The sequence below is a fragment of the Strix uralensis genome, chromosome 2 (genome assembly GCF_047716275.1).
Source record: "Strix uralensis isolate ZFMK-TIS-50842 chromosome 2, bStrUra1, whole genome shotgun sequence".
Lineage (NCBI taxonomy): Eukaryota > Metazoa > Chordata > Aves > Strigiformes > Strigidae > Strix > Strix uralensis.
Window position 1 is genome coordinate 67,507,808 of NC_133973.1, and position 72,089 is coordinate 67,579,896.

Consider the following 72,089-nt stretch of genomic DNA (forward strand, 5'->3'; position numbering starts at 1 on the left):
ATTTCCCAGAGAACTTTATTTTAGGCTGATATGACTTTGTCGTTGACTTGTTTTAACACAAACCGTTTGGGCTGAAAAAACTCTTCAAAGGCAGATGTCTTCACCCCGAAATATTTTTCAAATTTCAGGTACAATGATTTGGCGACCAGATTATTTACAATATTTTTGCTAGGAAACTCTAGTACTTCCAAGCTTTCACAGAGGTGCTTGAAATTCAGCTCAGAGGAAACAAGTTGAAGGGACAGAAAAGGGTCAGATTTGTGCCTGCTTGTTAGTTTATGAAGTAGTTTTCTGAAGATTGTGTTCGTACTGAGCAGTCTTTATTCCCTCACAGCTCTTAACTGCTGAGGGACTGTGCTTGCACCCTCCACACAAGTATGTATGAATGCCCCAATGTAAGCCTTCAGCTCAGGGTGAGATTTCTCCATCAAATTTCTTTCCAAGCAAAATAGTACTTGCTGCAATGAGCACCAGAACAGATAGCAAGACTTTACTTTCATTGCTAGCAGCTATATTTGCTTGCAGTATCAAAGGATAAACAATAAATGGGTCAATGCAGAATCAGTGAGTGAACTCCAGCAGGTGTTGACTGCACCATACTGAAAGAGTCTAACTGCCAAAATAAGGTTATCTTACTGAAATGACTAGCACAGTTCTGGAAAATTGAATGTTTAAATGCTTGACCTTAAGCAAGTATAGTTTTTGTAAAGGCATGGTTCATTTTATACATAATATCACAGTTGTTCAAAAGATTTCTGGTAAACCATTTCCTTAACAGAACATGAAACCATCAAAATCAACATTTTCAAAGAAAGCGCAGATTTTGTTGAAATTTTTGGTTAGCTATGAAGGAAGGATTTTTGCCTTATTATCTCAAATTTATTTCAAGATATAACTCATCAAAACAAGGTTCTGGTGGATGTGGAACAACACACCTCCCCTTGTGTTCTTCTCCAGACTATGGTTTTGCTGGCATTTCCATTTTGCCAACCATCTTCCCATTGTCATGTAGTGGAAATCTCACACACCATAAACTACCACGAGCACAGAAAATATTTGGGCTACTCAGTTTAGAACCATGAGAGGACCAAAGCAGGAATAATGATTATTATACAGCCCCACTAAGTTATTGGCTGAGTTATTTATTTCTGAATATGTTAAATTTGCCTAGGATATTTTGTTTTGATATTAAGTATCTGCATATTTCAAGCTCTGTAAAAGAATGCATGTACTTATTTCTCATTTTAAATTAATTAAAAAAAAACCAAAAAACAAAAACCAAAAACCAAAACAGTACTGGTTCTGCTCAGTAATTAGATTCTTTGTTGTTCAGTGTAGACACAACATCTAATGGCCACAGAAAAAACTACAGTGAAGGACAAGGCCTGAAGGACCTTAGAAGAAGAAATTAGATCTGGTATTAAAGAAATGGTCTGTAAAATTTCAGTATTTGCACCAGAATATATATGATAATTGCTACAATAAAACTAACTATACATTTGTGTGGTGGGCTGACCTTGGCTGGATGCCAGACGCCCACCAAACCATTCTGTCACTCTCCTACTCAACAGGACAGGGAGAGGAGAAAATACGATCGAAAAAAACTTGTGGGTCAAGATAAAGGCAGTTTAATAAAGCAAAAACGAAGGCTGCACATGGAAGCAAAGAAAAACAAAAGATTTATTCTCCACCTCCCATCAGCAGGCGATGTCCAGCCACTTCCCAGGAAGTAGGGCTTCAGTATGTGTAGCAGTTACTCCAGAAGACAAACATCCTACTATGAATGCACCTCCTTCTCCTCCTTTCTCTTAGTTGTTGTTGCTGAGCAGACATCATATGGTATGGAATATCCCTTTGGTCAGTTTGAATCAGCTGTCCTGGCCATGTCCCCTCCCAAGATCTTGCCCATCCCGAGCCTACTGGTGAGCGGGGAATGTTGGAGAGACAACCTTGATGCTGTGCCAGCACTGCTCAGCCATAGCCAAAACACTGGTGACTTACCAACACCTTTCTAGGGACAAATACAAAGCACAGCACTATGAGGGCTGCTATGGGGAAAATTAACTCCATCTCAGCCAGACCCAACACAAATTGTTTCATTAACACCATGAGTTCAAAACAGCAACAGATACTCTCCTTGACTTTTTTCATGGAGGCAACATGCCCATTTAGTGTATGTCAGAATTCTTCAGCCTTCTGTAATCTCACTTCTCTACTGAGCTCAAGCAATGAACCTGTGACCTGTCAAAAGAAAGTAAATATATCATTCCAAGTTATTCATGTTTCTGTGCCTTCCAGGTTACCTTATTATCTCATTTTATGGTCCTGAAGTTGGGCACAAGTATTCTGGTAGAGCCTTCACTGGGTATATACACTGTGCAATGTTTACAACCTGTAACATTCTTGGTTTTCCTTTCTCAAGTACTGCATCGAGCAACACTTCAGCAATAATAATTTTGTTTACTGATATAACTTTCAATACCCAGCATGTTAGCTTTAGCAAAGTTAAAACTACAGTTTGGATATATTGCTAAAACTGGAGCAAGATCATAAAAAGTGCTTGGAAATTAGGCCTTATCTGATTTTACCCTCACTTATGAATTGTAAGGAACTGACTTATTTTTTGTTTCTGATTGTGAACTTTTCACTGAAGATTCCATTCTATTTGATTTCTCATTTATAAGGCTTTTCATGCTTTTGCTATCTGTTTCAAACTGGAGGTGAACTTAACCTTATATACTTGGATCAGATAGATCACATGAGATTTCTTCTCCATCCCTTATTTGCCAATTCTGTCATAGATCAATAGGTGTCATTTTTAGATGTTTTCTCAGTTACATTTCTGTTCAGTCTTTTCATCTGGCTGGAGAAAATTGCATATTTAAGGAAGAGAAGAAATCATAATAATCTAGTTTGAGCATAATCTTCTGTTAATTCTGCTGGGAACTAACTTATATGTCTTTTTTTGTACTTGTTCTATGTATATGCTGCATTTCTTAGAATTGTATGTGATTCTTTTTCAATACAAAGTTTTCCTTGAAACATCTTATTAGTAGAGTGTGATTCAGAAGAGTTACTTATATATTTACTTACCTGTGTGCAAGCAAGTATTTTCCCCAAAAGCAATGGGAGAATTCATATGTTGAAGAGGAAATGTGTGCTAAGGTTAATTGTTGCAGTAAGGACTATATTAAAAAATAAATAAATATGGAGAGATGCACTGATTCCTGGAATTTTTGCAGTGATTTCATGGGAATCACCTTAAAATTCAATCTCTAACATTTCTTGTTATCTTTTAGAATCAGATCCTGTCCACAGTTTGGAGAGGATCAGTGCAGCTACCAATACAGCAGTTAATAATATCTTCTGTTTGGGGTGCAAGTCAAGATTAACACATCTCCACTCAGTAGCATCAGCCAGAACTGGCCAGATGAAGCAGTCATAAAGATAGAAGACATTTTTACCATTAGCTGACAGGTATATTCAGATTATAGTGCAAGAGGAGTCAAGATTTTGTCTGGCAAAAGGCATTACTGTATCTGCTCAATCTGAAGAATAAATTTTCAAAAATAAAATTTCAGGAACTTTTTTCAGAGTTTTCTGGGGTTTTTTTCCTCTTCTCTACCTTCTTCAGTAAGTAAGTTTGGAAAATTGAATTCCTGAATCCTTTTCATACTCTCAACAAAAGGAATCACGTTCAGCCCTGTGAGCTGCATTAGCTTAGAGCTCTGTTAGTCAGAAAAGCCAAATTGGTATTGATAATGTCACTCTTTAACTGCTTTGCTCTTTAACTGCTTTTTCTTACCTCATCATTGGGGGTGTAAGTGGTGCTAAGCAACAAGAGTAGTGAGATGGATGGATGGATGGATGGATGGATGGATGGATGGATGGATGGATGGATGGATGGATGGATGGATGGATGGATGAAGAAGAATGGATATTGGAATTAATAGCAGTGACATGAATTAATATTGAAAAATGCACTTGGGTGTGTAAACTGGGCACAGTATAAATTCTATATTCATATATAACTAAAGCTCCATCAGTTTTGCACTTAATTTTTTATTATGTGACAGCAAATGAAAGCAGATACATCTTTAATTGGTAAGTTTTGTACATCAGTGAGTGTCATTGCTCAAGGTAAGACTGGGCACTTATTTGGCAGTAAATAGTCATTGCTAATGCTTCTCTTATCCTGTAACATGTCACTCTCAGTGAAAGAATGTTTAAAGAAGAAAGTCCTTTCCTTGTATTTTTGTACTATGGAAAACAATTAATTCATCTGTCTTTTGTGGCTCACTTGTGTTTACCTGTGTGCATTTTCCCCTCTCTTCAAATGATGCTGTCCTTCTGCTCTGCTGATGACAATAGTTTCAGCATTCTGCAACCTACTTTTGAAATAATCATCTTTATTTTAAAAATACAGAATATGTAAAGTAGGTACAGAGAAATGAAGAAGAGAGATGCATAAAAGGCACAAGAGACTTGTTTACAAAAATATTTTGGATCCAGAATCCTAATACATTTTGCCATTGGAGATTGCAGAGCAATCACAATTTAAATGATGCTGCATGGAACACTAAGGCTTGTTCAGTCCTTAAGTAATCATCATGCACATATTATTGTGGTTCCTACTTATGTTGTCAGGTTTTGTGAAAGGACAGCCTGACACACATTTAATTTTTTCTTATCCAACAGGTACACATTTATTGGCTGGGCTTGTTGCTGCTTCTGCAAGTCTTGAAACAATTTCCAAATGCACATTTCAACATGCTTCTGTTGAATTCAAATATTAGAATACTGAATAGCTAAAATGATAGAAATTAATTGCATTAATATCCCTGATAAGAAAGAGGGTTTCAGAGAGATGATTTTGAACCTGTAAGTACACTGAAAGTGCATCAGGCTTTACATTACGTAGCCATCACATATTTGCCAGAGCTTGGTGTGGAGTATAAATAAAGACTTTCAACTAGTCAACTCTTAACAGCTGATCTGCCCAGAGAAAGTTGGATGCTAATTCTGGTATTGTAATTTCTTATCTGTGATAAATAAATACACAAAAAGACACTCTTTAAATATATAGACAGATATTGGAAAATAAGCCCTTGACCTGTTAACACTTTGGCAGGCTTCTCTGTAAGTAAGTAAATAGTTCAGAAAGCATCATTAATCTCATGAATTTCATTACGCTTTTTCCAGATCACAAATGGTTCATGAACAAATTGTGAAATCCCCACATTTATTCATTATTTAAAATCATTCTCATATTTCTGCAGTAAAGCACGATACATTGAATATATTGATAACTTGAAATTTCCATAGTTTTTGTTGTGCATCAATGGGTCTGCTGGTAAGCCATGTAGCATGGACATTCAATCATCAGAAGCAGTATTTCATACTGCACATTACAATAAAAAAAAAATCCCAGAATCCAAAATCCCTGTTACCAGGCTTTTTAATTGTGTAATTTCAAGATCAGTTTTGACAAATATCTGTCATTTAAGTCTATAATTTGATTTGATTTTTTTTTTCTGTTTGTTTGTTAGTGAAACTAACCCCTATCCAAGGACAGTTTGAGATCTCAAAATTGGTGAAATTCATCAAATAAATGATTCTGTATAAACAATTGTCTTAGCCATGGAAAGTCTAAAGAACAAAAAGATGACATCAAGCCCGATATAATAACCCTGTCAATATCAACATGCAGATTCCTGACACTTCAGTGGCAGTTGGATCAGGGCCAAGAATTCTTACACAAAATGGTGCAACTATAATTGCTATGCATTCATTTATAAACTAACAAGAAAGAAATAGTCTTTAAAATAGATTTTGTGCGATTTGCCTACTCTCTAGACTTTGCGCTGTTTCAGTGGTTAACATTAATGGAAATATCTATCTCATAGTAAACTTGAAGTTGGAAAAATGAAAAACCACTTTCTTGCTTGTTTATGTTTTCAAGAGCTTTATTACTGTTTATAGAAACACATCAGATTCTGAGCCAACATTTAAGGATTCAAAACACACTCATAAAATACACACAGAAAGATGCATATTCACATACATGCTCACAGGCACACATATGTAACCCTACTCCTACAGAGTAAACAGGAAATAAAAATAGTTGTGAAGTCCACAAGTTCACCTGCATTCACTGTTTATGTATTTTGGAGCTTGTCTGTAATCCTGATAATTAGCCTCCTGGTATTGGTTCTGCTGAAGTGCCTGCAGTGCATTAGAAATGTCAAAATGAATCATAGTAGGAAGCACTACAGAAGATCTACATCAGGTACAGGGGGGAGGAATATTAAAAACCAACAACCTCTCCCACCTCATTCCCTGATTATTTGAAAAAAATTAAACAAAAACCAAAATGCAACTTGATAATTACAGATGAAAAGCAAAGGAGAAAAGAAATAAAATTATGGTAGGAAGTAGAATTGAGGAAAATAAATGCTGTTAATATTATTTTTTTTTAATAAAGCAGAAGAAAGAAACCTTGCCCAGTTTGAAATAAAATATTAATACACTAAATGCTTATAATTTTTTTTCTACCAGTCACATTTAGCTAGGCAGAAATTTAAAAATTCTGCTGGCATGTTTGTTGGGAATAAAAAAGCCTGTAGGTCAAGTCTTTCTGAGAGAATGCCAAATGTCTTTGTGTCCAGTTATTTATGGTTTCAGATAATTGTACAGAAAATATCAAATTTGCATAGTGTGATTATTGCTGATTATTTATCTAGCAGTCAAAATGTTTCAGTGGTTCCTAGGATGACAGATTGACAAGTACTTAAAACTCATTCATTTTATGAAATTTGCATGTAATTAGGCAATAATGAAGGGGATGTTTGTGGACAGCGGATTATACTACAATATGCTGGAAGCGATTCAAATGCTTGACAAAGTGTTAACATTATCTTCAGTTTAAACTAAGTCTTGAATGTTTGGCTCAAAAAATCAGTGGAAAAATGAAACGGGTTATGGAAAGTTACTAAATGTATTGCTAGAATGAAGTATATATTTTTTACTCCTTTCTTTGTCTATTGCTACTTATTTATGCACTGCTGATGAATTGTACTTTAGATATTTAACTCATATCACATTCAGTGCAGCTCATCTGCAATAGTTTTGTTGCCACTGTTGTGGTCATTATCACAGTGAAATCCTATGAAGAATGGCTTTCTTCGGTTTCTTGGCATCCGTGTGGGATCTGAATTTTAAAGCTCCTGCTTTGAGATTCATACAAAAGAATGTGATTTTGAGGAACTGATTTATTGCACAAGATATAATTTGTTTCTTAACCAGTTGTTCCTGCACAAATAGAATATTTAACTTTATGGTACATCCTTTAAGTGGAGGTAACCTTCACCAGTATTTTGTGATGGCTGACAACTGCAAATGACTCCTACTTGTACAAAGGTACAAAATTAGTTCAAATGTCCTGGCAGTCACATTTTATTTAATATAATGTTTATTCTTGTTTCAATGACATGAGCAGGTATATCCCTGGTTTTAGAGGATTTTATGTATATGCATCAAATGCACTTCTACATTTGATTCCATAGTCAGTGCTCACCTTTTTAATACATGCTAGTATGCAGGGACCTGTGTAATGAAACGTACTTTATAATCATCTGTTTTTGAATATTTCCCTCTCATTTTTGGAGTATATTCTCTACCTTAATTTAATACGCTCCCAGAGTAACAGTAAAGGTACCATACATCTTCTGTAGAAGGAACTAGGTTTCTACATATAGCATTTGTGCACTGTGATCAGCTAGATGACTTGCTCAGCCTGGTGATGGAACTCAAAGAAGAGGTTGAAAGATTAAGAAGTATTAGGGAGTGTGAAAGGGAAATTGATTAGTGGACTAGCACCTTAGCACCCCTGAAGAAAAAGGAGCAAATGGAAGCTCCAAAAGAGGCAGGCAATCCCTCACCCTCTTGCTACCAGGCAGCAAGAAGAGATGGGGAAGGCTGGAAACAGGTCCCTGCTCAGGGAGTCAGGAAAATCCCCTCCCTACCTCCCTCACCTTCCATGGTGTCCCTTCACAATAGGTATGGGGCCCTGGAACTTTTGAATGAAGTAGAGAGGGATGCAGAAAATGAGTCAAACAAGGAGGAAGATCAAGATCTACCAAGGCCGGGTCACTCTAGAGCAAATATTAAAACCAATTCTAAAAAGAACCCCAGAAGGGTCATTGTAGTAGGTGATTCCATTCTGAGGGGTGTCGAAGGCCCAATATGCAGACTGGACCCGCTTCACAGGGAAGTCTGCTGCCTCCCTGGGGCCCGGGTAAAGGACCTCAAAGCAAAACCTCCCACTCTAGTGAGACCCAAGGACTACTACCCTCTCTTGGTTTTTCAGGTAGGTAACAACAATATTACCAAGAGAAGACCTAAATCAATGAAAAGAGATTTCAGGGCCTTGGGGAAACTGGTTAACAGGTCAGGGGCACAAGTAGTGTTCTCCTCCATCCCTTCAGTTGTGGGGATAAATGAAGAATACAGGAGAACTCAACAGGTGAACTTGTGGCTCCAAGACTGGTGTTACCGTCAGGGCTTCGGATTTTTCAATTCTGTGTTAGTATACAGGATGCCAGACCTTTTGGCATCGGATGGGATGCACCTGTCCCAGAGTGGGAAAAGGATCTTGGGGCAGGAATTAGCTGGTCTCATTGAGAGAACTTTAAACTAGATTTGAAGGGGGAAGGGAACAAAACTGGAACTCCCAGACACAAGCCCTAGGGTAGATTACCAGAGTTTGAGGGCTGTTGTGCCAGCGGTGACCCTCACCCTGACATCTCAGTTGAGGCAAGGGACGGAGACATGCAGCACAACAAAGATGCAAGGGATATTGATGGATCAGTAACTGTGGTAACACCTGTGAAAGATCAGGCCAGACTTAGGACCTCTAAATGCAAAAAGGTGCTGGGGACATCAGCCCAGCTGAAGTGCATATATACCAATGCACAGCATGGGTAACAAACAGAAGGAGCTTGAAGCCATGATGAAACAGGAAAACTATGATGTCGTGGCTATTACAGAAACATGGTGGGATGTCTCCCATGACTGGAGTGCACCTGTTGATGGCTACAAGATCTTTAGGAGGGATAGACAAGGGAGGAGAGGTGGTGGGGTGGGGCTGTATGTTAGGTACTATTATGATTGCTTTGAGCACAAGTGTAGTGAAGACAGGGTGGAGTGTCTTTGTGTTAGAATCAGGGGGAAGGACAACAGGGCAGATGTTGTAGTAGGAGTCTACTATATGCCACCCAACCAGGACAGAGAGGTGGATGAAATATTCTATAGGCATGTAGGAGAAATCTCACAATTGCTTGCACTTGTTATTGTGGGAGACTTTAACCTCCCAGACATCTGCTGGAAATACAGCACAGGAGAGTGGGACCAGTCCCAGAGATTCCTGGAATGTGTGGGAGACAACTTCCTGAAACAGCTGGTGAGTGAACCAACCAGAGAAGGTGCCCTGCTGGATCTCTTCTTTGTGAACAGAGAACAACTGGTGGATGATGTGGTGGTTGGAGGCTGACTAGGGCACAGCGATCATGAAATAATAGAGTTCTCTATTCGGAGGGAGGCCAGGAGAGGGGGCAGCAGAACTGACATCCTGGACTTCCAAAGGGCTGACTTTGACTTGTTTAGGCAACTGCTTGACAGAATCCCTTGGGAGATGGTCCTGAAGGGTATAGGGGTCCAGGAAGGCTGGAAAATTTTTAAGAAGGAATTCTTAATGGTACAGGAGCTGGCTGTCCCCAGGTGCTGTAAGAGAAGCTGGTGACAGAGAAGACGGCCCTGGCTGAACAGGGAGCTTTGGCTGCAACTCAGGGAGAAAAGGAGAGTTTAAGGCCTTTGGAAGAAGGGGCTAGCCACTCACAATGATTACAAAGACACTGTGAGGCTATGCAGGGCAGAAATCAGGAAGTCTAAAGCCCAGCTAGAAATTAATCTGGCTTCAGCAGTCAAGGATAACAAGAAATATTTCTATAAGTATGTCAACAGCAAAAGAAAGACCAGGGAGAGCCTCCATCCCCTGCTAGACGCAGGAGGAAATATGGTAACAAGTGATGAGGAAAAGGCTGAGGTGTCTAATGTCTTCTTTGCTTTAGTCTTTAATAACAAGGCTAGTTGTACTGAGGGAATCCAGCCTCCTCAGCCAGAAGACAGAGACTGGGAGAACGACGCCCCCCGCAATCCAGGAGGAGATAGTCAGTGACCTACTGCATCACACAGACACACACAAGTCTATGGGACCTGATGGGATACACCAGAGGGTGCTGAAGGAGCTGGCTGGGGTGCTCACCAAGCCGCTTTCCATCATTTACCAGCAGTCCTGGCTGACCGGGGAGGTCCCGACAGATTGGAAATTGGCCAATGTGATGCCCATATATAAAAGGGATTGGAAGGAGGATCCAGGACACTACAGACCTGTCAGCTTGACTTCGGTGCCTGGGAAGCTGACGGAGCAGCTCATCCTGAGTACTATCATACAACACATGCAGGAAAACCAGATGATCAGGCCCAGTCAGCATGGATTTATGAAAGGCAGGTCCTGCTTGACAAACCTGATCTCCTTCTACAACGGGGCGACCTGCTTATTGGATGAGGGAAAGGCTGTGGATGTTGTCTACCTTGATTTCAGTAAGGCCTTTGACACCGTTTCCCACAAGATTCTCCTGGCAAAACTGTCTGCTTGTGGTTTGGATGGGCACACACTTCACTGGGTAAAAAACTAGCTGGATGGCTTGGCCCAAAGAGTTGTGGTTAATGGAGTTAAATCCAGTTGGCGGCCGGTCACGAGTGGTGTCCCCCAGGGCTCGGTTTTGGGGCCACTCCTCTTTAACATCTTTATTGATGATCTAGACGAGGGGATCGAGTGCACCCTCAGTAAGTTTGCAGATGACACCAAGTTGGGTGGGAGTGTTGATCTGCTCGAGGGTAGGGAGGCTCTGCAGAGAGATCTGGACAGGCTGGAGAGATGGGCTAAGGCCAACTGTAGGAGTTTCAATAAGGCCAAATGCTGGGTTCTGCACTTCAGCCACAACAACCCCCAGCAGCGCTACAGGCTTGGGGAGGAGTGGCTGGAGAGCTGCCAGTCAGAGAGGGACCTGGGGGTGTTGATTGACAGCCGGCTGAACATGAGCCAGCAGTATGCCCAGGTGGCCAAGAAGGCCAATGGTATCCTGGTTTGTATCAGAAATAGCGTGGCCAGCAGGGACAGGGAAGTGATCTTACCCCTGTACTCGGCACTGGTGAGGCCGCACCTCGATTACTGTGTTCAGTTTTGGGCCTCTCACTACAAAAAGGACATTGAATTACTTGAGTGTGTCCAGAGAAGGGCAACGAAGCTGGTGAAGGGTCTGGAGCACAGGTCTTATGAGGAGTGGCTGAGGGAACTGGGGCTGTTTAGTCTGGAGAAGAGGAGGCTGAGGGGAGACCTCATCGCCCTCTACAACTACCTGAAAGGAGGTTGCAGAGAGATGGGGATGAGTCTCTTTAATGAAGTAACAAGCCATAAGACAAGAGGTAATGGCCTCAAGTTGCACCAGGGAAGGTTTAGACTGGATATTAGGAAGCATTTCTTTACAGAAAGGGTTGTTAGGCATTGGAATGGGCTGCCCAGGGAGGTGGTGGAGTCCCCATCCCTGGAGGTGTTTAAGAGTCGGGTTGACATAGCGCTGAGGGATATGGTGTAGTTGGGAACTGTCAATGTTAGGTTAATGGTTGGACTGGATGATCTACAAGGTCTTTTCCAACCTTGATGATTCTGTGATTCTGTGATACGAAGTAAACATGCTGATCAACGAATTGCCTAGGCTGGTCAATAGAGGAGGTATGCATTTAAAAGATCCACCTATGCTGTTTTGAAGAATATAAGATCAATGTTTCTGTTACAGGGTGATGCACACTGCTAGTAAAGCGGCACCATCTGTAACCCTGTCCACAGTTAATTTTTTTTTACCAAATGATTTGATGATGGTGTCACCTTTGCACCTTTTTGCACAGGGTAGTTTTTTAAGTTCCCACTCAGGAGTCTAAGCACGTCAGATCAGTGTTCATGGATTTGTTCTCCCAGTCCCTCCTACTGGAGTTCCAGTTTTCATGGAATAACCAAATTCTAGAAAAAGAATAATCTGAACTCTCTCATTTGCCGATTAAGTCACTCATATGAGTGGAAGAGACACTTCTAGTCCCCACCTACATGAGAGCTCCATCTACTGTGCTATAGCATCACTCTCTGTTTGGTTCAGGGAATACTTAAATATCCTTAAAACAGCTGCAACAGAAGAAACTGAGACAATATTAACTACTGCATAATACTTCATAAGTTCCTAATGAGGGGACCCACCTGATAAGCACAAGGTCAGAAGAACTGAACCCATAAGGAAGAACTGAACAAGCGTTGAGTGCTCTGACTGAGCATCCTTGACTCTGATCTGCAGAGGCAGCTAGCTCCTCTGATTTCTGTAGCTGGTTCTGTGTAGGCTCTGTTCCAACATGCCTGTTTGACAGGACTAAATGTCACATTTGATGCAGGCATAAACACCTGAAGCCTAATCAAAGCCTAGAATGACACACCTGCCTGAGTCTCCAGTTCTGTTAAGACTGAAGCAATTCAGTCTTTAGCATGCTCCAGAACTGACCTAGTGAAAGCACCAACACCTGGAGATTTCAGACACCTTAAAAGCCAGGGAACTATACCTACATAAATGCCTAAAGTTCCTCTAAAGCATCTAAATTCTGTCTAAAATATTTTGTGTATTTAACCTCTAGTGTTTGGAGCTGACCTTGTAGGCTTGTCCCACAAAGTCTTTTCACGATTCCTATTGACTTCTGGATGGGTGAACTTCCAGCCTATTCAGCCCTGCCCCTCTGAAGCAGTGGTAGCTGTCATATGCAGTTATGGACCTGCTAAGGTGAACTGTATCTCCAGGGACCATGTGACATCACGTTCTGGGAAGTTTGTTTGCAAGATGGTGGCAGTTTACAAGTATTCAGACTCCACTATCATGGTGCAGATCCAAGTCTAATCAATGAAAGGTGTGACTCCTGATTATAAACAATCCATGCCATCCTACAGAAGATAAAATGGAAACTATATGACAGCAGATTAACTGAAAGTCATCTGTGCTATGTGAGATTAAAAACCACACCATCTTCCCTAGCATGTGTACATGTAGGGTTTGTGCACCCTTTCATCTGCAACACGAGTATGTCCTCTTTTCTGTCACTGATCCCCAGGTGTATTCCCATAGCAGAATTCTTATCAAGAAGTTTAATCTGCACATATCTAATACAAGATCTTTCACCCTTCTTGCCAAAGCAAATGGCTTAAACATTTGTTCAGAAGCAGGAAAAAATCTCTGTACTCACTGATGACTACATATTGAGTTCTATCAAAAATTTTGGGAGCATTTTTCAGAAACGATTTCACGTTAAGGAGGCAGAAATGTCAGGAGAAGGAGGGGGAGAACATTCAAGCCCCTGATGGACCTTTCTCAATGAGTTTTCTGCATAGTATTCTCAAAAGCTTTATGTAACCTGAATTAATTACTAAATCTATCCCCTTCATTATCTAATTAACTCATTCCACTGATTTTTTTTCCTGTCTTTAAAAAGCTGTTCAATTACTAACATTTCAGCATCTGCTTCTGTATTCTGATGCAAGGCAGAAGGATCTGATAGTTCTTTTAACTCATTCAGACATGTGAAATTTCAGAACCTTCACATTCTTCCCCAGCTTATAGTTAGCTACCCATCTGGTTGACTTTTTGATGGAAGGGTTTTCTAGTGTCAGAAAAGCCATATGAGAAACAGGAGGAGGAGGTAGAGCACAAGAGGACCATAAGCCATATTCTCAGGCACAGGAAAACAAGGTCACCCTTTATGGCTTCAGGCAAGCAACCAGAGGAAAAAGAAGAGAAGACAGCAGTTGTAGGGTGTACAAGGTGGCAGTTGGAAAGGTTAGGGTGTAAGACCTAAGCTTCTGTGACAGAGAAAAGAATGAAAAGAAATGTTCATTCTTTCATTCATAGGAGAAGACAGTACAAGAAAAAGGCTTTGTGGTTCCTGGGGAATTCCCTAGTCTCAGGGTTTCTTTCTTTGAAAACTAAACTGCATCCAAATGTTGCTTTGCACCCCTTTTTAAAGGTCTTTTATGCATACAGAGTGGTTTTGGAGCTGTGAAAGGATTTTCTATCTTTGAACTACTAAATTAAATCGTAAAGAATACTGGATTATTCCTTGGATTGTATTCATTTCTTTCCCACTTCTATGTGTTAGTTATCATTTTGATTTCTAAAATTAAGAAAGGACTTTAAAATAATTTAAAGGACCCTGACTAGAAATACAGCTCTGAGTTAAAGTTTCTCCTTTGTGAGCTGTTGTTTTCAGCTAGGCTACAGCTGGTGTTTACTTTTATGGAGATATTTGATGGGCAGTGGTACTGATTAGTTAGCTGTCTTCACACTGGATTATTTTTGGGTTTTAAAAGAAATAGACAGAATGTGCATGGGACTTTGTTTTCTCTTGAATTGTATGTTCTTTATGCTCTAGAACTGCCCAAAGTTCCTCAGTTATCAGTCTCCTTGCCATACTTTTGTGAGTGACCTGTTTTTTACCTGGGTGAGAGCTAACTTGTTGATGATTTGAAAAGCTCTTGAATCTTCACAAATTCTGCCCTTGCCTGACCATCAGCCTCATATGCTTCCTCCTGCTCAAACAGCAAAAAACTCAAAGTGGTGGTGTTCAATAAACCTGGAAGGGTTCCTCCCCATCCCTCTTTTCTTTAGGGAACTGATATTTTTCTCAGAAGAAGGAAGAAACAAGGAAGTTCAGGAAGAGAATTAAATTAATGTAGCATCTCAGGATACAGTTCTCTATTCTCTTCTGTGAACAAGAAAAGAGAGCTCTTCTGATCATCTTCCCTCCTTCCTGAAAGATGAGATGCATAAAGTGTCCCTACAAAGAGATAATGAGTCCCTTCAACAGTTTATACCTCACCAGCTCCAGAGACATGGATGAGGAAAAAAAGTCCTTAGGAACCTGAAAAAGAGCAGAGGTAAAGCTGTAATAGCACAAATAATCACTGAGTAGAAAATCTGCTAGGTGGGGAAGACAGAGACCACCTACAGCATGAGTTAAATATCAGGTTGTTAAATTGTAGAATATGTGGTAAGACTAATTTTTGTATACACTGAAGAAAGAACCTCTCTCTCTTCATTTCATCTGGATCTCATGATCCTTGAACCTTTAGCGTTTGCTAGGAGTCTTGGCAGAAATCCTTGACAGCAATGCAAGCCATCCGGTGACTGCTCTGTCATTCAGTGTATGCTGGATGCCAGCCTCATCACCTGTTCTGTGGTAGCTGGGACTCTTTCATGTGACCCCAAATGGGATCTGACTGTTCACCTTTACTAATACAACTAAAGCAGTGTTAATTGTCATCTTTCCTTACAATGACAACATGGCTGCGGTATCAAAATATTACTAATGGCAACTGTTTCTGCTTATATTTTATCTGTGCCCAATGTGCTTTTCTAAGACAAAAAAAAAGTGTGTCTGCTTTTTAACATCCCATTGCAATGTCTCTTTCAGATTTCATACACTATTTGGGCAGATCAGCTGGCCTCTAGGACTGTGTAATAAGAAGAAAAAAAAAAGGCTGAGAAGCTTGACAGCCACAATTATAACAGTATGCTGTGAGTCATAGAACTGCTGAGTTCTGGGAAACTGGAAAGTATCTACTTGTGGGTACTGCCCAGAGAAGAGCATAACACAGGGTTTCAGTTCTCCCCTTCAAGCCATGTATGGCCAGGATGAGGCTAGTTGTGACTCCCAGATACTGTGCCACTGGCACCCAGAGCAGGCAAAATAACCCTTTGTGTTCTCCACCTTGGTGTAAGATCTCTTTGGATGCATCTCCGTTAATGGATTGAAAGTGGTTCTGAGTTTCTAGATCTGTTTGCACTTCTCAACCAAATTCCATCTTGACATTGGTTTTAAGATCAATCACCCTCCACACACTACATGGGAAAGGAGGTCTGGTCATGCAAGCTAGATACAAGCATGCTTTGAGCAGTTTAAATGAGTCTAAATGCAGCCTAAGATAACAGACATGCAGTAGTAACAATTGATGTAGCTCTGTCTCATCTCTTTCTAGCATCAAACTTGTTTTCTACAAAGCCTACCCCTTGCATTTGGACAGAAAAATAGTTGTTCCTAGAATTGTTTCTTCTATCCCTACACCCTTTATGAATCAAGGCAATACCAATGATGGATGAGGACCTGCCATAGAAGTAAAAGTATAGTATCTGATATTTTCTGAGACAATAAAGAGCACCTGATTCCTTAATTTACTGATAACGTATGCATAGGAAGGTCTTCAGCATAAGCGATAACATTAAGATGTGGTCCAAATAGTCAGAGCCATTGTGGTCCATGTAGAAAATACTGAGAGAGACTACAGGGTTGTATCTTTTTAGTTATGTTTGTGGCAGTGGTCCTGAAACACAGATCAGGTCATTGCAGGGCAGCAAAGCTTAGGTGACACAGAACAGAACTCTTCAGAGCACTGTAAAATGAGCAGAGGTTTCTCTTTACGATGTGTGATATTTTATCCACAAGCAATAGGTATGGGCTCCTTGTTCCCCATGCAGGATCTTCCTTTGTTTATCAACAGACGTTTGGGGAACAAGATCAAGAAGAAAACTCTACCCATGTGAATGTGAGAACAGCTATGTTTTGTAGCAGCTGGACACTTTTCAGGACTTGTTAGGGAGCTATAATAACCTTTCATTTATAACAACCTGGATAATAACGGCCATGGTCTAAAAGGCTGGGGAACAATACCTCGATCACAGAAGTACCTATTGTTTGAAGAAAAGAGTGGTGTTGGAGTGTTCCTTTCAAATCCCAGGCAGCATTTGAACACATCATTCGTGCTCAAGCACTGTAACTAGCATAGAAAGAAAAAGGACTGTGCCACAATTATAACCACATGCTCTGAGTCATGCAGTTGCCGAGTTCTGGGAAATTATAAGGCATCCAGTTCTGGGCATTGACCAGACAAGATGACAGTGTCAAGAAAGCCCCCATTGATCACGGGGGCAGAACAAGAGAAAACAGCTGTAACAACTCAGAAAAAAGACTTGACAGCTCAATGAAGATCTCTGCGCAGTGCTCAGTAGCAGTCGAGAAAATAGGCAAAATGTTGGGATTTAGAAACAGCTAAGAGTTGTAGAAGGGGATAGAATACTGCAGAGCGTGGGGTGCTCGGATGAACCTCCCTTGTATGCATGTTATACCTGCATTTTTCAGAGGCTCCTGCATCTTTCTGTGAAACTGACAAGGAGATACAGAGAGGTGATAAATGCTTAGATGTGCCACTGATCTGATCCAGTCAGGCAATTTCTCTGTTTCTGTCAGTTGACTGGAATCATAAAGGTAACCTGTGGCACGACTTGGTATTAAACCTTTATCTCAGTAGCCCTTGTTCAGTTCCTTTAACCACAAGACCATCTTTCATCTCCAATTTCCTCTTTCCATTTCATCTGAAAATATCAAAGGAGCATAATTTCTCCTAATATTGTAGCATTCCAGCCCTGACCAAAACCAGGAAGTGAGCAGCAGGTGAATAAAAATTAAGCTGACATTTTCAAACTTCAAAGATCTGTGTGAGGCAAGGAACGATTCTCTTAATTTAATCCAAATTGGCTCATTCGGCTCTGGTGATAATCTGATCCATACCACGGAAAGCTTACATTCAGAAGAACAAAGTAGTGTTTGAATCATGTTGAATCCAAAACCAGTCTGTCCATGACCATACGCTCAGTAGCGCAGGATGGGAGTAGGGAAAATGGGAGGGAGGGATAGGGTGGTGAACAAGGCTCAAAAGTAGTTGGCCTGGTGCTTAACAGCAGTTGAGGAAAAAAAAGGAAAGTAAACAAAACTGAGGCATGTATAAATGGAGGTATTGAACTTAAGTTAGAGGAAATATCCTAGCACTGTGTAAGAAGCTAGTGAGACCACATTTGGAAAACCATGTGCTGCCCTAGGCATATTATACAACAAAGGCATGTTATACAAATGGATTAACTGTATGGAAGGCTAATAAATTGGCTATAAAGAGGCTAGAGACACAGAAGCCACCACGGGGTTAAAAGTAGCATACAAGTTATTGAGAAAAGAGCCTGCTCAAAGACATGCAGAACATCTGTAAATAAAAACGTGGATGTTCCAGTGGTGAGTGGGCTATTCATAAGTGCACAAACAGAAAATACAACTTACAGAAATGAGAAGGAACCTTAAAGAATTGCCTATTCTAAGGTCAAATTTTGAAATTCTTATTATACTTTTATTCTTTGTTCATTTGGGTTCGCAGTGACTTCAGCAGCATTCATTTGAACACAGAGAGCCACAGGTCAGATCAGGCATTTGAGATCTGTGTCCCCAGACAAGAGTCACTGTGCACAGAGCTTTTCCCTTTCTCTGTGAGTATTTAGCTACATTCACCACTTCATTTCCCCCCAGTTGTGGGACACTGCAGTTGACTGATTTACATCAAAAATATCTCCCCCTTAATTCTCAGCACGCAATGGGACTGCATTTAGCACACCACTCCCTGGTGATCTACGCTCCTTTTGCTTCTCATCAGCTCATTGGGAACTTCTTGCATTTGGTTCTTGCATGGAGTGTGGGTGGTGAACAGAAAAACCTTCTTTCAATCTGCCCTACACACATCTGTGTAGGGCCTGTAAATTCAGTCTTTTGTAGCCTCTTTAAAGTATAACACAAAAAACGCTGAAGATATCTCCCACTAAGCACTGTCAAGTTACTAAATCAGTATTAATATGCATCATTCTTGTTTTCCCAATCATTCATACTAGAAAAGTAAAAATGATCGTAATACAAGGTAATCATTCTGCTATCAATATACTAACTAATGCTTTATAAAAAGTGAAAAATCAGTGAAACTTAGTCCCTCCATTTTTCTAGGAAATGCCTTTTAATTCTTTACATTTGCTAAAACATATTTTAACATCTGTAAACTGATATAATGATAGCCATAGGAAGGTTACTGTAGTGTTGTTATTTTTAATACAAGAAGCTACTTCAAGCCTCTAGTCAAAACTGTATTGATCCCTTTTCCTACAAACCAAATGCCTTATTCATCTGTTTCAAGTTATTTTTTTCTAACCATTTGTCATTTACATAACACTAAGTAACCAGTCTTGGGAATGTCCTAAACTACAGAAAGCCTCTATAATAATTTCTGACGCAGGGGATTTAATGGAGAAATCCTTATATTCATCAGCTACAGATTCATTGCACTTTCTGTTTGGCTAACCATTTCCTAGTGGAACACTGATATTTTATTTGGCTGGCAACAGCTTCTAGCACAGGAGAACAGTTGTATTCTTGAAACTGGCTATCGGAAAGAATTTCCTTGCTTATTTTTCCTCTGTGTGTGTGTATGTGTGTGCACGCACGCATGTGTGTAAATGTGTGCACATGCATGTATGCAGGTATTTTAATTAAACATGTTCAATGTAAATTCTATTTGACGCATCTGTGTTCATTAAACAAAAAGAAATCTGTGTAGTATGAACATGGTTCCTCTATGTATTTATGCCATTTCATTTACAATGCTTTTTTTTCTTTCTTTTTGTGTACAAAGAGATGAACTTCAAGTCACATATGATTCTTGATTAATATATATGCTGTTCCTGTATTATTTGTTGCTTCCTATATTCTCCAGAAAGGTTTCTATGATAGATTGTTCTTTATATGGAAAAAAAAATCCATGTAAGTTGTCATGAATTACTTTTTCTACTGTCCTAAAATATGAGCTCCAGTAAAGCAAGAATAAGTTCTCCACCTAAGAGAAATAAAATGTCACCTAGCATTTTATTTTTGTTTCTATCTTTGTCCCTTTGTGTTTCTAATTATCTTCCCATCCATACAATGTTTCTCAGCAGGAAGAACTGAGGGAAAAAAACTGTAAAGACTCCTGAAACAAGCCTTTCCAGAAATGAAAATAACATTTCAATATCCTGGGATTTTCAAGATTCATGAAAAGAAAGTGTATTACAAAACCCATCTGAAGTTGGAGGTTACTATTGTAATGGATTTCTCTGTGGAGTCAGGTTGTCTCTGTCCCTTCAGCAAATCTGGGCAGCCCCAGGTTTATTCTTTACATACAGGGTGGTGCAATAAGGATGTTGAAACCAGTTGTTTACTTCAAGATTTTACTTGATTTCATTTGCATCCTGAAGTTTCTCAGCAATTTTAACACTTGCTCCCTTCTGTTAATACATTTTGGGTCTCAACTTCCTTGCTTTTCTCTTTCTTTCTGTTTCTTAAGGGTTTTATTGGCAAGATTCCTTAGAAAGAGAGCACATAGTTTTGAGAAATTACTTCTTCTTCATCCAGCCATAATTATGAGAGGGATTCTAGCTCTCTTACAGTTTATGAAATATTTAACGAGTCATGATAGTGGGAGTTTTTCAAGCCATGATATGTGGCATTACATATGTGGATATATATTTGCTTCCTTTCTATTGTTCCTTTGTCTCTGCTTCTTTTTGCTGTTTGGCTGCAAGTTTAATTCAGTTTCATTGTACTAGTCACTCCCACAGGAGTAAAATTCACTCAGTGAATATCTTTTTCCATCCACTTAAAAAGTTCTGTTTCTGCAGTTATCCATTTTGTTAAATACAAACACCAGAACAGGCTGGTCAGCCAGCATAAAAGGGTATGGACACAGTAAAAAGTGAATTCAATGGTTTTGATGAAAGCAAATCTTTGCACAGAATTTAACCTGCTATGAGGAAAATTGTTACGTTCAGTGCTTCAAAAACTTTACAAGAGAAGGGACAAAATGCTGCTAATGTTTCCCAGAAACACTGAGGAAAGATGCCTGAAAAAGTTTAGCATAGAAATGGATCAGACATATCTCCAAACAGATGGCTGCCAGTGCCTAACCACACAATTCCCCTTTTCCCTTGCTGGTATCAGGAAGCCAGATAAATTGTTAAAAAATGATGCATGAAAGGAGAAATCTGCTTCCTGGAATCTTCAGGTATTTTTTGAGAGTGTGTGCTTGCGTGTGTCTGTGTGTCTCCTCCTCTGGAGGGTCTCTTCTCCTACTGTGATTTACAGTAAATATCACTGATTATCCAAACTGAAATATGTCCCAGCATAGCCCAATCCTAATCCCAGCCTATCTGACAGAGCATTTCACTAGAAGAGTTTAATTTTCAGTACCATTTTCTCTCAGTGGGAGCTGCCTTCTATCCAAACATTATAAACGAACCTTCTTTTGAGTCCCTAGGAAAGGCACTGTATCATTCACCTTCTATCAGATTAGCTCTCATTACTTGATATCTCCTGTGCAAAGTACAGAGGGGATTTCACCAGTTATAAACCCTCCTTATCTTCAGGTACTTTGGACAAACTTCAGATTTCCCCTGGATCTTCATCTTTAACTTTTTCAAATCGTTTTATAGTTCAACTTTTCAGCTTCATACCTGATTTTTCCTCCTAGCTTAGTTACTTTTGAACACTTTTCTTTATGGTTAGAGAATGTTAACTAAGTATGGCTATTAGACTTTATTTTTCATAGTGAGATACTTTTAATATATCTCTCAAAATCCTTTTTGTCATCTGAAAATATATATATTGAAGTTCCTGGACCATCGTTCATTCACTGGTAGATTAAAAGCTGTATTGTATTATATCAGACCACACCCACTTTCCAACTTTTCTTTTAAAAAATAAACACCTATCACAGAAAAAAGGGCAAACCATATCTCATTGCTTATACCATATGGTCTTAACTCAGCCTTCACCAATGAGATATCACCTCACTATTTTCAGTTTAATTTTTTTATTTCCAAGTTTCCTGAGACATTTTACATTCCTACACAGATCCTTCTGCTGCATAAAATTAATGGTGTGGCAGAAAGAAGATCTAAAGGGGAAGGAAAAAGTTTTGTCTCCTGATTCTTTGAATCTGGAGGTACTTAGAACGTTTGGTATATCTCAATTTTTACATCAAAATGAAAGAAGGAGGAATCTGGGAAAAATAAATTGCTGAGCAATGTTTTACTTCTGTGCTAGAGTAGAAATTCTCAGGACTGGATATTACATAGAGATTGCAAGAGGCATCTTCATATTCACTGCAGTCTGGGTAGTATCTTCTTTCTCTCTCCACTACTTCTGTCTCACTTATACACATGCTTTGTTCTAAAGCACTTGGAGGTTATAGAGAGACATTTGTTCAGACCTACTCTTGGATGTCCAGTGAACTAGACATTATTATAGGCACCTTTCCTGAAATTGAGCAGTGGAAGAAATGAGAGAAAAGGCAAACTGCCTAATACTACATAGTTCCTGCACCTTACTTTCCAGCCACTTAGATTGCCTTGCTAACAGTTTTCAAACATCCTCTCAGATAAGACTAGGTGACTTGTCACTGTCCAAGTGACACATTATTTCCTTCCACAAAGAATTGCAGGATGTAGCCCAAGACACTTGAGCATTGGGATTATGACAACAAATCAATAGATTCTGGAAAGAGAATGGTGGAAATCCCTGTACTGGGATTAAAAAAAAACCCAAACAAACAAAAAAAACCAAACAAACAAAAAACCAAACAAACAAAAAAAACCAACAACAACAAAACCACCACAGCCTGTATAGGAATACAATGAGGAAAATATTATCTGCAGTACAGATTTAATACATGCAAACCAAAATAGTTTCATTTAGCATTTATTTATGGTCCTTCCACTTGATATTATAAAATTATACTGCTTGAAAACATAAAGAGTTATTCTAGCAGCCTAGATTTGATGATGCTCTGAGCATTTGCTGAGCACAGCTCAGCTACATAGGACTCCATAGGTAATAGTTTTGGTACCTGAGACAAGTAACAGCTCAGAGCAGCTGTGTGGGATCTCATCCGTCAGCAGAGAATAAACAGGCTGCAGTGGGAGCGCTCCAACCATGCACTCCTCTGGTCTCCTATCCTCCTCCCTGCCTCCTCACCATCCACACTGTCACTCTTATCTGGGGTGTTAGAGACAGCACCATGGAAGTCACCCAGACAGTCACTCAGACTTAGCTGTGGTCTTCTGCAGGCTAAGGCAATTCTGAAATGAGAACCTGATGGACTGTCTCTCTCACAGATGAATAAGCTGTGTAAATATTTTAATTCTGGCCTTAGAATACCTTTTCTCTCCACCTCCCTTTGTCTCTTTCTTCTTTCTTTCCTCTTTCCTCTCCTTTCTGTGTCTCACTCTTCTCAGATCTATTTAATTACGCCCATAGAAAAGAAAATGCTGATATCAAAAGAGCAATTCCCTCTTTTGATTTCCAATTCTTTTTCCCCTCTCATTCAAGAGAATAGAAATATACAAAGTAATTTGGTATATAAAATGATTCCCCATAATTTTAATCCTTTTAAAGTGCTTATGGAGATTATCATGGTTTGATTTATTTTGACAAGGGGTGGTAAAAATTGTAAGAACAATAGTCTACTAAAAATGTTTTAAGAGCCTGTTGCTGTGTTACGGGAACATTTCAGGTGTTCCATGAGTTTGGGGGATGATTTCCTAATGCAACTAAGTGAATTAAAGTAACACAAGGACAAGTGTTCACAATAAGTAGAAATGGACACCCTTTTGTTAATGGTTGAAGATTTCTTTCCAGCAATGAAGCTATCACCATTTTTCTGTTCTGTGTCTTCATTTTATTACATTTTCTTTTGCTTTTCACAGGTCAGGCAGCTAGATGTCTGAGCTACAAGTGTAATCACAGAATTGCAAAAATTCCTGAGACACAGCATCTGCCCTACCAAGGGTTTGTGTGTGGCCATAATACCCCACAAGTAACCCATTCCCCAGGCAGAATCAGAGAGTGAGAGGCAGAGTCTGGCCCCATGCTCTTACAGGTCTTACACAACCTCTCTTGTCTCCCAGATTCCTTTGTTCTGCATGCTGAAATTGCATCTGAATTCTGTTTTGGACTGGGTCTAGTAGTTCAGTGCCCAAAAGGCCTAAATGCAGTAACCATGTGTTTTGCTGATCGAGGATGCCAATTAAACTCAGACACCAGAGTGAAAAGAGTAGGCTTATTTTACTGTTAATAATTAAAGGATATAACCAAGTAATACAGAAAATAAGCAATAACGAAAATACAGAATAGTACACTTAATTATTACTACATACAGTTAATTATAGGAAATAAGAACAAGCAAGGTAATGCACCTAATCATTACTACACAACGGGGAGAATAGTGATTAAGAAATATACGTCACCACTTGCATACGTTACCAACATCCAGATCTCCAGTTGCTGGGGAGCCCCGGTTGCAGCGAGGTTTTGGAGTACCTTTCCCTGTAAGTGGGAAGTCCTACGCGATGTGTCCATCCCTAGGTGAGGTATCCAGAGTTGCGACAAGAGGGTCCAGCCTTATATAACAAAAAACAACAAGTCAGAATGACTTGCACTTTTATTTGAGCAGAAACATCTGGTTTCATCCTCCTGTTGGATTCCACCCAAAGCCTGGCCAGGGCTCGGAGGGAAAGAACCAAGAGAGTTTCTAACAAGGCCAAACACTTGGGTTCTCAGCCTTAAACATTGCTAAACAAGGGAAGTTGGATACACATTCTCACAGCGTTTCATCCTCACTACTAATTACATTTTGTCTAAGCTACATCTTTCACTAGTGAGCATACATATTTCGTTAATGATCAGATACTAATTAATAAATGCTAATGATAATATAGATTTTACTAATTAGCAGATACTAATAATGGATAACGTTTGGTTGTGAGGTTCATCTAGAAGTCAACTTTGTTTCAGGGCCTATTATTCAGGCCCTAGTACTACAGCATGAGACTTGTAACAGTGACAAAGGGCATTCTCATAGTGAGACTCTGCACTCTGCAGCTAAGTAACATCAGTCCCACAGACTGAGAATGGGTCTCACCGTGTGATGTGCCACAAGGCTTACTCAGCCTTATGCAACAAGGCTTATTCATCAAGAGCATGAAGACATGCTGCTCCATAAGCCTACCATGAAGATGCAGTTATTTGGCCTGATCTTCAGGTGTCAGAACTGGGAGTACCAGCAGGGAAAAGATCGCAATGGTAGAGTGTGCACAGTCTTACAGGGAGTCATGTTCAAATGGCCCTGTATCCCCTCCTCCCACCACTGCAGCCAAACACATGTGGTTTCCCCCCATTAACTGACCTCCATCACTCAGCTTGTTTGTGACCCCAGTGTCTGCAGTCTTACACTGGAAGAGAAGAAAAATGAAAGAGAGAAGGTTATTTTTCTAAGGCAAATAATTTCATCACACATACTAAAATCATGTTATTTAAGGTGTCATATCATTCCGTTGCAAGAAAACATTAGAAATTAAATATGAATTTTTCACGATATTCATGTCCCTTTGTCCTGTGTTTGTGTTTGTAAGTTTGGATCTAAATTTCACTCATTGATGATGCTTGTTATCTGTGATAGATAATATACTTTGTTCAGAATAAACCAGAGCTTTTAGAAAATGGAATTTCTAGAGAATTGAAACTTGAAATAAAGCAAATACTGGAGATATCACTGGAGAACCTTAACTTTGTGAAGTGTGTAACATATAGAATTCAGAGAGCAATCAGCTGTGTCATAAGATCTTTTTAACTAATAAATCTAAATTTCAAACTCTTTCAAAGAAATAGTGATCTTTACAATTACATTAAAACAGCAGAAAAAATGAAAAGAGGAAGAGGGTGAATAACAGGGCAGGCAAATGACTGATCTTTCTGTGTGGTTTTCACTCGAGCACAAGAAGAATGATTACATCCCTACAGCAGTCTTCAAAGTGTTGGAGTCACAGAGTGGAATAGGAAATGAACTGCAGTTCAGTGACCCTCTGTGGCCTGAACAGTGGGAGCTGGTAAGCACAGCATTTCCACTTTATTCACTTCTTTTTTTTTCAACCACTGTCAGTAGAAGGCCTTCCCACACACACACTTTTGCATCATTATTGTAACCTGAAAAGAACTAAATGTAGTAGATCTATCTATGTATAGGCAGATATAATATGTATGGGTAGATGTCTCAATGATGTACATATGCACAAGCTTATTATATATGTGTATGGTATAGCAACGAATAACTGCAGTTTTCCTGAGGAAGCCTGATTTCCAATTTGAAATGGAATACATACTGTGCCATGCAATTTTCTTTGTGTTTCATTAGGGATAAAACCATGAGTTGGTCACCTAGGTCTGCTTGAAGAATAGATATAAAGTACTGTTTTCAGCCTGGTCTGTAATTTTCTCTCTAATGAAAGTTCTTCCTTTCTCACAACACACTGGTAAAATACTCTAGCCTCCAGCCTCCAGGAAGGGAAAAAGCCCTACATAAATATAACCACAGTGTGATGTCACTTAAGAGATGCTCGACCTTGTCATCTTGATCTGTTCTCATGCTATATGTAAGAAGGATAATCTAATGTTTAGTAAAAGGTTTAATGCACATGACATAGTTGTCCATAAAATTACACCTATGTGATGGCACCATAAATTTGCATACCCAGGAGGTAAACCTGCAAGATGTTGCAGTGTACATATTCTTGTAGACAAGTGTAAGGCTATTGATGATCCAAGTGAGATTCTTTTTTGCTTTTTTGTTTTGTAACTGGAGATCCCTTGATCTTTGGAAGGGAGTTCCAGACTTTTCAATGTGTTTATTTTAAGAAAGAAGTACATGCTTAATCACATCCAGATTTACCAAACTTCAGTCAAGCCTGTACTCTTATTTTTGTCTTTCTGCTTTGAAGCAATCCTTGACCCTCTAAATTTCCTTGAAACCTCTTTTCACTACAGTTTTAGTAGTGTGATGCCACTTGGGGTCTTGGAGTTGGAAAGAGAATGAAAGGTTGATTTTACTAACATTCTAGGATGATAAAATCACATAATGGTTTGGGTTGGAAGGGACCTTTAAAGATCATCTAGTTCCAACCAACCACCTTGCCGTAGGCAGGGGCATCTTCCACTAGACCAGGTTGCTCAAAGCCCCGTCCAACCTGGCCTTGAACACTTCCTGGAATGAGGCATCCACAACTTCTCTGGGCAACCTGTTGTGGTGCCTCACCACCTTCATCATAAAGAATTTCTTCCTTATATCTAATCTAAATCTACCCTCTTTCAGTTTAAAACTATTGCCCCTCATTCTATCTATAGGTCCTGGTAAAAATACTCTCTCTCCATCTTTCTTATTAGCTCCCTCTTAAGTACTGGAAGGCTGCAATAAGATCTCCCCAGAGCCTTCTCTTCTCCAGGCTGAACAGCCACAACTCTCTCAGCCTTTCTTCATAGGAGAGGTGCTGCAGCCCTCTGACCATTTTTGTGGCCCTCCTCTGGACCCACTCCAACAAGACCATGCATTTCTTGTACTGGGAACACCACTGGGAACTCCACTGAAAACTGAAAAGAGTGAGGGTGCCATTAAATAGACGGCTATGAAGTATGCTTCTAAACAAATCTGAACTAGCATTAACACTGTAGTATAGGTGCTGAAGCGAGTGCAGAGGAGGGCAACGAAGCTGGTGAAGGGTCTGGAGAACAAATCCTATGAGGAGCGACTGAAGGAGCTGGGACTGTTCAGTTTGAGGAAGAGAAGGCTGAGGGGAGACCTCATCACTCTCTACAACTACATGAAAGGACATTGTAGAGAGATTGGTGCTCGTCTCCTCTCACAGGTAATTAGTGATCAAACAAGAGGGAATGGCTTTAAACTACAATAGGGGAGGTTTAGACTGGACATTAGGAAAAAAATTTTCACAGAAAGAGTGGTCAGACAGTGGAATAGGCTGCCCAGGGAGGTGGTGGAGTCACCATCCCTGGATGTGTTTAGGGTCATTTAGATGAGATGTTGGGGGATATGGTGTAGGGGAGAACTTTGTAGAGTCAGGCTGATGGTTGGACTCAATGATCCCAAGGGTCTTTTCCTTTATGTTTCTGTGATTCTGTGATAAAAGACATAGGGTGCACAGTTCTTACTGCCTGTTACACTGTTCTTAGTGTCATTTTTCTTTATTGCAACTAAGGACTACAAGTCAATAAGATCTATTTTAGTCACTCTCTTTATAACAAAATTTATCCTCAAAAAAACTTCACAGTCTCTTGATCATATTGTGAAAAGTGAGCCAAAAAACTCAAAAGCTAATATATCTCTTTGTTTTTTACAAAATTTTTCTGAGATATGAAAAGAAAAATCATTGGTTTATATACCTATCTGAATTTTGTTGAAGTTGTACATATTTTTACAGTGTTCTGAAGTTACACTTTTCTTTCTACTATTCCATTTTTGTCTGAAAAGACTAGATACATATTTGAAAAGAGACATGCAAAGAACATGAAATTTCAGTCTAGCAGTCTGTGTTTTTGGAAACTCTTTTTTTTTAATTGAAGGTTTGTCTATTTTCATATGGTTTTCACTTTAAATCCTCTGTAGTTTTACAAAAGAGTCTAACTCTTCATTCGTCTTACATTCTAAATCTGCATTGTACAAAAGAAATGCCTAATATAGTACTCCTGAGAGCCCAACAAAGAAACTCCTAAATGAATAATTAAGAGGTGAATTAATGTTTTTATGATTCAAAATCTTGGAATATAAATGGAGGGATGTTGCGTCATCATGTGGGCTGCAAACAGAATAAAGGGTTATGTTAAATGAACACTGAAAATAGAAACTTTGCCTTTTCCTTTACAGTTCCTTGTTGAAGCCAACCGTTTGATAATTACTCTTGACTATTTCCAAATCCCATCACAAGAACTGTCTTTTCCTCAGCCAAGGAATCCTAATTCACTTCTGCTCTAATTAAAGAATTAGACCTCTCTCCCTGGACTCACCCTTTTCCAGACCTGTTGTTACTATCAAAACTTGTCCACTTCACCCTCAACTGGGCTGTATGAAAATCCTTAGGTCCTACACAGCTTACTTATATTTATACATAAGAAGAGTAATTCAGTCCCTCCCTATGTGTTGTGATCAAGGCCTTAGATCATTCCTTGCACGACTCACACTGCATCTGAAATGATCTTCAAGGACTCCTGCTGGCTTCAAAGAAACAGATTTTGTTTATCATTTTAGCAGAGCAGCTTTACTAAAGAACAGCTCTGCAGCTTTGGAGCATGGTACTCTTTAAAATAAGTGGAAAATGTAGAAACTGTGTCCTTGCTTCATAAATTTCATTCTGTCTGAACTCCTGATGTGTGTTCACACCAGTGAGCTCTGTCTGTTATTCTTGCATATCCAAGGGCTCCAGCTGATATGGTCTTTTTATAGGCAGTTTCCTCCAACGGACATACCACCCATTTGGTGTATCACTGAGCACACATTTTATGGAAAGGTGATGGCCTTGTTACTGCACCTGATGTTCATGACAAGAAATAAACCCCTGCATCTGTTAGGTTGAAAGGGCTTCATCTGATCTGCAGGGAGCATACCTTATCCTAAATAACAGGAAAATAACATTTTATTCCCTTTGTGTTGCCCATAAATAATTCTAAACAAGTGATGCCAACTTGTAGTGGTGGAGGGTGTTGTAGTCTGTTCCATAGAAACTCCATTCCAGCAGTCTTCAGAGTGTTTTAATAATAAGACCAAAGGCTATAAGCAGTATTGTCTCTGCCTTACCTAGTGCAAAGCTTTGGTCCTCATGAAGTGTAGGGTGGCAAATTTATATTATCTTTATGTATGACATGGTATCAGGAGATTCATTTGCTGGGCCCTCACCTGATCTCTTAAAATACAGGAACATCAAGGCTCTGACCCCAATAAAACACATATATTCTTTGCATCTAATAGATGCACTCATCCTCGGTTTTTCTTTGGATAACCCAAACATACTTTTTTGGAATCCCCCTCATCTTTACAACATTGAAGGTGTCTTTCCCTAATTTCACCACTACTTTTTTTGTAAGTTCTTTTCACCTTTTTGTCCTGACTCTAGTAAAGGATTTTGGGTCACTGCCTTATCAGGTATATCTTTCTTGCTTCCTGACAGGGCAGGGAGCTACATCAAACACCTCTGCTTTTGGCTTACCAGTGTCTGAATTTGTCCTACCATGGCCTCTGCCAGTGTGTTTGACCTGCAATTCAAACTCCTTTACTTCAGGAGCATGGCATGTGTCCTTTACAGATTCCTCTGCTGAGCCCATGTAGGCTATCTCTGGACTAGTGCTGCACTAGATCTTTCTGATGGTTTCTGTTCCCTTGAACTGTACAGGAGAAATGTTGTGTTTCACAGGCAGGGACATGCATAGGTGATTATGACTGCAGTAGGTAGGTTGTTCTGATCTGTCCTCAGAGGAAGAAGTCCCACAAACAAAGTCTGTGATATGTTGGATGTGTAATCACGTAAAACCAGCTGTGAAGCAGTTTATGACACCTCCTTGAGAAGGGCTGCATTATGTGTAAAGCTAGCCATAAACAAACGCCACCTGTAGTCCTGTACAGGGTCCCAGGCCTCTGCATTGCTCAGTGTGTGAAAGAGTTTCACTCCTTACAATACTGCCATGACAGCCAGGACTTCATGACAATGAACTGGTGTGGCTTTAAGAGGCTTTCTCCTAACATCCAGCCATGCCTGGTGTGATTTTTTTTCTTCCCAGTGGACACTACGTGTTAATGTTTCTCAAGACACGTCATTTGCTAATATCAGCCCTGCTTCTATATTTGAAATAGTCTTAAAGTTTCTTTCTTCCCTTCTTACAGTCTCCTCCCCACCCTGAAATGGTGCCTCACACTTGAAGCAAACATTTGCAAGTGGAACTGCTGCTGTGGATTTCGTGGGGCCCCCGTGCTACAGGCTGGCAGACGTCATCACTCTGCTGTTGCAAGCCTGTCTGGCTGTGGGTAAGCAGAGAAGGGACACAAAAGCAAGACTGGCCAACCAACCCTTCACTCCTGCTGATTGATTTCAGGAAGGACCAAAGTGAACTCGGGATGGAGTGTTTTCCACTGTTTCTGCTGGCACGAGCAAAGGGTGTCTCCACGCTATGCTGCAAAGACAGCCCTGTCAGCTGCCCTAAGAGCAGCTGGAAACCCAAAGGAAAAGAAAGAAATTCAGAACAGGTGAATGAGGAACTGGTGCTCAGAAACACTGGAATGTTTTAATGTCTGATCATGGCTTTGTGTTTTTTGGGGGTGTGGTGGTTTGACCTTGGCTAAATGCCAGGTACCTACCAAGTCGCTCTATCACTTCCCCCCTTTCCCCCTTTTTTTCTCATGTTTCACATTCATGAGTGACCTGTGAGATGGCCTCCATGGTCAGGTCAACCCCTTGATCACGAGCCCATCTGTACATTGCATCTCTCCTGAGATGCCCTGATGTTTCATGGGCCAGCCGAGCTACTTCAATTTTGGCAGCCTTGTCTACTTGCTCATTGTTTTGATGTTCTTCGATGGCACGGCTTTTGGGCACATGAGCATCTACATGACGTACCTTTACAGCCACGTTTTCTACTCAGGCAGTGATGTCCTGCCACAATGCAGCAGCCCAGATGGGTTTACCTCTGTGCTGCCAATTGGTCTTCTTCCACTCCTGTAGCCACCCCCACAGGGCGTTAGCCACCATCCAGGAGTCAGTGTAGAGATACAGTACTGGCCACTTTTCTCATTCAGCAATCTCTAGGGCTAGTTGGATCACTTTTAATTCTGCAAACTGACTTGACTCACCCTGTCCTTCAGTGGCCTCAATGACTTGTCTTGTGGGACTCCACACAGCAGCTTTCCACTTCCGATGGTTTCCTACCACACGACAGGATCCATCAGTAAACAGAGCATACCGCCTTTCATCTTCTGGTAACTCATTATATGGCGGTGCCTCTTGGGCACGAGCCACCTTCTCAGGCAATGCTCCAAAATCTCTACCTTCTGGCCAGTCCATGATCTCTTCCAGGATCCCTGGACGGTTGGGTTTTCCCAGTCGAGCTCGTTGCATGATTAACGCTACCCATTTACTCCAGGTAGCACTGGTTGCATGGTGCGTAGAAGGGATGTTTCCTTTGAACATCCAATGTAATACAGGCAATCGCGGTGCCAAGAGGAGCTGTGCTTCTGTACCAACAACTTCTGAAGCAGCTCAAATCCCCTCATATGCTGCTAGTATCTCCTTTTCAGTCGGAGCGTAGTGGGCTTCTGATCCTCGATATCTCTGACTCCAAAATCCTAATGGTCGACCTTGAGTTTCACCTGGTATCTTCTGCCAGACACTCCATGTGAGGCCATGCTCCCCAGTAAAGTACATTTTGCACAGCTGGTCCTGTCCGAACAGGCCTAAGAGCTACTGCCCAAGCTATCTCCTGTTTGATGTGCTCAAAGGCTTGTTGTTGCTCAAGACCCCACTCAAAACTGTTCTTCTTTTGGGTTACTTGATAGAGAGGGCTCACCAGCTGACTGTAACCTGGAATATGCATTCTCCAAAATCCCACAAATCCTAAGAAAGTTTGTGTTTCCTTCTTTTGGTCAGTGGAGACACAGCTGCTATCTTGTTGACAACATCCATAGGCACATGACGGCGTCCATCTTGCCATTTTATTCCCAAGAACTGAATCTCTTGTGCTGGTCCCTTGACCTTGCTTTTCTTTATGGCAAACCCAGCTCTCAGAAGAATCTCAATTACTCTTTGTCCTTTCTTGAACAATTCTTCTGCCTCATTGCCCCACACAATGATGTCATCGATGTACTGTAGATGTTCAGGGGCATCACCCTTTTCCAGTGCAGTTTGAATTAGTCCATGACAAATAGTGGGGCTGTGCTTCCACCCCTGGGGTAGTCGATTCCAGGTATACTGGACACCCCTCCACGTGAAAGCAAACTGTGGCCTGCACTCTTCTGCCAAAGGAATTGAAAAGAATGCATTGGCAATGTCGATTGTGGCATATCACTTTGTTGCCTTTGACTCCAGTTCATATTGGAGCTCTAACATATCTGGTACAGCAGCACTCAGTGGTGGCGTCACTTCGTTCAGGCCACAATAGTCTACTGTTAACCTCCACCCTCTGTCAGACTTTCTCACTGGCCATATTGGGCTAATAAAAGATGAATGTGTCTTACTGATGACACCTTGGCTCTCCAGCTGATGAATCAGTTCTTGGATGGGAGCCAGAGAGTCTCAGTTTGTGCGATACTGCCGTCGGTGCACGGTCCTCGTAGCAATTGGCACCTGTTGTTCTTCAACTCGCAACAGTCCCACAACAAAAGGATCTTCTGAGAGGCCAGGCAGATTAGACAACTGTTTGACCTTCTCTGTGTTTACACTGGCCACACCAAAAGCCCATCGGTATCCTTTTGGGTCTTTGAAGTACCCCCTCTTGAGGTAGTCAATGCCCAAGATACAAGGGTCTTCTGGGCCAGTTGCAATGGGATGTTTTTCCCACTTGTCCCCGGTCAAGTTAACCTCGGCCTCCAGTACTGACAGTTCTTGACATCCCCCTGTCACTCCTGAGATCCAGATAGGTTCTGCCCCTCTATAACTTGATGGTATTAATGTACACTGTGCCCCGGTGTCGACTAAAGCCTGGTACTTCTGTGGATTTGATGTGCCAGGCCATCGAATCCACACTGTCCAGTGCACTCAATCATCCCTTTCCTCCTCCTGGCTGGAGGCAGAGGTCCTCTATTCCCATTCTTGGTCAGAGTATTCACTGTCTGACCCTTGCCGTGCCAGGCTGGAGACTCCTTCATCAGAGCCAAGGGAGGTGATCTCAGTCTTCCTGTATCTGAGAGATCGCTGATTACTTTCTTGCGGTTTTACACCAGCTACATTAACAACCTTCTTGGATGTCTTCTTCTTGGCAGAGGTCTTTCCTCGCAATTCATGTACACAAGCTTCCAACTTAAAGGTGGGTTGACCATCCCTCTTCCTCGTGTCCTCCCCCTGGTCACGCAGGAAGAACCAAAGTTCGCCACGTGTCACATGCCTGGGATTCCCTTTCCCTCTGACTGGGGCAGAAGAGAACTGATTTCTTGGGGTGCTCCTGACATCCAAGGTACTCGCCCGTAGAGATGAGGAGGTACCAAGACTCTCTTCAAAGTTCAGAAGCCAGGAAGAGACTGCCTCCACAGTTGGTGTACATCTTAGTCCTTCTCCCACATCCATTTCTGGATAGTACATCGTGGCCAAGCTGGCAGAATATGAGGATGGCGCACCTTTAATCACCTTCCTCTACATGGCCCGTGTGCACAGGATATCCTCTGGATTTTTAGGGGCTTCATCATTATCTGGATCACTATACATGACTTCCAGCACTGCTAGTTCTCTCAGGTACTGGACACCTTCATCTGCAGTAGTCCACTTCCCTGGGGAGTTGTCCATAAGATCTTCCTTGAAAGGATATCTTGCTTTAACACTTGAAAGGAGCCGTCTCCACAGACTGCAAATTCCTGTTTCTTTTCCAATTCCCCTTTCAATTCCTCGATCTCCAGCAAGGGAACCCAGCTGTTGGGCTTCCTTACCTTCCAGTTGTTGAGCATCAGCCCCATTATCCCAGCATCGAAGCAGCCAGGCAGCAATCCACTCACCTGGCTGGCGGCTATAGTCTTTCCGCAGATCTCGCAGTTCTGATGATGTCAGGGACCGGGTAGTTTCTGCCTCCTGTTTGAGTTCTGTTATTCCCTCTTCCAATCCCTTTGCTGAAGGACCAGCTTCTTCCTCTTTTTTCTCCTCCCTTATTAATCAAGGGTATGGGCGTGTTGTTCTCCTTGTCCACTGTTTCTTTTTTACTACTGGGGCAATCTCTGCTGTTGTTGTTGTTTGAGTTCCCATCTCAACCACAGTCCTTTGAGAGCACTGAACTGCAGCTCGATAAGCACAGGCCAGGCCCCAGTACAGCGCTAGAAGTTGCTGCTTTTCACTGGGATAAGCAAGACACCCTTCTATCAGGTGTTGTGTCAATTTTGCGGGGTTTCTTGCCTGTTCAGGGGTAAGATCCCAGGCTACGGGAGGTGATAACCATCCTAGGAATCTGCCCAAATCCTTCCACTCCCCCTGCCACCCAGGGACAGGCCGCCTCAGGGCACATTTTGGTACTGGCTTACCCAGAATTTGCCTTCTCTTACACCAAAAACATACTGAGCTCCACACAGCCCACAATAGGCGAACAGCATTAATGAACAGTATCAAAGAACTAACATAAGGGTGAATAAGTACCTTGGGAGCCTGCAGAATAAAACCACCCATGACGTTCCCAATTTCTTCCAGCATGTTCCCGAGCTTAACAAAATAAAGATAAGCAGGGCAATCAACAAACCCGTGACCAGCACAAGAGCTTGTCTCTTAATAACTGCTATAGCTATAGCACAATTAATATAAAACTGCCGTTGTCATGCCCCACGTTGGGTGCTAAAAAAGACTGTGGTGGTTTGACCTTGGCTAAATGCCAGGTACCCACCAAGTCACTCTATCACTTCCCCCACTTTTCCCCTTTTTTTCTCAACAGGGCAAAGAGGGGAAGGAAAATAAGATAGAAAAAAAAAAAAACAAAACAACCCTTGTGGGTAAAACAAAAGCAGTTTTAATATAAGCAAAACGAAGCAAAGGTCCGCACGTGGAAGCAAAAAAAGAAAACAGATTTATTCTCTACTTCCCATTAACAGGCAATGTCGGGCCTTCTCAGGAAGCAGGGCTCCAATACGCGTAGTGGTTGCCTCGGAGGACCAAGGGTGACCCCACCACCTTCCTCCTTTCTCCCAGCTTTATACTGAGCAGACGTCATATGGTATGGAATATCCCTTTGGTCAGTTCAGGTCAGCTGTCCTGGTTGTGTCCCCTCCCAAGATCTTGCCCACCCCGTCCCACTGTGGGGGGGAAAATGTTGGAAAAAGCCTTGGTGCTGTGTAAGCACTACTCAGCAGTAGCCACAACACCAGTGTGCTATCAACACCCTGCCAGCTCCCAGCATAAAACACAGCACCATGAGGGCTGCTACAGGGGAAAACCAATTTCGGCTCAGCCAGATCCAGTACAGGGGTATTTTTTATTTGCTAAATAACCTAATAGTTTGTTTGTACTGATAAAGGTGTTGAAAATGTTGTCTGTTGAATAGCTGCTACCCCGTAGTTAAGAGATGGGAGTTCAGAACACATTAGCAGGCCCAGATAAAAGCCAATTACAGAGGAGATTTTATGGGCAGAAGTGTGGCTACTCAGATAAAAGCTTTAAAATATTCAAAGGCCTTTTTCTTCTTCTCCCCCCACCCCTCCCAGTAGTGGAATTTACACCTCTGTAAACACAATTTATTAACATATGTTGCTGCTCAGTCTGAAATAACCCCCTCCAGTTCTGGCTGAAGAAAGGGACTGTGCCTAACTGCTGCTAGGAGAAAATGAAGACAGATTCTGAATCTAGGTCTCCCATTTTGCTCCTGAAGGAGTAGTTTGAGTAAGTCTCTTTTCTAATGCAGAGTGTCTCCCTTGTAAAACAGCTCAAGTAGGTAGATCAGTGTTATGAAGAGTGGTACAAAGCTGAAGACCTGTATTTGTGGGAAGTGAAGGTTACAGCCTGTCAGAGGCTGCCCCTCTTTGTACAGGTAAATGAGCCTTTGCAGGGAAATGGGAATAATGGGGAAGAAGAGACCAAAATATTCATATATATGACAAAGTGTGCATTCCTTGAAAAGTGTGAAACAATGTCCCCAATGGTCATGTGAGACCAGAAGAAAAGAATGATTACTCTATATATTTATGTGTGTGTGTATTCACAAATTTTAAAATGTATACACACATTCAGGAACATATATCCTCACAACCAAATTAAGATGACTTGGAATCAGATTTAGCTTATTTGATCACATGTAGTTGTCTTCTTTAGGGTGAGCTGATGAGTCCTCCAGGCTGCATTGACCGTATTGGGTGATTAGACACCTACCTCACACACAGACAGCAACCTGTAGATACCTAAGATTGGGTATTGTAATTAGGAGTTAAAATCCGTCTCACATGTGGATATAAGTTATGATTCTATATTCTATATATAGAGAGAGCACCTGTCAAGTAAAAATTTCATGTTATGACTCCTGAAGCCAGTTTATGCAGATGTGCTCAGACATACCTTTGTTGTCTGAGGAGTGCTGTTGTAACACACCATCAGTCAGTGACCTGCCTGCTACAAGTGCGTGTTTCTGTTACTGAGCTCAAGCTCCTACTGAAGGTTTACAAAGAGCTCCCATCAAAACACCTACATGGCAGCTGAGCTCTGCAGAACTCTGGTCCTAAGTGAGGCTAACCACTGAAAATAAAGAACGATCAGTAAAAATGGTTTGACTAAAGCATCTGTCTCTTTACATGAGTTTGCACTGACAAACTGACTATCTAGTGGCTCAGGACACCGTTGCATTCCTTTTTGCACACTTTTCTCTTGCTTGTTACGCCATGAACTTGTTTTCATTAGTGGTTTCATCTGATAAGACCCTCTTAGGTCTTTCTGTGTTAGCCTGGTAAGGCAAAAAAGGGAGTGTGATTTGTGTGGAAATAATAAAAGTGAGTTCAAGCAATTTAAAGAGGACATGCTGGAGCTAGCTGCTGTCATCATAGCTTGAATTAGCTGTTGACTAGATGTTTCTTGAGATGTTATGGGAAAGAGATAATGGAGAGGCTGAATAAGAGACACAGTATTAAAAATAAGGAGAAAATATGTAAATTTAAGGCACTGGTGTGCTCATAGGGAACACTAAAATAAATGTTCAGTTGTTTAAAAAAGTAAAAGGAAACTGCATTCTTTACAAAAATAATTACACATCTAAAATTGTTCTTCATCATTTTTTTACCATGTAAATTAAATTGCATTATATACCTAAGATACAATAATATATAGGGATATCCAGCAGAAGAGTGTCTTGTAGCATTTTGAAGTATGGTGAAATAAACAACTCAAAAACATCAATATCAGTGAGTTATCTATGCCACAACCAGGTTTACTTGAAACTGGCTTAGAGTTAAAAAGCTATTATGGAGCAAATGAACAGATACACATAGACATACACATGTTCATCTGTGCATGAAGTATACCTGCTTAGGCCTCTTTTTCTTAGGAGGCTAAGAAAATACTTACTCATTGAGACTGGTAAAATGGATTAATCATGAGGACAACTTCTTTATGAAATTACTAAAACAGGAAGAAAAGTTTATGTGAAAAACTGTTATGCTGAGGAGAAACTTGAACGAGTCTCTATCTTGCCTTTTTTAAAGCATCAAAACCCATGAATCCTTTAAAATACCTGCAGTGTAAATGTCAGAAATCTGAAGAACTTTAACCAAACTCTTCAGATACTTAAGAGGAAAGAAATTAATGTCTTATTACAGTATTAGGTAAGTGTCCTTTCCTGTAAATAAAGAAATTACTTTGTTGAGAAATTATAGTAACTTAGGATATATTATACTTACTTTATGACAGTTCACTCATACCCTATTACAATACTGAGTATTCTCAAAGGTCCCCCCTGAAACAAAAAGAGATTCCAGATCCAAAACTTTACCACACAGTCAATTTGTAATTCCTATGTAATTCTGATCTTATAATTTCACGCGATAGATTTTCCCTTCTCTCTTCAGGCTTCAGACTGAGACTGTGCTGTGGAAGAGCGATGTGCAGAAAGTGCTCTGTCAGCTCTGTCAGTCATGGGCACTTGTTGCTGAAAATGTGACGCCTACCCTTCTAGCTTCTGAGCCTATACCACAATGTTTGCTCTGTCAGTCTCTGAGGGTCTCAATCTTTCCTATCTGGATAGAGAACCACTAACGTAAGGTAAGGAAAGTTTTGTCACTAAAATATGGAAAATTGATTGCTAGTAGCATGGAAATGTAAAGATAAATTTGAGCTGCCATCCTGGCTTACATACTGCTATTTTGGGATGCTGAGATGAAAATCATTGAATGGAAGCAAATGTCTTCCACTGACTTAAAACTCTGCCAAACAGTGGGAACTGAAGCAGGAAAAGCCTGTATTTTCTTCCTGAACTTCCTTTATTTTCCCCTCCCATTGAATTTAATGGCAAAATCTCCAGTGAGGTACATGATCCTGAGTTCCACTACTTCACCTCTATCTGAGCTGTCCCTTTTCTTATAGCAGAAGAGGTTAGATTAGTCTGGGGTCTGCTCTAGAGACTGTGGCACAGTGGCTTGTGCTGAATGGAACTTTCTTATAGAAAACACAATCAAAAATGTAACTGTATTGTCCCTTTGAATGGACCATTTGGTAACAAAAGGGGTCATGGAAGGATAGATTCTTGCTCTTTAAAACTCCTTTTCATTTCACATTATTTATCAAAGTGTTGGGATTACTCTGCAGTACTTTTTGTCCTTTTAGCCAGTGCTGTAGAGATTACATGGTAGCAAGTGTTTGGATAGTGCAAGAGCTTTCCTCCTTTAGCTGATTTTGTCACATTCTGTAATAATAGTTTGAAAGAGGAATTCCTTTAGATATAAAAACTCTTGCTATTTTGGCCTGGTGTAGAATTCATGGGCTTGGGATTTAGCTGTTTCTGTTTCATTTCCTTTCAAAAATTACCCATGAAAAATGCTCTTCTTGCAAAATCAGGCAGACTGCTCAAACTCTCCAGTGAATCTTGTTCATTATACTCTGCCATCACAGGTATAGGTTACGTATCACACTTACCAGCACCTTGATAGCATGTGACAGTGTAAAATGTAGCCATGTACTTTTCTGGCTTGTGAACATGAACCACCCAGGGCCAATTTATAAATAACATGGTTAAAAATCTAATTGCCCAGTGTGAAATCTGCTTGAATATTCACTCCATCCAAAGCTAATCATTGTGCAGAGCTTTTTTTTATCTCTTGAAAACTTGTCTTTATCTTAGCAGGAAGGCAGGATGAGGTGTGGGTACCAGTTCGAGGAGATCACAGCAGCAGTTCTGTTCAGGCTGCACTCACCCTTTTTCTGCCTAAAGCTTGTGGAGCAAAGAGCTGAGGGGTGTATCCACTACAGCACTGATAAAGCAATTCATGTAGTTAAATCCTTGGCTTTAGGCCAAGGATTCCCAATTTCCCAAATACCATTGCCGAGTCTCAACATTTTTCATGAATTACCGTGCATCATCACGACCTGCTACCCTTACCACTGAATGTTGTACACTTCCTTACCATGACCTTACAGGTCTTTAATCTATTTTTATGCTTACTGCAACACATTTTAATTTTTTATTTTATTTTTTTTAAATAGGGACTTTGTTTCAAAGCTTGGAGTAGGGGCTGGAACAGCATGGTTTACCCCAAAACCTGGTCAGTTGCTGAGAAGTTTTATAAAGTAGTTTTACAGTCATGAAGAAAGAAAATCATGGTAATCCATTACTCTTTATGTATCACAATATTTTCATATACAAGATACTGACAGGGACAGTATTACGGTATCATGCAGGATGCAACCATGACCTCAAAATACATTTGGATGTGTTGGACAGTGACTTTACTTCACCAAGGTACATTTTTATTTGATTTTGGAAGTCTTCAGACTGGTATTGTCCCTTTTACTCTGTCAGTTCCTGTTGTATAATCTCTCCTGGTTCTCTTTAATGTGTGTGCAAATTGCCTGATATACACACCAGCTTTTCAACATAAAATCAGCCTATTTCATGATAGCATCTGTTTTGAGTCTACTGTCTGTCTCCTTTTTTCTTCCTTCAAAGCAAATGAGCCCTGTAGAGTTACCGTATGAGAATTTTTCCTTTCTGTTACAAACTAATAAAATCCTACTATTCAATAACACATTGGACATGGCATTTTAGAAATGGCTTTAACTCTTCTTCTGTACAAGAAAGATCCTTCAATTCTAAAAAAGAGAATAGCTCTTTGATAACATTGAAAATTGAAAATTTCATTAGTTTCAAAATAATAAATTATACTGTGTACTGCAAACATTGATTTGCAAATAAAAAAACACAGGTGAGTAAATGATGAGTCTGATTAAGACTTTGTTTGTTTCTTTTAATTACTGCCCTTTAAATTTCTGTTAAGCAATTACTGTTTCTATGTGGTTTATACTACAGCATGGGATTAATTCACTGATATTTTAATGATAGCACATTATATTTTTACCACATGAGGATCAAGCCACTGTTCAGTTACTGAACTACACTAGCTGTAGTTTTGCATTAAAGTACTTAGTTAAAAATAGCAGAAGGTAATTATATTTGAAGTTAGCCCATATAAGGAAGTGAATTCTAGTGACTTAGTACTATTTGAAACACTTACAAAAATATATTGAAAGTTTTGTATTCAGAGATTCTTGCCTTACATATTTTACAGGATTAAATATCTATGTTAAGAAAAAAGGAGAGGAAAAGGTATTGATGAATACATAATATTCATATGTTATTCCATCAATACTTTAAATATGTATAATATTTTCAAAATAGGATCAGGGAAGTCATATATATGAAAACAGTTTTTATCATACTGGCAGAACATTATCCAGAATTTGGAAGGTAAAATAACCAGATAAAACTATTCTTTAGTATGTTGGACATTTGAAGAAGGGGGAGAGGCGGAGGCAAGTTGCTCTTTTTGAAATTGTCAAAGCATGAAAAAAGAAGGTTAAAAATAGTGAGCTCTATAATCAAGTTCCAAATAGAGATTTCATCCCTAAAATGGTGTTGAGGAAGTTGTAAAGGGAGGATTTTATTTCAGGTTCATCTGTAATTAAAAGAAATTTTAACAGCCCACTCTCAAAATGCAGTTCTATAGTAAAACAATGCTTAATGAAATGTTGGTGGAGGTTTTTTCCAATGCTATTATTAAATTATTTTTCTAGGATTTTAAGAATGGTAATAATTACTAATTCATACACGTATTTTTGTAGGATTATTCTTGTAGTATAAGGGAAATATTCCATTTTATGACTTACCATATCTATTATGATGAAATCCTAAAGTACTCATATCAAGAACACAAGCTCAGTAATATTAGCCAGTGTGAAAATTAATAATGAAGAAGTAGGTCTTGCCCCAGGAAGAGTTCTGTCTGCAAACTCACTGCTGAGCATTTGTAACACTGCACAGCAAAGCTTCTGTTCTGCTGCTATGTTCCAATGCTACTTTATTTTACTGGAAGATGCATATTTATTTAATTGGGTTTTCACACTGAGAGAGTTTCAATGGGCAAATCTCTGCACACTCATGGAGATTTCAGTCAGACTCCACCCTGGATAGGCAAGTGCTCAGATGAAGCACTGCTGAAGTGTAAAAGGTTATATACAGAAGCAGGATCCTGCTTAACATGATTCGTTTTATTCAATACCCAGTATGGGAATCACCAGAAATGGTTAAGAACCATTTCAGTGAACTGAAACGGCCAGTGTTCAGCAGAACCCTACAGCAGTAAGGTGAGATGTACCCTCATAGGTATACACCTAGCTAAAATGCTAACTGTAGAACCATTATACAAATTTAGAGTATATATTCTTCATCATCTGTAACCACAGCATCAGTCAGACAACACTATCAAATGTTAAAGCATCTGAAAATGGTGTGAAAAGAAATTTCCCTTCTCATAGAGACAGACTTCTCCAGGTCCAGAACTCATACGCAGATTCTCCTGAGAGTCATTCAGGACACTGAGAATATGGGGGGAGGAAGAGTGAGGTTCTTCACCAGTCCCGCAATCATTACCAGGAACCTGTCTGTCTCCAGAAGAGCAACTGGGCCCTCCTGATAGCCACTAAAACTAGTTCTTTCCTTGAGGTGGTCACCAGTGCTGTTGCAGTGCTGAGTACTCAGGACTTAAGCTGTATCATCCTGTACAATGCCACAATCATTATGTACCTGGTTTATTATCATTATAGACCCTGGTTTATTTACTTTTTTTTATTCAAATGAAGAAATACACTGGTAAAATTTCACAAGAAATAAGTATTTGTAAAAGTTTTTCATATGCATAGTTAGGCAACCAAAAGTCAGGAGCTCTCAGGATTCCTGCTGCCCATAAAACATTAATTCTTCCTGTCATGCCTTAGATTTACAGTACAGATTTTACTTACAGCAATCATAAGGCAGCTGCAGATGTAATGTTCTGTTCTGAGCATTTGACTTCTGGGCACCCAAAGATTCTTATTCTAATTTCACTTATATAGCTGTGCAAATAACCTGTGCTTTGTCTTATTTCTCTGAGCAAAATCTTTGCTTATTGAAAAGAGGTGGCAGAGCAGAAAAAAATATAGCGGGGCAGACAAGAAGACAGACAAAGAAATCCAGCAGATAAAGTTACAAAAAAAAAAAAAAAAAAAAAAAAAAAGATAAATTAAGATTGTCTTTCCAGCTTGCTGTCTCTTAGAATAAAAAGTAATTGCGAAGAGCTTCAGGAAAAACTCAGAAGTTTTCATTGTGGCCTCATGGACAATGAGAATTTGAGTTTATCACAACTGTTATTTAAAATGTGCTCCAAGACATAAAGGAAACTTTATTCTAGTATGGTAACTAGAGTTGGTTTTCACAGATTAGTGCAAGAAACAGCATGAAGGCATCTGCAGTTTTTTTTCCAGGGAGTACTGAGTCAGGGAAACTAACTGAGTTGCTGCTGTACTTTTTTGAAGTTATAGTGGCTCAGCTGCAGGCAAATCTGAGTTTCCCAAGTTGCAAGTTAGGGCCTTCCCCACAGTGTCTAGGGGTCTCTCAGTTGTGTTTTGCAGCTATTCCCCCTTGTACAAGTTATAATGACCGCTCCTTATTGTCCGAAGAGAATCAGTCTCTACTCCCGTGGCTAGAGCACACACCCCACATCATTCCTAGGGTCAACGTCTTGCTGCAGTTATGGCTTAGTGTTGAAGAGTTTTGACAGAAGATGTCAACTTCAACATGATCACAGTAGTCTTTGGGCTGAGTTATTAATACGGGACATGAAGAAGAACAAAAAGGTTTGAACCTGGGTCTTCAGTATCCTAAGTGAGTGCTCTATTGGCCACCAAACATTTTTCTCTGATGGAATTCCATTGTTGAACCTGAAGAAATTAATTCAGATGTTAATTTTTGCTGGTTTAGGTTGGTTTTTTGTGGTTTTTTTTAGCAGTTTCATCCCTGTGACAAGTTCACATTTTGATGAGCTGAACACTTCTGATGAAAAACTACTTCATGAAAAAGATTCCTGACCACTTATAATTAATACACTGGTTTGTATTATACTGTTTAGTGAAGTTTTGAAAGTATGGCCTTAGGGTTAATCTTTAAACAGTTTCTGTTAATTGACAGTGTTATTCAGACATCTTCCTTCCACCCCAACCCTGGTAATATGTGTGAGTTATATTAATGCAGTAATTATATTTAGATCACTTTCTTAAATTTCCCCCTTTTTTTCCAAGGGTTTTTTACTTAAAATGTTTTGTAATGTCTCTAACTCTTTCTCAAGTAACAGGTTTTTTCATGTATTATTTGGAAAAAGACATTTCAGAATCCCTCTAGAATTATTCAGTTTGGAAAACATCCTATAGACATGATTTGCTGGAGGCAAGCTAGCACTGCAGATTAAAAGTTTACACAAAGACAACAGACAAACCAGTATTACTTTAAATCAGACTGAAAGAAAAAAAATACATTTCTGCTAGGCCCAAAAGACCTTTACTTAGTATCTCCTCAAAAACTAAAGTATATTATTACATACCCAGTAAACTATTGATCTCCATTCATTTACTATGTACTCCATTATTATTCTGTTCTTAATGCTAGACTGTTTTCTCATGGATTCTCAGAAATACCTTTTAGCTTCACCAGAATTAGGCAAATGATTCATAGGCAATATCAAATGAAATACAAATGAAAAAAAGTGTTTCCTAATTCTTTCTACTTATAAAGCACCTAACTTTCAAAAATTCCATGTTTCTCATGTATCGATAACAGGTAAGAAACAGAGTGACAGTGTTAAAAAGTAAACAAATTAGCAAGTAAATAATGAAGAGCTTTGAGATCTTCCTTCATGGCACAGTGATAGAATTCATCCACTCCTACATGTGACTTTCAGTACATCATGATTTATTTCAGAGAAGGCTACATGGGAATAGCAAAGCAGATTACTGCTTAGTATCTTCTCTGACTTGTAGTTGTTATGCATTGTGATTTATATATACGTATAAGTATACACATATGTATACATATACTTATTTGCTATTTTTTTTAAATGGAAGGGTTTTATCTTAGTTCGCTCTTTCATGCTAAAATGAAATGTTAATTGTCATTGTTGCTTTGTAAAAATATTTAGTGGACTGCATGGTTTTATGTGATACAACAAATTAATAAGAATATCTGAATCGTAAAATGAAAACATGAAGTTAATATTGTACTGTCATCCCTAAATCATAAAGATAATTTTACATGTATAATATTCAAGGAGGTCAAAAAAAGCCTGTATTTCCAGTGATGATCATGGGACTGGATGCTTTAATTTTTAAGTGCTCAACTTGAGATGCCTAAAGCTCAATATCCCCTCTCAGGATATTAGGCACTACGTCATGATCTGCTATTGTGTCTATACTAGCTTTGTCTGGGACAGAGCTCATTTTCTTCATGGTAGCTCGTATGGGGCTGTGTTTTGGATTTGTGACCAAAACAGTGTTGATAATACAGGGAAGTTTTAGTTACTGCTGAGCAGTGCTTACACAGCATCAAGGCCTTTTCTGCTCTCACATCACCCCACCAGAGAGGAGGCTGGGGGTGCACAAGACGCTGGGAGGGGACACAGGTGGGACAACTGACCCCAACTGACCAAAGGGATATCCCACTCCATATGATGTCATGCCAAGCAATATAAAGATGGGGGAAGAAGGAGGAAGGGGAACATTCAGAGTTACAGTGTTTGTCTTCCCAAGTCACCATTACATGTGACGGAGACCTGCTTTCTTGGGAGATGGCTGAACACCTGCCTGCCAATGGGAAGCAGTGAATGAATTCCTTGGTTTGTTTCCTTGCACACACAGCTTTTGATTTACCTATTAAACTTTCTTTATCTCAACCCAAGTTTTCTCACTTTTACTCTTCCAATTGTCTCCCCTATTCCACTGGAGATGAGTGAGCAAGTGGCTGCATGGGGCTGAGCTGCCAGCCAGGGTTAACCCACAACAGGTTTCCTACTGGGGTAACAGTTCTTCAAACATTTAAGCCCTATGGAAGTGCCAGTTCCAGATTACAGGAGAAGTCATTCTCTGTTGACAGCCTTTTCCTTGCAATGGGAACATTCATGAAGTGATTTAAGCTGAAGTGAGGAATGTGAAACATGAAATTAGATCTCTGTTCTTTATCAAAAGCTAAAAATTCCTTCTTTGTATTGTTCTTCTTACTTCAGTGCCTCAATTGACTTGACCCTCCTTCCATTTCCTTAAAAAAAACAAAAGTTAAATGAATCACTTCAAAGCTCGAGATATGACCAGAAGACTCTCATTGCTAGCCAATCCTCCTAACCCTTTTAATGTTTACTTCATATTTTGCTTAATATTTAACTGAATTTCTGAAGGGTACCTACTTAATCAAATAACTTCCTAAATCTCAGCAAATGACCTTCCTTTCTTTCTTCACCTATTTGCATTTCATAAGTAACATCCACACTGAGCCTAGGGGTTTAATATACTCAGTGTGGTGTTACTGTCCATAGTTAAGAGAATGGCTGTGTTTACTAATGGCAAAAATTGCTTCTCAGCTTGCCCCAAAAATGAAAAACATGTAAGCCTCTGTTTGATAAAGTTTTCATCCCTAGTTGCAGGGAGTAGCTGTTCACCCACTCAGCTGTGCCATCCTGCACATGTACATGCCACTGTCATGGCTTCTCTGACCCCCTGGAACCACACTGCCAGGACAAGACTTTGTCCCTGGCTTCCCTGCTATGGACACAGCGATGTCAAAATAAGGCAAAAATAAGCCTGGAACCTCTGTTCCCTGACATTTACCCCAGTATTGCTCAGGAAAGCTCTTAGAGCACTTTGCCAGCTGTGTAAGATTCACCCTCCCTCTTCTTTTTCTGCGTGAGCTGGGAAATACTAACAGATACTGGAGGAAACCCATCTCTATTCCTACAACATCACTAAAGGAGCCTACTGAGGCTTTCATGCTGTAGAATGGGCATCTTGTCTGAGGTCTCTGGGATACCCTATCATCACTACTAATGCTGGGAGAAACACTGGCCAGGTAGAAAGGTACTGAGGAGCTCTTTCACTAGTTGAGAAGGAAAAGGAATAGGAAAACAGATAATGGGAGCACAGTATTAATTGTATTGATCTTTAACAGTACTTCAGGTGCCAGAGTGGGGAAGTGGCCCCATGTGGACCTGTTCCCTTCTCCCAAAGCCACAGAGCAAAGACTTATGTTATTCTTCTACATCCTCACTGTTGTCTCAGTAGTGTCTCCTGATTTCAAGATGTGGGATTTTCCTCCTCCTTCAGCTGCCTGTTCTGACTCTGCATGGAGCTCACCTCCCCACTGTGCAGCTGCTCTCATTTCAGGGGGTGCTGCCACCAACAAGCACATTTGCCTTCATGTGATAAGATTGCAGGCGATCATTTCATTGATGCAACACAGCAAATGGGAAGAAAAGGCACGAAGTCTCCTAAGATTTCCATTTCCATAAATCTTGCCTAAGGCTCCAGCTGGAGCTGTCCTAGCGGGGCCATGTACAGTATAGTACAGTATATTCCCTGACTGCTTCTTTAGCCAAATAAATTTTGTTGATGAGTCATGTGGGCACTGCAGAGCATTTCAAAGACCCATCTGGCAGAATAAAGTCACTTGCCTTCAAAGCGTAGTGTATCTCAAAAGGTTCAGCATTTGGATTTGGTTTGAATTCTTGGATCCTTATCTGAATTCCCTGAGACTGTATAACAGGCTTTCTTGCAGAATTTCCATCATTTCAGCTTCTAGTTAAAGCCACGTAATAACACAAGAAAGCTTTTTCTCCCGGTATTTCTGTCAAAAACAGAAGTGTATGTCAGGAGGTGGGGAAAGAAGAAGAACCTGAATATGTCATAACTTTGAGTAAGATTTAGTTCAGGATTTGTCTAGAAATAAGTTGAAGATTCCACTATATCACCTGGCTGTTGTTTAGATATTTATATTATTTTAGGGGCTGACTCATTTCATTTAACAATACCTTCATATATATTATGTTTCTACTAAATTATCAAGTTAATTTCTGTTTATGTTCCAGCCTGGCAGCCATGTCTCCTAATGTGGTGATCTTTAATTTGAATGGTGCCTTGGGTTTGCAAAACGCTGCTTATAGTCCATCAGTTCTATTTTGCTTCAATCATTCTAAACTATTTCTACGAAGAAGGTGAAATGCAATGATTTTTCAAAGAATCAATCTTTGAAAAGATTACATTGAGTAACTCAAGACTCAGCTGAAATCTCACTATGCTAACTTTTTCTAGAAAGATTTAAAGCAATTGACAAATACTTAAATATTTTTCTTCTTCTATGGGAATAGGTGTATTTTCTTATCTGTGTGACTTTGGCTTAGCTAGTAAATTATTATATTTTGCTTAGGTTCCTGCATGGAAAGAACACACCCAGAACATTTATTCACACTTATAAATCTGTGGATGAAACGTACAGCTTGGTTTTAAATTCCTTCCATTGGCTCTGTGAATACCTGATCATTTTCGATTTTTATCACTTAGTAGATTAGACCTAAGATAGATCATGGAATATCCGGAACTACATTGCAGGATGTCTTTCATTACTTCAAGTTCATCTGATGGCTCATTTTATTCACAGTTTCTGATAGATAGAATCTGTAAATCTGATTTTCGGAAGTACTGCGTATATTTTAGCTCTCACAAAGTGGAAGTATAGATGATCAATGTTAGTTCTATATTTTCTCTTTTTTCCCCCACAGGACTAAGTCTGTTATAGTATCCAAATGTAATGAAATAGCTATTGGCTAAGAATGATAACAAGTTAAAATGTTTATAATTCTCTTAGGGCTAGATCATGCCCAGTGTTTCTGAGGGTATATGTTCACCAAATCAAAGAAAGACCATGTATTCCATTTATAAAAGACCAGTTCTGACCATAGTTTCGCTTGCAAAAGCAGAATGAACTGTTGCTTGCTAATGTACCAAGCACTGTGAGCTGATGAAGAAAATATTTCTAAATAACTGATTTCCTACTAGGTGCAGTTAGGGCTTTGAAAATACTTTACCGTACCCTGCCTTAAAACAGCCTCTATGCACTTTGTTCTTATTTCAGAAATGTGTAAGCAAAAGCAGCAGAGAGAAGCACATTAGAGACAAAGTAGGACCACCAAATATTTACAGTCTTTAGGAGAAAAGCAAAAGTGGGAGTGGATTAGGAAGTTCATACACTAAGCAACATTTTACTTTAACCAGTTCTGGAATAATGCACTATTCAGTATGAGTACAGATAAGGATAACATTGTCAACATAGGCATTTGTCTATACTGGAAATGAATTGTTAGAATCACAAAACAATAATACAAACTGGTCAGCTCTCAATTTATCAGAATAGAGGAAGAGAAAAATAGAGGAAAAAGTTCTATAACCTTGATGTAGTCATCACAAGAAGGTCCATAAATTACTTGTTTCTTTAATACTGTTTGGCAAGGTGCAAGCCAGTGAACATCACAAGTACCAAGGAAAACTTGAGAATTAAAAAAAAAAAAAAAAAAAGACTTGGTTTTTCCAACACAAACTATTATGATATTAAGTGGTTTCATGCTTTAGTTTCTTCACATTATACTCTCACTTCTGAGTGCAAACTTTGCCGATGGCAAAGGGAAATACAAAGTGTTGACAGTTAACTATAGCTGGCCACCTGGCCATCCATTACACCCCAGATGTGAATTGTGAATTTTTTATATTCTTTCTATTTGGGGAAAATGCTTCCTCTGATGTTCTTGAGCAACACTTTCCAACTAGAGAAATCCACAGATTCTTAGTTTGATGGACTCGTCATTGCAGTGTGGACTTATGGAAGAATGGTGGGGAAACAGAAGAACGAAGGATCATGTGGCATATTTTTGCCATCTGTCTGCTTGTAAACAGGGTATCCATTTCAGTAATTGTCTGGTCCACAGAGGTCCATTTAAGTCTGCAAAATAGTTATTTCATAGGTAAATTTTCTTCTTTGTGTACTGCTCAGTGAGTAGTTCAGCTGGGTTGACAAAAATCCTTTCTCAATGTAAAGTATCTTAAGAGTGAGCAAAAATGTGTATTTGTTACCAATCTGGCTGAAACAAAGAACTTCTGAAGTGGAAAATGCAATTGCTCTTCTTGTACTCCATACAAACACGGGTATAGCCACCATCTAACAGAAAGAAGGCCAAAGTACTCCTTTGCACTCTGTGTGACTGAGACCAGAGACTTAAGCCTTGCCTCCCACACCCTGCTTTACCAGGATAGTGGCAACTCTGGGGCTTCCTTCATGTGCACAGTTGGAGCTGTTATACTTTCTGACCGGTCATTAAGGGAGCAGCCTGGTCATCAGTTTTACACCACTAGACTAGGCAATTAGTTCAACTATGGCATGCTGTTTTGGTGTTGGGTTTTTTTAATTGTTTGTAGGAAATTAAATAGCTCTAATAGAAGTGCTCAGGACACTGCATTCTCTACATGACCTGGTGGTGATGGCAAAAGCATGGGATGTATTTTGGTTTCTCGCTCAGAGTGAGATTCACCACAAATCTGAATCTTGATGCCCTAATGATCCTGTTATCAGGGCAAAATTATTCTGTCTTAATCTCTCTCATCAGTTATAGCCCAAGATGTCATCCTTGTGGTAACAAATGTAATATATTCCTGGGAAGAGATTTGATGTTTCTGAGGGGAAAAAAATTAATCTGACCAGATCACATACAGAGAAAGCCTAGGAAAATGGATGAGAGAAAAGCTGCACTATCTGATTTATGAAGTTGAAATAAAGTAAGTGGCTATTACTCAAGAATGATGCTGGTTTAGTCTACCCTTTCCCTGCTCTCTCTATTCAGGACTGTGAGCAAAAAGCAGTACCCCATCAGCTTCTCAGGGTATAAGGAGGGGTGTGACTTGGATGGGAAGAGAGTGGGAAGATAGATTAGTTTCCAGTAAAGTTTTACTGAAGTCTGTTTTTTCCTCCATCTCTTTAAAATTCAGTTAAAAAAAAAAAAAAAAAAAAAAAAAAAGGTACTTTTTCTATTAACCATTTATTACCTCTCTAAGACCTGATTCTTGGTTATTACTAAGGCTCCTCTATACATTTTGACCTCAAAGTAGAAAAAATTGACAAGCTCGTTGGCACCATCAGAGTGGCACAAAGTATCCATAGAGCAAATGAGAATGCCGTGGGTTTTTCATTTTTAAAAACCCACAGTCACACATCTCTTCATCTGCTTCATGCCTCTTCATCTAGTTTTCTTCAGAAGCTCCACTTAGCAGCAGTGGCACCTACAGGACGGAAGGCAGTGAAGGCTGCTATATCTCAGGCAATCATTTTGCATGATCAGAGAGATGCTCTACTGCATGCTGACAGTATACTTGGCATTAATTCCTAGTCATTGCACAAAATTAAAATGCATTTTGTAATTTTGATGCAATATCTGGCACACCAATAGCTTGCTCCTGCCTTAACTCCACGCTTAAGATATGCATAGCGTTTGCTGGAAGGAAAGGCTCTGTTTGTAGGCAAAGCTGAAAATTTACCACAAGACACAAGCATCATCCAACTGTCAAAAATAATTTTTTTCTTGTTGGCAATGAAGAATTTTTTTGCCCATTTTTTTACCTTTCAAGCATAACTATGAAGTATGGCATATAAAAAAAAAGAAAAAAAGGAAAAAAAGTGCACTGTGGGATAACCTCATGAGATGTACATCTTGTCTGGCATGATCTTTTTCCATTCTTCATTTTTTTATCTTCTCAATAAAGTAGCATTTTCCCCACTGATCACACTTCTACTGAAGCATGAATTTTAGGGCTTGTAACATTAGACCATTTTTATTGATCTTCATGATTTTGCAGTGGGGACTTCAAGGTCATTTGGTCACCAGGGTTAACTTTGCAGCAATGAAAAGCAATAAACACTTTCAGGATAGGTGGGTATTTATTATGAGCGTTTAATTTCCCCGAAACTGCAATACTTGTTAAAAAGTATCGAAAAAATAAGTTCTTGTTTCCTTTGACATGTCCTTTCTTTAAGCATTCTTCTTAACTTGCTGCCCCCATGACCTCCTTAGTAGCAGATACAATTCATTTCTTATGCAGACTGACAAAAAAGATGCATGGTATATGGCACTGCATATCTTTACTTCATTATTTCCTCATAGCAAAGACTTGAAACTGTAATGTGTGAGAAAGAAAAGGTGCCAACATGACATTTACTACTGCTAATATGAATCTGATTAATTCTACAACAAGAAACATCATCTTAACTCTTTATCTTCTTGTGTGTGTTTTTTGTTTGAACCAAATTGATAAATCAGAATATTTTGACAAATAACATATACTTGCAGCCCTTGTTGAAGCAAACAATATCACAACCTAGTCATTTGCAGTAAGTTTATTATAAGGGAAGCAAGAGGCTGTCTTTTAACAATATTTACATTTGTCTACTAAGCTGAAATCTGTTTTATATAGTTCATTTACAATATATTTAGCCATAGTTACACTTTATTTTTAGGACAGCACAGTGAAAGTCAGAAATAGTTTCAGTGTGCTTCACCATGCCTTATTCTACAGTGTTGTGATTCACCATGTTCAGTGAGAAAGACATTCTCATAGTGAGGTGTTACTAAAGCCTAATTATTCTATTTGTGACTTTTTTAGTAACACAGAATGCTTGCTTTCAGTTTGGAACTTGTGCATTCAAGAACTGACCTCTTTATATCATCTCAGTGATGCAGCTTTTTCTTAGTTTATGCAATCAAAATTATTTTAATAATGTATTTTTATTTAGCTTGATGTCTCATTGATGACTTGTTTCTGTTTCGTACTTTAAAAGACTGTTTTTCTCTTCCCAGTTATTGGTGGACAGTATGAGAAAAATTAAATGTTGTAGTTTCACATTCTTCAGTCTGATTTCTTACTACTTGCAGGTTTGGCTGAAATGTCAAAAATGTAGAAACTGTGAAAAATACCATAGAATGTGCCGAAGTATTTGCTTATAGGGAAAATGTTTTTCATTAAGGGAAAGGGTAAAAAAAAAAAAGAAAATTGCATTACAAGGAAGAAAAAAAAAAAAAAAAAGCATTTGATCTATATACATATAATGTTTCCCTTATGTATAACATGTATATTTAAACATTTATGAAAATTGTAAAGAAATAACCCAGAACATTCAAACACTGTGATATTTTTAAATGCAGGGTGACAAACATTGGATTCCAATGTTTGATGACCTTATGAGTAAAATATTTTCCTTGGATTCATTTCTTTTTCTTCCTTTATTGGATCAAATTTAAAATGTCCCTAGAACTATGACTGTGGAGAAAAATAAGCTGGCTCCTAACACAACTGTCTGGCCATAAAATATGGAAAAGGGGAAAAAAAAGAAAATGGGAGAAAAAAAATTTATGAACCCATACTGGAGGAGGATAAACAACATTTTGCCAAAGTCCATAGGCTATTGGTAAGCAAGTGAGGTTAGGACTGGCTGTTGCTTTGTGATGCCAAAGCAATACAAATAACTTTGAATGCAAGCAAATGACACATAGGTCAGGATTTTAAATGTGAACACATGCTCCAGAGGAAACCATACAGGAATAAAAGTTGTTCCTGTTTTGTTAGTTTAGATTCTGAAAGAAGCTTTTGTGTGTAAAGTTGTAACACGATCCAATGCCTGGAGCCATGCCCCATGGTACACAGGCCGCTGTGTTTGTCCCAGTGTACCAAAGGTAGAGAAACTTGCAGCCTGTCTATCTCCAGGCTGGCACTAGCTTTTGTGAAATGTGATTTGCTTTTACCAGAATGATACCAAAAGGGACCTTTCTTATCATTCCACAGGGGGATTTAGCAGGGAGAGTGTGAGCCCTGCTGAAGGTAAATCTTGATGATCACTGCTTTAAAAAAAAAAAAAAAAAAAAAAAATTAAAGAGCAGTTCTGTTTCAGTATTATAAACTCTCCTCTTTGAATACCTTCCAGAAATCTGCTGGTTTAATTTCTTAGTCCCATCTGTTTCCCTCTCACTGGCTATATTTGTTAGTATTTCCTCAAGCAGCATGTTGTATTGCCCTTACTGTGCTGGAGGAAAAGGGCATAGATTGATCATTTTACAGGACAGGGAAACGTTTATTTTGGGCTGGAGTAGAGTGCATTTCCTTTCTTCCTGCCCAGAGTTACAGAAAAAAAACTTCTCCAGGAAAAAAAAAAAAAAAAAAAAAAAAAAAAAAAAAAACCACCACAGAGCCTGTTTTGGTATACCAGGGAAAAAAAGAGGCAGCAATGTCAGGAGGGCCATTAGGCTGCTTATCTGTCTTTCTACTTTGGCACGTGAAAGCTCCCAGCTCAGCATGCCATGTGTCAAATCTATCATTTGATATGTCAGGAACCATTATTCCCTCTTTTGTCACCAGTTTTGACCAAAGGATGAAAAATTGCTGTCTTACACAGACAAAATTATTGCTGAAAAAAAGGGCAACTATGGCACATAAGAGTAGGCCAAGGTGAAACCTGGGGAAACTCTCCTTAGATTAGGTCTGGGTTAAGAGAATATTGATCTGTGTGCTAAAAACTGTTGATCTCTCTCTGAGCAGAGGATGACAAATGGTAGCAAACAAAAAATTGAGTGTCTCCAAGGACATTTGAGCTGCTCTCTGTTTTCTGTATTTGTTTGGTTTGTGGGTTCTGCTCTAGGGATTTAAACTAAAATAAGAAATATTAAACAGAAAGGAAACAGCCGCAAAATGATACAGTGAGAAACTACAGGAAGACTGCAGTCAGTTAGAAATTAGACTGGGTATTAAAACTGATAAATGGCTTAATCATAAGAAAAAGTATGTGTTCACTGCAGAAGTTTAGCATATTGTAATTTTTAGGTGTTTGGGGCCAATTTCTTTTCTTTGCAATGTTCATGCAGTTTCATTATAGCAAATGGGATGTCAACATCATATTATTGTTTTATATTAATTTTTGGAACATTCATTGCAGGCGTCTTTAGGAGCATAAATTTCATGATGCTCCGTATGGGTGATTCACAAACAAATTATGTTAAGGGCAGTAATAAGCAGAGTTTTTACAGCAGCCTGAGCATCTCTTGAAACCAACAACAACCTTTCCTTTTCTTCACTGAGCATACCCAGAGATGAGAAGAGTGGAAGAGAGAATCCAGCTCCTGTGCTCAGATCAGAGAAGGAGCAGTAATGGTTGACCCAGCAAGCACCCAAGCAGGACAAATACATTTTTCAACTAATAGAAGAGGCAGGTAGACAGGTAGGGACCTCCAAGGAGAAGAGACAACTTCATTGGGGGAGAAAATTGTGACCAAGACTCTGTTTTACTTCGAGTTTTATCTGTAGAGCTCTGAGTTTGAATAAAGTTGAAAATAATGGTCATGAAAGGCTCTTTTAGCCTCAGGGGAGCTGAGACATGCTATAAACTAGTGCCATATATAACCGACACTGGAACAGGGATTTGTTTTCTCAACTTCGAGACCCAGAGCAAGTGTGACTCTCTGAGTTTGTGTTGGCATGAACCTTGGGCCTCCTAAGGCCATCTTGTCCGAACAATGCTGGTGATTCAGAGTCTCTTCAGTGCATGTTCCTCCCCCCATTCCTGCATACAGCTGTCAAGAGTCATGCATCTCCTGTGACCTTTCTGAATTTGGCAGTGCTGGCTTGCCCTCCATGCACTTTCCCGTTTTCTGCTCCTTCCCACTGGAGGTCACTGCGGCAGAGGAGTTGTGGACAGCTAAACTGAGCTTCCCAACAGTACAGGTACCTAAGAGCAGATGGGGGTAGATGTGGCTGAAAAGTACCATTTTGAACCCTCAGTGAGTATAAGCAGTCAAAAGACACATCTAGGCTTTGGATGGATGTGGCAGAATGAAGAGAAAATGCCATGGAGATTTTCAGAGTCACCACTTCAGCTGAGAAGAGCTGACCTGAATGCTCAGCTGTAAGGTTTTCTCCATTGAAAAATGTCAATTTATCGAAACTGAGAGTGAAATGACCCAGAGTTGGTTCCATTTTGATAAAATTGCAGCTGATTTCTTGCTGATTTCCTGCAGATCACTTGCCTCCTTCCGTGGCACCCTGCCCCTGAGCCAATGGGAAGCCACAATGGCTCTCTAGCTCCTAAACTCCCAGGCTCTTTCACCTTCCAGCAGCTCGCCTGATGAGCTGACACAGAGCAGAAACTCATTTCATGGACACTACTCTTTCTAAGCGAGCAATGATATTCTAGATGAATGTTGTGTAGTCTTTAATGCTAAGCATGGCATCCCAGCATGTAAATGTAATTTAGTCCCACAAATCTTTCACAACTAATATTGTGTTTGACTATTTTGAGACTGAACAGACAAGTTCCAGCACTCTTTGCAATTGGCCAGAAAACAGAGGCATATAAATACTGAAAATGTTACATCGTGAGCTGATACTCAGGCATGTCTTGCTTAAAGTTGGTAGAAATTCTTTGAATATCTCAAACATATTTTCAATGTAAAAAGTATCTCATTTGAAACTGATAATTTGCCCACATAGTTCAGTTGTGACAGTTTCACTCCTCCTCTCTTATTTTTCCAAGAGAATTAAAATATGGTGAAAAAAATATTTTGTTGTTTAAAACAAAATGAAGCCAAATGTCAGTTCAGAAAAAAAAAGTATATGTTTATTTCATTTCTGTTTTTCCACACCAGAAAAAAAAAAGCTCTAATCATTTGGTTTCCTTATGTGAAGAAGGAGGTGCGAATCAAGTCTGTGTTTGGGGGGGTTTGTTGAAGATTTTTTTCCCCATCAAAGCTGGGTGAGTGACCAGCCAGATGTACTTTCCCTTCTCTTTGTATTGTTTCCAGTGAAGTTAAGTCCAGGTAGATGAGGTGAGCAGAGAGCAGCTCTAAGCACATTTCTATTGAAATATTTAGTTTCTCTAGAACATGGAAGCTGTAGAATGTCCTTTGTTGGCAGTAGCTCTAGGGATATGTGAAGTGTGTTATTTAACATTTTACTTGCCTGGGAGGCAAAAATACAAGTTCACTGCACAATTTAGTTAGTCATATATTCTTGTGGACATGCACTTGCGATTGGTTCCTAGTTCTCTGAAAGTTTTGGAAAGCTCTGATTTCAGTTGGATACTGCCACAGAGATGTAAAACATTTACCCTTTTAACTTAGCATTAGCTCACATGTTAATTGGCAAGTTCACAATGACAGACAAGAGAGCTGAGCCAGTGAAACAGCTCATTACCCTCAAAAGAGGCAGCCCTGCCTCCTGCCCCAGTCTGCTTTCTTCTCTCTACACATTCTGGCATTTGTCTAACCCCTCTGTGAGAGAGCTCAGGTCACTGCAGCCACAGAATATCACTCATGATTTTTGGAGGGTTCACTTTCTGTCTAGTCAGTGACTGAATTGATTGACCTAGGATTCATACGAGTGTCAGAGCCATCAGAATAAATGTGACAAGAAGGTACAGTTAGAGTTAAAACATGGTGGGAAGAAGAGAAGTGGAAGAGATGGAGAAGAGCTGACTAGCTGACTAGCTCAGATCACCTCATGGAAGAGATGAGGGTACTGTGGTACCCTTACATTGGTGTTGCTTTGACACATTTCCATCATCATTCCCAAATGAGTATTTTTCTCCATGACCGCAAAAGGCGGCTTAACTCCTACTTGTTTACATGGGGATGGACCTAACAATGTCGTTGCATATTTAAGAGCAGGGATGAATTGGAGAGGAGAGAGAGGAAGGATTTCCTCTGCCCCTTCTACTGATTGTCTCCACAGTAGCATTATGCTAGTTCTCCTTACTCTCCCAGCTCTACCCACTTGCACTGTCACCCACACCACAACAAAGGAACAGGGAAAAGGAGGTAAAACATTCTGTCATCTTTCATGTTTGGGTAGTCACTGCAAAGGCTACTTTTGAGCAGCTCAGTGACAGTACCTTTCTTTAATCACCCACAGTTAGTGCCACAACTGTATCTCAGTGCATCCCAAACACAGATTAGAGGATCCCAGAAGCAAACAAGTATGATTGTTGGCCACTGGTTTCCAGGTATGGAAAATTTTCTTTTCTGCTCTGGAGTCCCTCATATTTCTCTGGTTTCAGTTCCTCTCTGGGTTGATGGGACAAAGTCCTGCAGAGCAGTCTAACTGCCAAGTTCAAAAAGCTTCTTAGAATTTCAGAAGGGCTTGGTCCTTCCCATACAATCTTGCCAGTCTTTCTGAGACCCTCAAAGGGACAGAGGGAAATCACTGCTGTTCCTTGCAAACCCTACAAAGATGAAAACATATTTGCTTATTAAAAAGACAGAAGCAGTGTCCTCAGGCTTGATGCTACTCCACCATCAATGAGTTTCTCACAAATGGAGCATCCCTGTCCCTACAGGAGGTATTGTGGTGTCACATAGAGCGTTGACACCAGGCAGTGAAGGAGCATGGGCTGAACTGGTGTGTATGTTAAGAAAGTACATGCTTCATACTTTCCAAAATGAGCTCCAGGGAGTCACTAACTAAGACCTCAATGTATGTTACAAACTGAGTCTTGAAGTCAAATTTTCTGTCAGGAGCTTCCAAAATGTGGCTTGTAAATTATATATATTATTAGATATTGGAAAGGATAAATGGGATTAGGTGACTTTATGATTTCTACTGTGTTTTAACAAGTTAAGAGAGATATTCCAATGTCATTGTTATCCTCACATGTGTGAGCATGTTAACTTCTTCCCTTTTCCCCCCTAAATTCCTATCATTGGTCCCAGTTTAAAATTATCATGTCTTTCTTACTGTCAGTAGACTATGAGTGGCATGTGTTTGTGAGATAAGTCAGCTATAGATCATGAATTCCCAAATATTAAGATCTGGAAAACACTTATTAGGCCATCATGTCAGTTTTCCTGATAGCACAGGATTGTTCTCTTCAGCTTCTTGGAGTACTTCCATCAGTATGGTATCTGAGTGTCTTCTAGAAGTGCTTAACTGACAGCTGTCATGTATGACTCAGTCTTCTTCTGAAGGAAAATATTTTGTGTGCATTTAAAAAAAAGCAGAATTGTAAGGAAAAAGTTGTTAACTATATAAAGGTAATATAACCTTCTCTAGGAAAGCAGAAGATCAATAACCACACTGCATCTGTAATGTTACTTCTGATGTTCATATTGTAGCTTCATCTTTAAGCCAGTACTGTGAACACAGCAGTTCAATGGTAGTTTTCCATAGTTTGCAATTTGCTACTTGAACATTAAGACATACACTTTTAATGCATATTTCCACATTTTATGTACTATCTCATTTCTGTTTACATGTTTCAGTCTGCATTTTTAATGCTTTTTATTAAGCAAAAATAAGCATTTCCAGCAGCAGTATATACACTCTTTAGAAACTTAGATTTTCATTAATTTACAAGCTCATCTATGTAAAAGAAAGCCTAAAAAGTATTCCCAGCATGCCATCCTGTCTCAATTAGCAACATTAAATACAGGCACAACTGACACATAATCTTTGGCACTGTTTCATTGTTTTTAGACATTCCCTCAAAATCCTTTTATATTATGTCATAATCTCCTTATTCTCAAGATAACTTAGATGTCCTAATTTCCATGACAGCCAAAAAATTGCTTTAAGCAATTATTTATGTGATAATTATTATTATTCATTTTAAAGCTATTTATCTCATCTTCAAACATTAACCAGATTAAGAAAAATGATACCATAAAAAGGACTCTTGCAGTTCATGGCCCTTAAACTCCAAGGACATAAGTTATCCATACAGGAATATACACTTCCCTTCTGCTTTAGGCAAAATCTTATAAAAAAAAAGTGTTGCACTTTAGTCAATTGCCTCATTTTTTCATCTGTTCTCACACACTGTTGAGCTCTCCCTGTATGGAGAGGGCCAGAAAATGGCTGATGTACCACTTTTAGACTACACCAATGATTTCTGGTTTTATTGGTCCCCCTCAACTCTTATGCATGAGTATATGAATGTGTTCATACTCTGTTGTGCTTTAATCTTACTACATTGGTGTGTGTTTATTGCTATATAAAATGTAACTTGATACAGTATATAGCCAAATTATTATCAGCAATGATGTATAAAATATTTATTTTAAAACTTGTAAGTAAGGCGAGGAATTCATTAGTATAAAAAAATGTATGGGAATAAATTGTTAAGCTCTTCATTTGTGCCTGGACATTTGTGAGATATAAAAAAGTAATCTAACGTGGCTTTACAAATCAGTTGGTCTAATTTGGCACTACAGCCATGTGGTGTATCTCTGTGCAATACTTCAGAGAGCAGTTAAAGTTATTCATATGTCTTAGTTGCTCTTAGTATACACTGGGATATCTTTTATGCTTAAACTGAGCATTGAATTTCCTGGGTTTGTGACATTTGGCTTGGGGGAAACTACAAGAGCCTTAGAATACTTCTTATGGTGAAATTACTGATTTATCTTTGCCTTAAAATAGTCTTTTGGACTGAAGTCATCTCAGCTGATGTTAACTTTCTAAGGGCTGGATATCTGGTCCAAACATGGTATCTAAGCTTCTTTTCCAGTCTGTGGAAAGAGAGAAGCAGAGGATGGGTTGTTACATCTATTTTAGCTATACCTATTTTAGGATGAATTGCCCCAGAGATCATTGTTTCTCTCCGTTGATCTCAGAGGGACCCTCAGGGCATGGACCAGACTCCTGGCTTTTGGGGAGTTGAGATAAAGTAAGATTCCTGTTGCTTCAGTATTTATGTTTGTACTGAACCATGTTCTGCTCTCAATTCGTATATAGGAGTGCAAGTATATAGAGTTGCATTGTCTCTACTCCAACTCAACAACACATGGGCCAGATGTGTTCTGGATGCCATGTGAAGGCAACAGCCCCACACAGAGCCTGCCTCTCACAGAGACTGATCAGGTTGGGGATCACAGTGCTAATACAACCAGGTGGTGCAGGCATTCCTTCTCCCAGCACTGGCAGAGCAAGTGTACCTGTGGCTGTACCCAGTGTCCACAGAAAACATTGTCAGGTTTGGTCACCTTAGTGCAGCATGTTTGTTTGGGTTTTTTTATTTACACCTGTGTAAACAAAAAAGACAATCTGACCTGGTTCCATTTCCAACTCCTCGGTGTCAACAGCTAGGTGGTAAAATGTAATGTTTTCCCACATAAATGCAAAACTGTGCCTTTGAATCAACCAGCTGAGTAATTTACTTCATCATACCCCTCTCCTCTTATCACTTGAAATGCACCCAATTTCCCAAAGAGATGGGTTATTCTTCCCACTCCTGAACACATCTCCTCAGGCAAGTCATTTTTTTGCAGAGCAAATGAAGTTTGAGTTATTTTTTAAGAAACTTGGTTTCCTTTTTGTGGCAGAGCTGTGGGCAGTACACCATTCATGCCCAGAAGTCATATCAGGGCTTCATACCATGTGCTTTCCCATCCTGCCAGCTCATATCTGGGCCAAGGCATGTGAATTCTTCTACACATTCTGGTCCTCTTATCTCATTAACAATATTGCTCTAAACACAGAGACTCTGAAGACTGGATCAGAGCAAGGTCTTTTGGCAGAAGCTTCCTTCATGTTGGAGGTCACTGTTAGGTGGTAGAGTTGCACTGAGTACAAATTATACGTTAGTGCAATATATGTTTTCATTAAAGTACTCTGAATTCTGCTTTTCACTGACTTATCCAGTATGGATCTCTCTATCAGCACTAGTGTTTCATTGCTCACAAGAATTTTGCAGCACAGTGAGTCCTGCACAGACATTTCTACCAGTTTAGGCAAGCTTGCTAAGCTTTTGTTTTCACAGAAGACTTTGGAATATCATGTTTTCTATTCAACAGATACTTGTGTTCTCACTGTGCAAGTCTTGATACTTTCACTGGCTTTGCTATTCTTTGCTAATTCTTGGTCTGAGGTTCATCTTACCTGACTTAGGTGCAAGAATTACGTGGTTTAAACTGGCTAATTTAGCTAGGAATAAATTGCTATCCAAGATAGCCATTTTAGGATAAAATGAATTGCCTTCTGGAAGTGCTTATCTGTATCCATTAATTATAGAGGAAGGCTAGATGACTAGCTTAAAACAAACATTTAACATTAAGATGGTTAAAGGTAAGTGAAATGAGTCCCACTCTTGTGCGGGAATAAATGAATTTAGGCAATGGAAAAACAGAGCTCTTCCACTTAAGGCAGAGTATTTTCCCTCTCACACACTGTGGCTGGCCAGGAAATGAAGCCTGTCACAGAGACTTATCCCAGCAATAGTCACTGTCATACATATAATTTTTGCTGGTACAAGCATAATTCTGATCTTTTAGAAAAGAGCAACAAAATGATCCACTTAAGAAACATTCACTTATCTATCCATAAATTATTTTCCCTTGTTTAGTATTGTCCTTGGGATTTCTCAAGTGGAATTTAAGGAAAGCTAAAAATTTACTTTTTTATTCTTCTGACATTGTCTCACAATTTTCCCAGAAATCAATCTGAGTTCCTTCTTTGAGCTTCAGACTGAAGAGCATCATGACTCCTTTTGTGAAATTAGAAAGGTTACTCACCTCTTTCTATCAATTATTCCATCAGCAGCTTGGTTAAAAAAATGTCATGAATCAGACAAGAAGTTTGTGATAACTTAGCTAATGCTTACCAAGTGCTTTACAGTTGAAAAGGACCATTTCCGTGTACAGTAATACATTATAAAGTATTTTTTAAGTTCTTTCTGATTTCCTGTTTTTTAAGCATGCTAGACAGTGAGTCTCAATGTTTCCTCAGGCAGCAATGTTATTTCAAAAAGATCATGGTTCGTATGGTATACTTTTACTGATTCAGTTACTCTGTGGGACATGTTGCTCAAAATAATGATATCTGATAAGACAAAACCAGATAACATTTTTACATTTATTTGAATAAAGGTAGAATAATTTCAACCTAAATCTATGCACTTTATACATTTACGCTTCTTTGTTGCAAGAGAGAAAAATTCAGTGTTTAATGTCAGATTTGGGGAGAGCAGTGTTTCAAAAACTAAAGAGTACATGTGTGTAGACAGAAATCTGTCCTTATCTGTGTCACTTTGTCTATCCAGAAGCACAGTTACTCTAATACGGTTCCATCACTGAGAAGGGAAAATCCTCGTAAGTAACTACCCAGAAGACCTCTCTTAGGGCAAAGACATAACATTTTGTTTGTTTGAGGTTTTTATTTATTTATCTATGCTATTTTAAGTTTGATGTCTTAACTCTCTTTGGTTTTCTTTTTCCTGGTTGTACCATGGGACTATACTTAGAAAAAGACTTTTGGCTTGCATTTTTCAGGACCCACTTAAGATTTTGTGTGTTTATGAGAAGTGGGGTAGTCTTGAGATCTTTTATGCAAAATATTAAAGGGGAATGATTTTGAGAAGATAGGACCCCACAACTTGATATTGTTTCAAAAAGCAAGGTCCATAAAATAACTAAAGGAATCAGGATACCTGGTTGTACCTTAGATTTGAAACACAACACATCATTACTGGCATTCTTTTTTTTTCTCTATTTTTAGTCAATCACTATAAATTACAATACTGAGCATGAAAAGTAAACCTAGTTAGCAAACTTCATCAGGAGCTTGTATGGAACTGAGGACAGAGAAAAATGGTAAAATATGGGCTGAGTTTTTTGTTCTGGAATTGCTTCATTTCAGAGGTTAGCAAGAACAAAATTAATCCAAGAGAAACAGAAGCCTACAATGAAAATGGAGTTTGAGATCTTAGCAATCATCGATCATGTAAGAGAGACGATCACGTACATATCATGTGTGATACAATCATATATACATTATATTAAGTATGGTAATCATGAAGAGATATTGAGCCTTTTTCTTCCTGAGGGCTAAACAGAAGTTTCACATACCTTCAGATGAAGTTCCTATAACATCATCCAAGAATGATTAAGAAACCTCTAATCTTTAACATAGTTCCTAAGTCCTCTTCCATCTCACCACAACAGCAGTAGGCCTGTGAGTTGAGGCTGTGGCAAGAGCTGTACCATGATCTGATCTAAGGACAAATATGTATTGCTTCTTCCCCTGAAAGGTAGTGCAAGACCTGAATTTATTTGCTGCTCTTCACACTCACTCCCCACCATAGTTTGTGTGGACAGGGAGAAGGGTTTATCCCTGCTGTGAGAAGCTCTTCACTGGGAAATCTTTGTCCGTTCAGCTGTAGAGCACTTCTGTGGATCCAAGGTGTTATTGGCAGTGGGAAGGGCACAGTGTGTGGACAACAGCTAATCCCCTGGGGTTCATTAAATCATGAGCCCTGTAACTTGATCCCTAAGGAAATTAACTCAGTGCCCCTGAAGTGCCTCACTGGGAGTGAGGGCAGGTGAAACTTCTGCTGAAAAGACCAGATGTGTTCAGCCTGCCTTTCCTTTTTCCATTAGATGGTCTAGAAAGCTGGTGCTGGGTGGCTGTGCAGATGTTATACAAAGGCTAAACTAAAACACTAAGCTTTACCAGTGCCATGGGCTCGATCTTGCCTCCAGAAAGTTCTTTTTGAGCAGCAGCACAGTCTGTCCCTTGACCTTCAGAACAGGACCCAGCTCCAGAAAAAATGAAAATCCTTGTAAATTATCATTTTACCAGCTGCTCTCAGCACTTAATCTGTCTCTTAAAACTGAAAAATTACAATTGCACCTGATGTTCCATCCTTTCAGGTCAGCTCTTACTCGGGATGTCAATGTGCTTTTCTTGGCTTAGATTGGCTTCAGTGTTCATTTGTTCATTGCAGAAGCTCATTTCATTTAAACTCCTATGAAGTGTCCATTCCTGCAGTTGACTTGCCTGAACAATTCCCGTTCAAAAAAATGGGAAGTCTGCAGGTGAATTAATGGCAGTGCAGATTTCTGGCTCTAGCAGATTAGAAACCATTAATTGCTAAAAATAAGGACTTCTACTCAGTTCTTCCTGAAATTATAAAGGGGAACTTGGGGGGGGGGGGGCACTGTGAGCATGCACACACATATGTGTGCTTTTAAAGGAATAACTGCTGTGAGAACCATCCAACTGTGCAGTATTGTTGCTTACCTACCCACTACTTTCCATTAAGGGGATTTCCCACACTGCAAAGTTTAGAAATGAAATACAAATGAAGATGATGAAATGGGAGTTGTAGCCAAGTTTGCTAAATGTCTAGTGCTAGCAGAACTTGTAAGGACGTTTTTTCCCCGTTATATTAAAGTCATGTACACAGCATAGCTAAATAATTGCTCCTACATCTGTTCATCTGGTGAAATTCAGCTTTTCACCAGTTAAAATCCTCCTTGCCTTCCTGTCTAAAATATGATGTAAGGCTGTACAAAATCATTTGTTTAAAAAATGAAATAAAATCCTGTCCTGGAAGGGTCACAATCTGAAAGATGGTCACTACCCATTAAGAAAGTCTTCTCATTCCCATGGCTCTCAGATTATTGATAGAGCCTTTCCCAGGAATAAAGCTAAGCAAGAGGTAGGCCTGCAGCTCTACTTTCTTCCAACCCAATGTTTATTATTTCTGCTTCTTGACTTCTACTAAAGGAGGCATTTTAATGCCCTGCTAAAGACAAAACAAGTAGCCAGGTTTCTCTGTTCTGGCCTACCTTCAACTACAATAAGATTAATTAATAAAGTCTACACAATGCTTGATGGCATGTTCTGGGGCCCCTGGGTGGTTCAGATCTATCCAGGCCAAACTTAACACATTCACACATGTTTGTTTCAGAGACAATGCATGCATAATCATTGACTGTACGGACACAGGACCATACTTTCTCTGGCATACTGTCTGCAAAATGAAGTGCTGGAAAATAGGATGAATGAAGCTGACATGTAATAGAAACATGGAGCACACTCTTCCTGGGGAATTACTGAGGCTGGCTGGGAAGGATGGGGGAAACAGAATTTCCACTTTGCTTCTTGCTTTGTACTAAAGATGCTCACAATCTTCAGCAAAATTGGTTCAGAAGCTCAGAAAAAACAAAAAGGGAAAAAACATTCAATACCTTTTTTGTGCTTCTTTTTTCTTTTCTCTTATACTTTGTTAACTTTCTTCCACAATCCACAGAGATATGTTAAGCCCTCTGAAATGATTCAGATGCAGATAGCCATCTCTAGGTCCTACAATATGTGAACGCCTCTGAGGAGCCTCATTTAAAGTGCTTGCAGAAGAAAGGGTTACTTTTACTATGACTACGTGTATTTTTCATTATCATCTTTTTACTTAGATGGCATTGATTGAACAGGACAGGTTCTTTGTTAAGAAAGAGTAAAGTCCACAGCATCTGTATCCTGTAAAATTTATACACGTTTAATTATACAGATGCATTAATCCAATCAGATATGTACCCTTTCTTCTTAAGACAGCTTATATATGTTTTCTGTTTAAAATCTTTGAAGCCAACTATAGGCCATTATATTTTTTTTCTCTTCTTAACCTTATGATCAGTCCTTGTGTACAAGGGAAGAGGGTTTCTTGCAAGGCTTATTTGAACTTACTTTCCATGATGATATACATTATTCAAGTAATGCAAAAGACTACCTGAACTTAACCAACATCCTTGAGATGGAAGTGAGGAAATGCAGCTGCTTTCAGTGTGTTCTATGTAAAAATAAGAGAGCAGACAATGGGCCTGAATATTATGCAAAGAATACTGCACTACATTTTTAAAACACTCATGTCAGAACCATACCTCTAAAACATATGCAGGCTCAAGCAAAGAAGGTCTGGAGCATTCCTACAGGTTTTTATTGTACTTTAGATTAGTTTTTGAGAGAATGACATCTATCCATTGGTAGTTCAATCTTCCTTCCATTGAAATCAATGTAAAGGCTTCCATTTACTTCAATGTAAATGCTCCCATTGACTTTGTTAAGAGCTGGATCTGACTTACTGTTCATTTGCCATTGCAGATAGGCTTGTCACGATGGGATGTTCATACAGTGACACACAGTTACTTGCTGATACATGAGCGGGATCAACTTAGCTCAGTATTTGTTGGACATATTCAATGGCTTTTCAGATCTCTTTCCAGAGAAAAACTTCAATGCATACCAGTTTACCGCATTAGTGTGGGGAAATAATTTGTTTACACAAGAGTGGCTTTCAGGACAGACTTTCTTATGTAGACAGCATGATCAGAAACTGTTCCTTCTCAGGAACTTGGGTCATAGCTATTTTCCACTTCAATGCACCAGGATGTTACTTCACCTCAGGACCCGAGTTGTGAGAGCTGATCCAGTAACCATGGAAGGCATCAGATTAGGCTCCATACCTCTTGCTTTGGGTGAGGAAGAGCCATTATGCATGTGGACATGAAGCCTGAGAACTTTTGCATGTGAACTTTTAACGTATGGATTACAGTGTTTGGAATGCACCAAGTTTGCACACAGCTTTGCCGACAGTAAGAACATTGAGATGGAAGAGCAAGATTCCCTGTTTATTGTTTATAGCAGCCATTTATAAATGTGACACAAGGACCAGTGCCAAAACCTTTAAGAACACAAAATGTGCTGTTGCTCTGCTTGCCCACATCCTTGAGGACCAACTCAGACCACGGTGATCTCATGAAGTATTCAATATACCTTTTAGGAGGGACTCAGTCTCATGAAAGATCAGACACAGGCTATAGTGGTATTCTCGTAAAAGCATTTTTTTCGCATCATCAGCTTGTCTTTTTTTCTATTTGACAAACATAGCTTTTTATCACCCACATTTTAAAATGAATTAATATTAATCTCATTATTTTTAAACAAGACTCCAATTTATTGTATGTAGTTCATTATGTCAGAATCACTTTGTCGGTGCGTTAATATTAGCAGATTCCAGGCAGGACAGCTCTGAAGAATGTTTGCTAGTCATATGCATCAGAAAAGCTGAGATAAAATTGTTTAATATAATTTGATAAATCTTACAGAAACCTGCTGTTTGTCTCCATAAAATGCGTTCTTTTTTGTGAACTGTGTTTGTTGCTGTGGTTAATGAGAATCACTGAGAAGTCATTGCATTATAACTATTTTAGCCCTAGCAGAAAAGGTTAGAGAGATTAACTAAGCATTGTGAAAATGCTATGGAATGATACTTGCACTCTTGTTTCCTTAACCAGGCTTGTAATGATGAATTTTAGAAAGAGTATGACCTTGTGATGGCTTATTTATCTTTAGTAATAGTTCTGAATCTCAAGTTTCTGGCCTTCAAAAATATTCAGATATCCATTATTACCCCAACTTCAGTCTCTGGAAGTGTGGATGCCTCTGAAAATGAGAAAAAGTTGAAAGAACACTACAAAGGAAGTTGAAGCAGAGGACCTCTTGATATTTGTTTCCAGCACAGGACTTACCCAGAAAACCTGGATTTGCTCAATTTCTTATACTGCTTTCCCTAGGTATACTTTACTGGGAAAGATAGACTACTGACGGAGGCCTTGTTTTGACCCCAGGTGGCCTTCTCATGCTCTTGTAAAACTACCAAGATCATGTCTGCCAACATCTGAAATTCAGAAACCTGTAAATTTGTCAGATTTGTTTGATTCTGCTTCCCTTCAATGCCTGGGGAGAATCCCTTGCCCTGGCCCCATGGGACACAAGACCTTTCTCATTCCAAGCCCTCAAAGGAGACCCAGGAGGGCCCCTGTAGCTTTCCTGGTCTACTGCAATGCCAGGGTGTGGGTTAGCATGCCAAGGGATCTTGACAGATGTTAGGGCTTGAGCCAAGCCAACACAAAATGGGCATAAGTCAAATTTAAAGTATCTACATTTGAGATAACTACCCCAAGCTCTCAATTAAGGACAGGGATAGTCACTTTTAAAACATGATTCCTCTGACCTATTTTAGGTACCTAAAATGAGCTAAGATGGTTATTCCAAGCCTCTGCATTGCTGTCAGACAAACTACAGACCAATCACCTCCAGAGTAGAAGAGAAGTCTAGACAAAATGGACAAGCCTTACTAGCTTCAATACACTTTTTCCATACAGCCAGAAGTGGTTTGGGGACCACATTGGTTGGACACTGGTAACCCAGTGGTCTGAGCAGCAGGACAGGCAGAGCTATGGTGGTAAGCCCTGCAGGTGGGTGAGCTGTTCTTTATGTTATCAGACTCTAATCTTCAGTAAGAAGAAAAACAGAAAAAGCAAAAGGATTTTAGACAACTTCTAAAAGCTGTAGTCTTTTGGCAAAAAAGCAGGAAAGTGGTTTTAAGCCAAGTCAAGTTTGGGGACGTATGCAGAGAAATCGACAGACTGGGACCAAACTGAACGTCTGTTGGGACAGTGCACCATTTCAGCATGCACCACTGTAGACATACAAAGGCTGAAAAATAAAATGGTTAACAATAAAGAAAAGTTACATTCTTTGGGGTAGAAACAGTAGAAGGAAAATGTGACAAATACTATTGAGCCAATCTTTTTTTGGTGAAGATAGCAGTTGCCACACACACGTACTGCACACATTTGGCAACAGATAAGCCAGATTCATCTAGCAGCTGCCAAATATCATTCTAACTGGAGCTACAAAAAGTACTGACAGATTAGCTTCAGGCATTGCTGCACATGTGAGGTAGGTTGTGTATGAAAACCCATAGGGGCGATTATTTACCTTTCTTTCATAGCATTTTCCCCTTTTTCAGACCTACATTGCTTTATTTTCAACTGAAGAAAAAAAGAAGCATCTTCCATGAGGCATGCTTTCTGCTCTGTATGCTGTCACGTTCCCATGTGTGAAGACATATTATCTATTTAGTAGTCCCAACTGTAACACCTGCTGCCACCCAGACAGTATCAAGGGGACTAACACTAAATTGCTCTCTCTTCATTGCTGTGGTTGTTAGGTATATACATATGTCTAATTACTGAGTTATAAACACAAAGAATTTCTCTGAAGATACCTTGTTCCATGCAAATATTAGTACTTTAGCTATTCTGCCTGTAAGAGTGTGTAGTATTAAGGCTAGCCCTCAGACACTGACAAACACATATCTTCATTTGACTCCTGTAAATCTTTCTTAAGTTTGAGCTACAAAGAGACAATTTAGTATCAGTGCTTACTGCATGCAAGTGGTGGGTTTTTTTTTTCCTTTTAAGTTTCTAAAGAGCATAATAAGAAAGCACTTGAAAGGACCAAAGAGAGGCCTGTTGTAACATGGTGTCACAGCTGGAACACCATAACTGCAGTGAAACTCAGCAGTACCAAGGCAAAAGCAGTAGGATGCACCAACATACCTAAACTCAACTGATATCCCAACAAATTATACAGGTACATACTTATGCTAAGGCTAAATTTGGCAGTAGCACAGCTTTAGCTTGTAAGGAGTAGAAAGGTGTGACTGCAAACTATCTCTGTGAGTTTGGGACTGAGAACCATTGTACTGCTGAGCTAAAAGTAGTCTGAGCCACTATAACACCAGGAGCCCAGATAGGCAAGCTTACACCCTGTCAGTGCTGAATTTTGTGCATCTAGGAACATATATGGTCATCCCAGAATTACTTGGACTGATTTAATCACCCAGTGAAATATCCAGGTGTCAAATAAAGACTGTCAAATCATAAGCACGTAACTGGGATCTCAGTCAGGTGGTGACCCCTGTTACCAAGTCATAAGGTTACGGTAAGAGCCTGAGAAGTCGATATCAAGGGTAAATTAGCAGTCTCAGATCCTATTCTAGTTAAAAACGTCCAGTTCTAGCCTGATTAAATATGCAATGTCACAACAGCCAGTGTGATGACACAGAATGTAAATCAGGGTAAAAAAATCCGTAAAAGGCCAATCCTTTTTCTATCCTTATTTCTGTTTTCTGATTCTTATATACCACTTATCATAGCATTTAACATGTAAAAAACTCACCATTATCATATCCCTAATTTTTTAAAATAGTATATACAATAGCAATGACATTGCTAGTGATAATATTTATTACATTTTAGATGATGGTATCGTTCAGCTATCGTCAGCATTATATCCCACAAATTCAAACCTCCTGATTGCCTTGGGGACATCTTTTTACCTTCATCCTTAAAATTGTGTGCTACATTTCTACAGTGCTTATGTTTAAGATTTCTTAGGCTTTTAAAGTGGAGATTCCTCTGTACTTTGCATTCTTATTTATTCCATCTCTTCTTTCTATTACAGTAGTGGTCAGATCAGAGGATAATGAAGATTTGGCTCAAACATGATGTTAGTTCAGAAAAAGATCATTAATGGGGGATTCTGGAGAGAGTTACAGACAACTAAGCAAAGTTTTCCACAAAAGATTATATATCAACATCCAGAGTTTGTTCAGGAAATTCTGAAATTCATTTTAATTTTGTTTAACTTCTCTTAATGTCACCCCAGATGAGATCCATGTGATCCACACATCCTCCTTTCTTCCACTCTTCTTATTCATCATCATGACAATAACAATTTCTCTTTCATACTGGTTTAGAGGAAAAACAGCTTGATTCACATTTGTGTGGGTGAAGGGAAAGACAAGTCAGAAATGAGTTTTGCACTGGGCCATGAGTTCTGAGGTAGGTCTGCAGTTTCTGCTACTTTTTGTCACCAGGGTGTGAAACCTGAAGATTTGATGTCACTTCGGTGAAGATTGTGCATCCTCTACTCCACATTTCCTCCTTCCCTCTCACAGTTTCATAGTTTCAGAGCAATAGAGATATCATGACAGGTCGTAGCCATGCAGAGAGAGGTGATCAAGTAGGCAGAGAGTCAGAGATCTCATATCACACTGAGAGGTTTAAATATCAAGATGGAGACCCTGAAGTGGATAAATGTGACAATTTGCTTTGCTAAACAGACATTCTGTTGTATTTTCCCCCGTGTGGAGCTTTTTCAGGCCATACAGCTTAATTTCTAGGTCTGAGTTTCAGTAATGCAGCCTGGAGGTCACTAATGCAGGGATAACTGATGGGTATGATTACTGTGCAG